Source organism: Engystomops pustulosus, chromosome 7 (genome assembly GCF_040894005.1).
Source record: "Engystomops pustulosus chromosome 7, aEngPut4.maternal, whole genome shotgun sequence".
In the NCBI taxonomy this organism is placed as follows: domain Eukaryota; kingdom Metazoa; phylum Chordata; class Amphibia; order Anura; family Leptodactylidae; genus Engystomops; species Engystomops pustulosus.
In genome coordinates, this window is record NC_092417.1 from 144,247,188 (window position 1) to 144,319,276 (window position 72,089).

The following is a 72,089-nucleotide window of genomic DNA, read 5'->3' on the forward strand; positions in this document are numbered from 1 at the left end:
TCCCACACTCCAAAACATACTAGTAGGTTGATTATATTGTGAGCCCCATGGGGACAGGGAGTGATTTGACATGCTTTGTGCAGCACTGCATGTGCTATATAGATAAATTATTAATGTGTCGCTTCCCTGCTCAGGTCCAACTGAGTTCACCATCTTTTTGTGGTGCACCTTTAATATAGGGCGACACAAGGTGAAAGTTACATACGTCGCACAGTCGCTGTTTTAGCCTAGAAGAAAGTACACGGTCTGACAAAAGTGCACAGCGTGACCCTTAGTAAATGTGCCCCACTGTGTTAGGATGTTATCAATCCTGCCAGGTCTCGGTAACTTACTCTCCAGGCCTATAGATGGCGCAATTGCGTGGTAACCGGTAGAGATTCTTATACAGTCTCCAGGAGTGATAACCCCTGCACGTCCATAGGTGGCGCTGCTGTGTCCTGACAGGAACCTGTCCAGAGTTATTCATTTTTATACAGGGTAATTACACCTCCTCGTCCATAGGTGGCGCTGTGGTGTACGTAATAGAATATGTTCCCACACGCGCACCGTAGCCATAGTTTGCCGTATGTCCAGTGTACATACAGACTGCTTAGACCTCCGCGCCTGCAGGTGGCGCTCCGCATCCGCATCAGGAAGTGTCCCCCAGCGGTGTGTTAACTGCTAGAAAGCAGGACACGGCGGAGAAATGGCCAGCAAAGTGATGTAAGTACCGGGGAGCGGGCACAGCGAGCGGGGCAGTGTGAACAGGGATGTAAATATGTGCAGGCTCCTTCTCTGCTGAACGTCCGACGTGTCCTCTGCCGGAGCGGATCAAACTTAATCTCCTTCCTGCCGGGGTGACCTTAGAACAAAGAGAGAGCGCTGCTCCGGCCGACTGCTCCACATGACAGAGCAGAGGGGACTACAAGTCCCAGCATGCCTCGCGGGACCAGAGAACCCTGCAGAACTACAAGTCCCAGCATGCTCTGCCATTGTGTCATCGGTTCTATGAATGATGACCCGCCTTGTACACAGCGATGGAGACTCTGCTGCAGTGATCGCTTGGATCTTGTTCACATGTTGCAGTTTTGTAGCAGAAATTGCTATTGTTGTCTCCAGAATAGTTATTGTATGGAGATCACAAGTCCTCACTATAACAGGCAGTCACTTTAATGGGGCCTTGCTGATAGGGGCCCCTCATACCACTGACATCCCCCGGGAGGACACAGGACATTATAGAAGTCCTGTCTGGGGGTCACAGGACCCTGTTACAATGTTGTGTGTGCATAAGGGTCACACATTGTAGATTGCAAGTGCTATGTGTGTATGATGTGAGCCCCCCGGGGTGCTGGGCAGGGGATTGGGGGGGTGCTGGCCCTACCTGCCATAGAATTGCGTTATTACCAGTGACCAGCTTGGAAGGTCACAGGCCATAGTGCATGCAAAGGTGTGCGGTGTTCCTGAAACGCACCCACGACTTGGCATGGAGGTGGCACAAATAATTGCAAAGCCTTGCGGATCACTCGTAATTGCAATCATTTCAGGCTTGTATGACAAAACTGATGTACAAGTCCCCCAAAAAGTCCCCATATGAGGTAAAAAATGTGTTAAGATGTAGGCAAGCAGAGGTTGAGTTAACACCTGTACAAGCGTTTTATAGACCCTTTCAGAAAAGCTCCATGCGGATAAATCTGCACAGGACTTTTTTCTCCTCTCCCTATCTCAGGGTCGTGAGCTGCAGCCAATTTTTTTTTTTTTTTGCTCTCAGGCTGATACAAGGTCATGTGACTGGAGCTCTCTTTAGGCTCTTGCCTGTGTAAATGGGCCGTATTTTGGCCGTATTCCACGGGCTGCACATAGTAATACAGTTCTAGTGCGGCTGCTTGGTCGGCAGATGGGATATCCTCGACTCATATTTCTATATGGTGCAGGGACTCCTATCTACTGCGCTATGTGCAGCCTGCGAGATCGGCCACCGTATACACCATGCGCATAATGCGCCAAAGGAAACCTACCACTTTAAGAGGGAACTACCGAGCACCAGCTCAAGGTGAGCTGGCGCCGGAGCTTATTTTTGTTAGTGTTTTAAACCGCAGTATCGCGGTTTAAAACTCTTTTTAAACTTTATGGCCGAAGCTTCGGCGCAGGGAGGTACGCACTCGGCGCTTACCATGCGCGCGACCACATAGGAAGTGAAGGAGAGCCGCGCTCTTGACACAAGAGCTTACAGTCTATGAGGATGAGGGGGTGACACAAGAGCTTGCAGTCTATGAGGATGAGGGGGTGACACAAGAGCTTGCAGTCTATGAGGATGAGGGGGTGACACAAGAGCTTGCAGTCTATGAGGATGAGGGGGTGACACAAGAGCTTGCAGTCTATGAGGATGAGGGGGTGACACAAGAGCTTGCAGTCTATGAGAATGAGGAGGTGACACAAGAGCTTACAATCTATGAGGATGAGGGGATAACACGAGCTTACAGGCTATGAGGATGAGGGGGTGACACAAGAGCTTACAGTCTGTGAGGATGAGGGGGTGACACAAGAGCTTACAGTCTATGAGGATGAGGGGGTGACACAAGAGCTTACAGTCTATGAGGATAAGGGGGTGACACAAGAGCTTACAGTCTATGAGGATAAGGGGGTGACACAAGACCTTACAGTCTATGAGGATGAGGAGGTGACACAAGACCTTACAGTCGATGAGGAGGTGACACAAGAGCTTACAGTCTATGAGGATGAGGGGTTGACACGAGCTTACAGTCTGAGGATGAGGGGATGACACAAGAGCTTACAGTCTATGAGGATGAGGGGGTGACACAAGGAATTGCCATCTATTAACATTTTCCACACCTATGAGTTATTTGCAATAGTGAAAATGTCATACTAAAAAATGATAAGAGGAGCATTATTGCCCTTTCTGGAGAAGAATTAGTGTAACCTCCTAAAGGCGACAATAGATGGTGAAAATTTTCACAGGATAGTCTCAGGATGTTAGGATTTATCACTCCCTTTTATCAGCACCAGCCCTTGTGATCAGCCTTTAGTATTTGAAGATGTGTAGCCTAAGTTTGCACCAAGATTAATAAAGCTGCCTCAACCAGTGTGTGAATACAGCCCTACAATAGACATGAGCTGCCTGTGATTATCCAGCTTTCATCAAACTACAAATCCCAGAGCCATCTGCCGCTGGTAGAACAGAGCGGAGCTGTCAGGTTGTGTATAGCACAGTAATTGTATATTGTATAATATTACATCTCCGGAAATAGATATTTAGCTTTTGAGCCTTTTATATGCAGTAATAAACACCCAGAATCCCCAGTGCTTATAAAACAGGGTGCAATCTCCTTAAAGGTGAGGATGTGCTCTCCAACATAAATAACTAACTAATCCACAAAGGAGAACTGAACTCCACAACCATCCTGGAAACTTCAAGATTTCATGTGATCCAGTTTCCAACAGTAGGGCCCCAAAATCCCCACCCCCAATCAGATTTTTATCTCCTATTTTGGTTTGAGATTTTCTGTGTCCACATGTAATGGAAAAAATTATTATGGATCCTAGGATCAGCTGCACAATTGTCCTGGATTTTGCAGTCGATTTGTGGTAAAAATACAGCCACAAAAATCGTTTTGTTTTTTCTCGCGCTTGGTCTTACGTATTTCAGGATAATGTTCATAATATTTCATTTCTAATCAATTTACCTCAGGCATAATTGTGTAGTTCTTAGTTCAAGCATTTTAGTAAAAATGCAATGTAATGGCAGATCTAAAGTAATATTAAAAAGCATCACCTTTCTTATGGTATGCACAGCCTTACCAGCGCCTTCATGTCTGCATTGGTCCTGCATAAAAAAGAGCTGACCCTCCCCATCATTAATTCATCAACTGACCGAATATTTTTTTTTTTTTTGTCTCTTCAATTTGTTTTGGTGACTTACCGACATGAACCGGACAGATGAAAGTTGAAATAGCTTCTAGCTGACTCCCATGGAAATATTTAGTGTCTTCATTATGATCTTTATACACAGTAAACATTAGCAAAAATTATGTGAACTGTACAATTATGAAATATTTACAATCATTTTATTTTGAAACAATAGTTACTGTACATTTCTACAGACTCATAGACCCAATTCACATGACCGTCGCCGGAACATATATCCGGATGCAAAGTTGCGGTCAATATATATGTGCCCATAGGCGGTTATGGTGATCTGGTGGTGTACCGCCCGGGTGGAGCATGCTCTGTTTTCCTGTGTATGTGGCTGTGCGGTGCTTCTTTCTATGGGGAGGGGTGAGCAGCGCACCGCCATATGCTCGCCCAGATATGGCCGGGCAAACATACGTTGGTGTGAATGCAGCCTAACTCTGCCAACCGGTAACGGCTGTCTCCAATGTCAGGACAAACGTGGAAGTGGAGGTGCGGAGGCTGGTGATGATACCCTGAAATCATGACAGCTCTCATAATTAAGTTATTTTATTAATCATATTTGTTATCCAAATAAATAGTTTGGGCTGCTCAAGACAAAAGTCTTCTTCCTTCTTGCTGGATAACATATGTGCATTTTTGTACAATTTATTTTATATGTATGGCCAGCTGTAATCATGAGCAGATGTCATTGAAGATCAATTTCCCATGTAAAACACTTATGACCCTTCTACAGAGCAAGGAATAAATGTCTGATCACTGGGACTTCCAATGATAATGAGACGGGCTCCGTTTATTTGTACAAGATCGGCGGAGTACAGCACTTAGCGATCTGTATGTCCTATACAAGTGGTCACCTACATGTATCGTTATAGCGTAAATGAATGGTGTAGATGTGGAGTTCTTTTTCCATTGCCTTTATTCCTTATTTAAGTAGTTAATACACCATCGATGGCTAATGACTTCACTCTTTACAGTCTCTGGATGGTCTTATCATCCCAGACAGTGGAATCATCAAAAGAAATAGCCTTTAGCTATGGAAAGTGTTAATCATTAGTCTTATCTGTCTCAAGTGGCTGGACCTCAGAAGTCTTTCAGATGCTGCTCGCTACAGGAGAAAGAAGCAGAGAAAAGGAACAGTGAAGCTGCTTTATTTAATGAAGTACATTACAAAGTTTACTATTATGAGCTGCTCTATTCATTTCTGAAATTTAAAAAATAATAGATTCAAAAGTTTTTAGCCACTTTTTATTCCTTCCACATGCAGGATTTGGGAAGCCTTCTTTCTCATGATCATTATGATAAGTCCCAGAGAGTAGGTGTTATTATTGTGAAAACCCTTTAAAGTTTGACTTTACTATTATTGGTTAGTGAATGGAGTCCAATCATGTGTTATGATTGGATACCATTAAGGTATAAAATTGGCCCTACCTCCTGAATAAATGTGGATCAGCAGATAGGGAGCCTGGGGAGCCAGACCACTGTTGTAGGCCAAAATATTTGCCTGTTGTATAGGAATGTACGATGTAGTAGAAAGCTGATAATCCTATAAGATAAGGAGGGATTCTACTCTGCTTAGCAAAGCTCAAGACTATTGTAATTGTATTGTATTGATGCTCGTCTTATGTGTTGATCCATCCTCTGCAGGTGTGGGTAAATTCTATTATTTGGACATGCAACAATAATTTACAGTAAAATTCCTTCAATCTGGAACCCAGTACTCCGGAAATCCCGATAGTCTTCCATCTGCTCAAAATGGTTGCAAATCGGACTTTAATCCAGTGGCGACAAATAGTTAAGAGTCTTAAGCGAGCGGAGGAAGAAGACTGAAAAACAGTAAAGAAAGTGGAAAGTTTAAAAAAAAAAAGCTCAATAAAGACCCAGAAGAACTGGAAAAATTGCACATCCAAAGTCCAAAATGGAGTCCAACTCCAATCAAGGTCCATCTGTGAAAAGGAAACATGTCACGCTAACGATTCCACAAAAATTAGAAATAATCCGGAGACTTGAAAGTGGTGAAAGCCGCACCTCCATAATGGAGGAATTTAACATCGGGTCGTCAACCATCTATGACATTAAGAAACGAAAAGACCAATTATGTTCTTTTGTAGCATCCAGCGAAACCATGCGAGGCCTTATGAAGCGACAAACATTGAAGCAACCCAAATTAGCTCATTTGGATAAGGTGGTGTACCAGTGGTTTTCTGAAATGCGATCTCAAGGAATAAACGTGACTGGGCCCATGATCATCGAGAAAGCCAAAGCTTTCTATGCCGAAATGGAAATAACAGAAAAATGTATATTCTCTGATGGGTGGTTAAGAAATTTCAAAGAACGCCATGGGTTAAGGAAGATATCTAGCACTGGTGAGTTGTGTTCCGAAGATCCAGAGACTGTAGAAGGGTACAGTGAATTTTTTAGCACACTTCTTAAAGAACAAAAATTGCTCCCCACCCAGTTTTATAATGGTGAAGAGTTTGTAGAAGAGTGGATGGTAGTTGATAAGGACACTCCTGTCGTTCAATATAGTGAAGATGAGTTTCCAAACGCTAAAATCCTTGAAGTGTCAGGCCTGAGTGACGAAGAGGATGTTCTAGAAGAGCCTAAAAAGAAATATACCTGGAACCAAGCCTCAGAATTTATTACAAAGTTTATTGAATTTGCCGAAACAAGTAGCCATTACACTCCAGATGAACTCGTGAACCTTCGGATCATCCTTAACAATTTTTACCAGAAAAAAGCCTCCGTCATGAAACAGTTGCATCACAAGAGCAGATGTAAAAAGCGCCCCAAGAGAGCTTTAAAACGAATATCTCGTCCAACTACCTCCGTCATTGTGAAGACTACTGAGCCCCACTCTCCTGAACGTTCCATCTCACCCGTGTCTATAGAATATCAAGTGGTGGAGCTTGATGAATCGGATGATGGCGTACAAGATATCAAATTAGAAGACACCTCTGATTAGCTGTGCAGCCCAAATATTTTAAAGGGTCATTACTTGTTTACAGTAACTTTTCAAGTTATTTGGCCCAGGAACCCCACTAACCAAATCTCACATACCCCTGTAACCTGGACTGTGGATTATGTGAAGCTTAGTTGTGGGGTTCCTGGGCCACGTTGTCCTCAAAACTGAATGTTCAGTTTTGGGTGGCATTCCTATTTAAGAATGTTAATTTTTATTTAATTTTTTTTACTATAGTTTTAGGCTTACTGACCGTTTTTTTTCTTTGAAAAGTTACTGTAATTCAACTTTTGTATGAGATAATAATAAAGTGATAGTAGAATATTTTGTTTCGTTTACTTTTGGACTGCACACTAATCTCCTTTGTGCTACATGTCTTCCTGAGGATATCGACCCATTAAGGTATTCTTTCAACTTGTTTTCTTAACTCTTAATATTCAGTCCAGAATACAGAATATTTGGTAATCCGGCACCCATCTGGTCCTGAGGGTTCCAGATTGAAGGAATTTTACTATGTTGTAAATGAATGTTTGGTTTAGGTTAAATTTCAACAGCACTTAATAAACTTATTAATATTGTGTATAACCTTATAGGGAATTTGTCATCACAATTTACCTACCAAAAATAACTATGGCCAAGTCTACACATTCCACCCATGCCATTGTTTTTCCAACTTCTCCTTTTGTGCAAAAACTTCATTTTTGAAATATGCAAATAAGGCAGTGTTGCTTCAAGAGGTGTAAACAGTGTCACTACATGGATGCTCCACAGAGAACCTTCTCTAATCCTTACTCCTTCAGCTGTCTCATTCCTGGATCCGGAAATATCTCCCCAAGGCGAAAAATGCAATGCATCTGGCGTGCACTTGGGTGTAGCAAAGGTATCACTGTTCCTTGTGCTCAAATGTTGTATTCCTAACCTTCTGCACATGGTGGTGGTTCCAGGTGTGAAGTAGCTGAGAGTTGATGGGGGGTGATAATATTGCTGTGGAATCCTGAGGTGCTCTTCTGAAGCCTACAAAGCACTTCAGGCTCATTTGCATATTTCTAAGTTTGCACGGAAGGAGCAGATGGCATGTGTGGGCATAGCCTTTATTTTGCATAGGTAAATCATGTTGATGGAGTCTCATTTAAACTAATCAAACACAGTAATTCAACAAATGCTACTTTAAAGGTGATTTACCATCTTCTATAGTTATCCCGTATCCCCAGATAGTTGATAGCAATTTGGTTAGTAGGGACCTGACTACTTGGAAACCGACTGATCGGGAGAATGGGGATCACATCCTCATTAATTGATGGAGTAGCAGGTCAAGCATGCATGACCCCCCCCCCCTTCCTGTGTAATACTATGGGAGCATTGGAAATTGCAGTACCGTATTTTTCGCACCTGATTATAAGGATGAGTGCACAGTTCTGTTGTCTGTAAGTACGGCAGCTGTTGTCTGTAAGTACGGTTCATATATAAGACCCACTGGACTATAAGGTACATAACGAAAAATATGGTACATAACACCTGACTATTTCTGGCACTCAGAGTGACAGTGAATGGATGTGCCAGAGATACTAGAGTGCAGTACTCACCAATTTCCAACAGGTTTGGCAGGACACATCGGATCGACCTTCCACAGCATCAATTAGTGAGGACGTGATCCTCATTCTCGTGATCAGTGGGTTTCCAAAGCCATTTTGCAGTTCCAATACTTATTTTTAAATAAAATGGGAGGAAGGAGCATCAAATGGTTAAAAGGTAAAATTATACTCTCCGTTTATAGATGCCCTGTTGTTTAGTGGGTCTCTGACACTTCTTTCACCCGTCCTGACGCTTTCCAAAATCAGTGGCAATGCCTATTATTAATTGGAGTGGGTCACTGCCAAGGCATTTTATTGGCTGTATGGTCCTTCCCAGCTATTTTATGCTGTATTGGGATGGGTGTAGGAAGTATAGTGCAGCCTCCATGCACTGTCAGGATTGTACTCTCCTAGATGACCCCTGTAAATATATTACAAAGTCCCCATAAAAACGAATGGACTTTCTTTTGAGAGAGTGATAGGGGCTCTTCAAGACACTCTCCACTCTGGTAGTTCTAAGTGAGGGATTCTTTAATTCAATTAGGTTTTTGAAAGCAAACTTTTGACATGTTCTTGCAAAGTATGTTACTTTTTTTTAGCTCTGAATATGGTGCAAGAGTAGAGCAATTTTCTGTAATATTCAATTGTGTCCTTCATTGTGGACTTGCAGCTACGGGTTACTTTACATGGGTCCTGCTTCATAGATCAAACCCATTCCATGGGACAAGACTTCAACCTCCATATTGCATCATATATCAATGTGGTGTTAGGAGTCCTGTTCCATGGAGTGGGATGAATTTGTGAAGCAGGATCCGTGGTCCACAGTCCAAAGTCTGCAAATGTGAATTAAATTTGTGCAGGGTTGTGAGGTCGGTAAGACTACAACACCTTTAGTTTTTTTATGAATGCCTTGCTTATTTAAACACATTAAAACTAAACCTTGGGTTATTGCTGCCACTTATCACATTTCTTCTGTTTCAGATATCCGCTTTACCAACTGGGAAACCCACAGCTACGTGTTTTCCGGACCAACTTCTTTATGACTCTGGTGAGACCTGGCAAACCACAGCCCCCCGACACAGTACAATTCCGTATATCTATGGAGTAAGTATCTACTACTTGTAATATCATTGTCTATGATATGGACTGACATGGATGATCATCCTTCTTTTGAACTGGGCTCTCGGCATCAGTTTGTTTGGTCTCTGAAGGTCCTGGCCATCAGATCCCCCCCCAAATCCCCCAGTTATATACTATACAGTGTAGAGGTGATAACATATTACTTTTTCCAGTATTTTCTATGTGTAACAATTTGGCTGCATGTAATACAACATTTTATGTGTTGTGGTTCCTGCACCAGGAATGAGTAACCAACTTACTGGCAATGTCATTCGGAAGAACCTTTAGCTATTATTTAGTTATACAAATAAGGGGTGTTTCAGACAACCATGGTAGGTCTGTGAATCCTGGACTGTGCATTGTCCTGTTTCATGGACCAACCACAGTGCAGAGGATGGGACTCCAAGCATCATAGTGATCTATAATAAAAGGAATCCCTGGCATAATTTATATCTTAACAATACATTATGTCTTCATCATTGTTGTCTGAAACAGCCCTAAAGGGAATATCTGGAAGGGTAGGAGAACAGTTTATAAGAATTAGAGTATGTCGTTCGGTAATTTAAATAGTAACCATCATTTGAGATCATTCTTAATATTGTGTGTGGGCGGTGTTCTGATCATTTTTTCTAATATAAATTCTGCTTAGTTTATAAATAAACAAAGGTTTGTTTGTTTTTTTAGCAACATTTGTACTTCTTTGTTTTAAGGCCGATTCCTCTACCAGCTGAGGATGGGACAGTCTCTCTCTGGACAGTGTTAAAAAGAACCTGTCATCAGCAATTGGCCTAATAAACCACTACCAGAATACTGATGAAGCAGCGGAACACCTTCTAGTTTTTGTTTCTTCCATGGCCCAGTGTGGTGGCATCATCTAGACAATCAAATTTGAAGTGAGATGTAAAGTGGTTGTATAAAGTGAAAGAGGAGGAGAGATTAACACTAAAGTCAAGGTAGGGAGCTCTGAACGCCTCCTTTTCTGTGATTAATATTTTGCATCGGACTTCAGGAGATCTGGTTAGTGATGTCTCTGGATGCTGGACTATCAATAACAGTGAAGGGGGGTTTTTGAGGAAGAGTGAGCTTGACTTCAGTGTTAAAATCTCCGCCTGCTGGACTTTATACAACCAGTTTACATCTCACTTTAAAGTTCATTTTCGGGATGTTGCCACCACACTGGGTCATGAAAGAGACATGATCTGAAAGGTGTTCAGCTGTATGACAACATACTGGTAGAGGTTTATTAGGTCACTTTCTGCTGACAGGTTCCCTTTATCTATTTCTGCTCTCTCCCTGACTGAGCAGTATTTTCAAACATCAAGCTAAAAAGTGGAAGGGTAAATCCTCACTGCCCAGAGCTGTGTAGACAAATACAGGGAGATCATATATGTCAGGTCCATGAATATACACGGGTTCGAATATGGATCTTTTTTTTTTTTTTAATATACAAAGGCTGGTGTATGGTGCCAAATGGGTTATCGTAGGGAAAAATTCTTTTGAAACACCAATATGGCAGTCAAAATAATTCCCTTAATTCCTATTACGTGATATTTTAACTCTCCACCCCCCCCCCCTTTGAAAATGTACTTAATATTAGCTACCACAACCTCCTTTGTACTGTTATGAGCAGCAATGTACACATCACCTTTTATATATTCGAATGAAGTTTATTGTACGTGTATTTCTCTGTAATGCAGAATGACAAAGCTCGATGTGCAGAACTATCTGCAGCGAATATACAACGTTCCTGTCGCTGCTGTGCGTACTCGCATCCAGTTTGGTAAGTAAAGTTCCTGTCATAGCCTTGTTGCCTTTTACTCGGATTGTGATATATCTGGCAGGCTGCAGTCAGCTGGCACCATTGTTCTGCAGCAAACAGCTGCGCACGGCCGCAGACACAGGGAAAGATAGAGCATGCACATCCCCACAGACGGCCATATAAATTAGAATCCATGGGAGGTTAAGTATTAGTACGGATTCTAAATGTATTTCATACTTTCTGCAACGCATTCCTAGTAGGTTTTGCAGGGCAGGTATGTTCTGCCGTCAGTATTGTTGTAAAAAATCTGCTGTGGACATCCCGTATCCCACTTATTTTCCATGGAGGAAATGGTCAGAAGATGACATACCCATGGATTGTTCATACAAAGCAGCTCCTGGGTGCGGCGCACTACTAGCTTATAGCTTAGCTTGCACGTTCATGTACAAGGCGATGGCGTTTGTACCTGACGTGGAGGGTTCCTAATACAATCCATCGGTGTGAATAAATATGTCCATTCCTGAAATTTCGGGTGAAAAGCTCATTGATGTCAACGAACACTTATCTTGTGGCGAGGTGGAATGTATAAATCGTGCAAATTTACTTGACGCTTGAAGAGTTTACACAGGTCACGAATGAGTAAGTAAATGTGTAGAACTTCTCTATGCTCTTCTCCATCTCCTGTAAACAGGACAGGGATTGGATTGTTTACACAGCCCTAAAGAATTATCATTGTCGACCGCGTGCCTCCTCACGTTAAGGAGATGCCAACTATATAGAATTTATTATCTGTGGGTGTACAGACTCTTTGATCAAGCACACCTCACATTTTGGACTCTTAAAAGGAACCCATCACATCATAACCTCACAATAAACCCCAAACCGTACCTTACAGGTCACTTTTACTGTGGGTTCATGGTGCAAAAAAGACTCTTATTGCTCATTTTCTTCTGAGATCCAGTCAAGCTTCCCCCTCATCACTGCTCTGGATGGTCACAGCCCCCAGCTCCACGTCACTACACCTTGGATTCGTGCACCTGCGCGGTGCTCCCAAAACTGCTTCCATATTGTGTGCGGCACCAGCCGGTGCCGCACACTATACTCAGGAGGCAATGGAGCTTGACTGGATCCAAGAGCTTCTCCTGCCTCCTTAACTGGATCTCTGGAAAAAGTGATGGGTCTTTTTTATGTTGAAAGCACCAATGCAGAGGAGCCACACTGGCACCATTACATCGCAATTACAGTCACTTATAAGATACTCTTTGGGGTTTATTGTGGTGTTTTATGGTGACAGAATCCCTTTAAAGGGAACTTAACACCAGATTTTAACCCATCTAACCACCAGGCGTTTGACGTGGCACTAAATTTGTCTCGTCTAGGCCAAAATATGACTGCAATTTTTTACTTGACCTTGGAGGAGATTTTTTTTTTTTATAGTTAATCTGGTTGAAATTTCACATAAAAGAGGGAATATTATAAAGACCATTTTATCCCCTAACCTGAGGGGGTAGTTTTGATGAGGTAAAATCTAGTGATGTAGTCCCTTCAAGAATAAGACTGCAAAAAGTTATTAGATTTCCGCTTAAAAATATATATCATCATTTCTTTAGGTAGCTTCCATAAAAGAAACCATCTGAACCAAAAAGTGAAGGTCCCTGACTACAAGGTCGCCTACGTACAGTTGGTGAGTGTTCCCTCTCGCTCTATTTTTCTCGCCCTACAATGTGGATGGCCATGCGCATTGTCCCCTTGTTACCGTCATTCCATTAGGCCTGGATCTATACAATGAGGCTGTTGTCTTGTTTTTTTTTCGTTTGTGGTGCCAGGCCTTCTAAAGCTGCTTGTCTGATCCCAGAAGTCAACAACACATGTTTGGTGACTCAAATGTTCTGAGCTTTGAAATTGAGGGATGTATTGTAATGCAGTGTGTGTTTACTGCAGACATCATTCCTGGATTGAGTTACAAGTGTCTCTGATTCAGAGCTTTAATATTTCCTGTGATATCGATAGTGCCTTAACCATCTCAGTCTGTTTTTTCGCTTTGTTGTCTGCACCCCATCCATGCAGAGAGACCTCTAGAGCAGACTCTTCCTCCAGCCTTCCCCCATCATCTCCTTCTACATTTTCCTCCATGAAGTGGTTCTGACAACCGATCTTCCTTCTTTGCACAGGGCCAAGGTCAGACCTTCCAGTTCCCAGATCTCTTTCCGGAGAAGGAGACCTCTGCAGAATCCGGCTCCTTTGATGAAGTGCAAGACGAATTTATGGAGAATGAAAAGCAGCGCCAGCGGAATGACCCGCGTAGGGGAGGGCTTAACGACTGGTTTGGACTTTGATGCTTCTGTTTCCAGATCCCGTTTACCTGACCCAGTCCAAAAATTCTATTCAATTTGCTTCATCGCCAGGTTATCATGTACTTTTCAGTTTCCCCATCATGGACATTATAGACTGTGTGTCTGAGGGCTACAGAGGGCGCTATCACTTGTTTATTATTATTACAATTATTATTCATTTTTGTAAGCAGAGTTTATAAGTATTGCATTGTTATTTAGGACTAAATCTTAATTTAGGACTGAACTGTCTCTAAATAAACCAAATCTATTACTTTTTTTTTTTGCACCGTGGCAAGTGTTTTATCTTTATACTGGGTTATTATTTCTTCTATCTATTTCTCCTATAAAAGGGGAGGGGTAGGGGGTCAGCAAACTGAAAATGCCGAGTTCTCTGGGCTACTTTATTTCTGTATTTCCAGTTGAAATAAGTTAGTTTTACGCTGTATCTCACTGCGCTAGGATATTTCCATAAATCCCATGGACCCATAAATCAGAGACCCATGCTGTTTCCTCTACTCTGTTACAGAACCAGTATAGTCCAGTGTTCTGCGCCATTTCCACAACCAGAGTTTGGACCCCGATCTATTGGACATTATCCTATATCCTGTGTTTTTTTTTTTTTTTTTGTGTGAAATGCTTTTGGGGTTTGGGACGAATCGTCTGCGTTTCAATGATTTCTTCTGGGAAAACTTGCTTTGATATAGAAGCAAATTGAATTACAAGCTTGTTCCCAGAACGAGTTATGCTCGTAATCCAGGGTTCAACTGTTATTGCTAATCAGCTGCTTGAAAGGACGACCGCCATCTTCCGAATAACATTAGAAAAAGGATAATATAAAATCTGCACTCACTATGAGAGTATAAAACATGTTACAGCCAACACGACATAAAGCAATCGGGTCAAAGCGTTTCGGCGCTTAGCGTCTTACTCATGATACTTAGAAAAAGGACTCCCACATCATTCGTTATATTCTTGCTGTAATGGAACAGATTGAAACATGTACAGATTTCCTAGTATGCATGTGCTAGCCCTTTGTATTAAACAGCAGTCACATCTGTGCAAGAAGCTGCAGTGTACAGCATGTGGATGGAGGCTGTAGACGAGAGGGCACGGCTTGCACTACCTGAGATTTAATGTGAAGATTAGACATGGTTCAAGACAGATTGTTGTCAAGTTATCCCCTATCCAAAGTATAGGGCTGCGGTGGCAAATATATGGCATGGGCACCCAAGCTATCACCCCAGCTTAGAGTTCAAAGGATATAACTCGAGGCCTCCTCCTGCAGTCCAAACTGCACAAGGCATGCCATGCTCAGACTACTTTTTAGCGACACACATTTCAGTTCATGGACCCTGGAGGAACCCTACATACTGCATTTCTCTACTTTCCCTGTGTTGGTGTCCTCAGGGCTCCAGTATGATTGAAAACTGTGACACAGCAGGGAGCTATAGGTTACTTCTTAAATTGCCCATTTGGCACTTAGCAATTAATAAGTGGACTTTGGTTCTAGTATCAGCACTCTAAATGGGTCTCTAAAATGTTTGCCATCACTGGTATAGGGGATAACAAGATAATTGTGTGGATACAACTGCTGGGACCTCCACAGATGACAAGAACAGGACCCCCCAACTCTCCATAGACAAAAGACAAAAAAAACACACGTTCTTGTGGGCTCAGTTTTTTCGACTTTGACTGTGCACTCAAAATAACATGCCTACTTTTTTCTTTGGTTCGGTGCGATCGAGGTGATACCAAATTTATATAGGTTTTATTGTGTTTTAATACATTTTCAAAAATTAAACGAATGTGTACAAAAAAGAGAAATTTTTTTTTGCCATCTTCTGAAGCAAATAACTTTTTCATACTTTGGCGCACGGAGATGTGTGAGGTGTCATTTTTTGCGAAATGAGGCGACGTTTTCATTGCTATCATTTTGAGGTCTCTGCGACATTTTGATCATTTTTAATTCCATATTTATGTGATGTAAAAAGGTGTAAAAGTCGCATTTCGGACATTAGGGCGCCATTTCCTCGGAGGTCACCGCCGGCCGTAACCGTTTTTATTTTTTGATCGGGCATTTTGGGACGCGGCGATACCTAATGTGTCTGTGATTTTTACTGTTTATCATGTTTTATATCAGTTCTAGCGAAAGGGGGGTGATTTGAATTTTTAATATTTTATTAATTTTTTTTATTTTTTAAACTTTTTTTAAACTTTTTTTTTTTTCACTAATTCTTAGACCATCTAGGGTACATTAACCCGAGATGGTCAGATCGTTCCTACCATATACTGCAATACTTCTGTATTGCAATATATGGTATTTTTGCAGCTCATTCATTACAATGAGCCACTGGCTCATTGTAACGAATCTGCAGAAGCCATTAAGCCTCGGGTCAAACGAAGACCCGAGGCTACCATGGCAACCGATCGCCGCCCCCCGATGACGTTCGGGGGCGCAGCGATCGTAATAAAGATGGGGGTGCCCACGCGCCGCCGTACTTTAAATGCCGCCGGCAATGAAAGGGTTAATAGCCGCGGTCGGTGCAAGCACTTACTGCGGTTATTAACGGTGGGGGTTTTCTGCAAAATGCAACAACCCCTACCTTTGTATGAAGAGGACTCAGCCCTCGAGCCCTCTTCATACATTCCCTATACCTCTGCGCCGTAGAGCTACGGCGCAGAGCGTTAAGGGGTTAAGTCTATGGGAATGTATCAAATACATATGTGCTGCATGCAGTTCTACACTTTATGCTACCGTATATACGTTTATCATCCAAGGAGACCAGAACCAGTGGGAGGTGCATTCTATCAGCCATCCAATAGTCAGCCAGCCATCATTTGCCAGCCCATCGTATTTTATAAGGATACGGTCCCTTACTTGCTCATACAATTGAAAAATGTCCTGTATTTATGGCCAAAATACAGCTGTATATACAGAACAGGAAAAAGCATATGCTTGTGTGTGGGAGGCCCAATGGCAAGATTTATCAGGCATCCATTCTATATTTCATAGACTTCTGTGTGAAAATGAAAGCGGAGCTCTGATAAGCAACTAGAAAAGTTTTGCACACAGAGACTTCCCGCATATGTTGTGCAGATAAACCTGTACTCTAATAATCAAAGCACATTGTCATCACACAGCACAGAGGGATCATAAAGTGTCTGCTTAAGGAGTCCCCGTCCACACTTTGGGATTTTACACTGACCACCACTGAGTTATAGGAGCTAAACCAGCAATAAAACTGCGTAACATTGTAATGGAATGGGTCAAAAGTTAGCAAAATTTTAAAACTTTCTTTTATATGCAAATCCTTTTAATATGCATTCTCCCCTTTGGAGCACATGTAGAAATGTGTTTCTGCTGCCTCTTTTTAAAGTGTCTGCTGTGATCCATAAGAACATGTGTTTTTTTTTTGTTTTGGTGGTGTGAGAAAATTAAAAAAAAAATGTTTGCAACTTTTTAGATGCATTTTAAAGTAACTCTGAGTTGTACTTCAATTTGCTCAACAATAGGGGGCGAAGAAGGCACAAATCAAAGAAAATTCAGTCTTGCATAGATACTAGGAATACTGCAGCAGACACACACACTGGCAAACTTCTTAAGACCCTGACACATTCGCAAAAAATTTGAAAATACTCCCAATAATGCACAAATTTTTTTTAAAAAAAGTCAAACTAAAGATACATGACCCCAATGAGTGCCTAATACTGTCACAGGACACAATCCTAAAATACACAGCCTTGCACAGTAGGAACTTCGTACCAACAGGTGGCGCTAGTGTGCTGGTGAGGAGAGGACTGCTCCTTTCATATGATTACTGATGCTGGAAAGCTCTCATGCTGGCTTTAACGTTCTGAATCCTGAGCCATTTTTTTTGCACGAAGGCCAGCAGGATATATGTCTGTATTTTATATTCACCATTCCTTCTGGATCTGCATTTTGAAAGAGTTTAAAAAAAAAATTAAAATTATAATAATAATCTGTGTGTGACACCAACCTTTACTGTATGATGACAATGTCTATATTTTTCTGCAATGGAAGTAAATGATGTAAAAAAAAAATGAGAGCCTAAATTTGGCTCTGACTAACCCACAGCAATTTGCCCTACGTGCCCCCAGCCTTTGAAGATCTACACAATGGACAGTGAGTTGCTGCCCCAGTTAAAGGGAAGTTCTCAGCAGAAACTGACCAAATAAACCACTACCAGAATGTTGTGAAGCAGATTAACACCTTCCTGATCATGGTGGAATCTTCCAAAAAATGATGAGATAAAGCAAGATGTAAATTAGTTGTATAAAGTTAACCAATCAAGAGGCAGATAGTTTAGCACTGAAATCTAGCCTTCCTCAGAACTACCCCCTCTGCTGTGATTTACATTATTCACCAGATTTCATGAGACATCATTCAGTATCGTGCCTGGGTGCGGGACCATCAATCAGAGCAGAGGGGATATTCTGAGGTGGGGAGAGCTTGACTTCAGCATTAAAATCTCCGCCTCCTTGACTTTATAAAACCAATTTACATCTTACTTAAAAGTTGATTTTCTGGATGCTGCCACCACACAGGGTAATGAAAGAAACATGATTTGGAAGGTGTTCAGCTGCTTGGCAAAGGTATATTACCATTTTTGCTGACAGGTTCCCTTTAAAACCCAGTCTGATGCAACTAACTTGCATCAAACTCACATTGTGTTTCCAGCCCAGACACTCAGTGGTGGTGGATGTTCGTTCGTTTTAGGCCTTAAATAGAGAAATTCCTCTGTTGGTATCCATGTGCAGTTTATAGAGGAATACTAACCGTATATAGTAGAAATAACAAAGGAAAAAATGCAGTGGTATATGCTCACCCCTGAGTTTGTAGTAAGCTCGTGTATGCCATGCACAGATGGTTTGGTTGCTGGTCCGGTTCCAAGCACATGAAATGAGAATGACTAAGGATCCGCTCTCTAGGGTCTGAAACGCGTTACCTGCTACCATGGTATCCATGTTTTAATCATTGTTTTTTCAATGAAGCATTTTTTTTACCAGCCACTGACTTTTTTCGCCTGTTGCCGATGGACATCACTTTTCATTCATACTAACCATATATACTGGAGTACAAGTATTGTGCTGAAAAACAATAACTCGGCTTATATTCGAGTGTATAAAAAAATTAACACTGTACTCACCTCTCCGACGTCCCCCGTAGGTCCTCTTCTGCATGCGATGCTCCACAGCCGCCTCGGGTCCTCCTGATCCTCTTCGGGTTCTTCCGCTTCTCTTCGACGTGCCTTTGGGAAGTTCCGCTCCTCTTCGGTCCCCATCGCGATGCCGGCGGCTCACAATGACGACGGCCAGCGGCTGGCGTCATTTTGTGTGCCGGCCGAGCACGTAGACCCAAAGAGGAGCGGAAGAACACAAAAAGGATCCGAAGGACCCAAGGCGGCATCGGAAGCAGAAGAGGACCTACAGGGGATGTCGGAAAGGTGAGTATAGTGCTATATATATATATTTTTTTTAATACAGGGGATATATAATTCAGGGGGCTGGCAGGATATATACTACATAGGGCTGGCAGGATATATATACAGGGGGATGGCAGGATATATACTACAGGGGGCTGGCAGGCTGTATACTAGAGGGGGCTGGCAGGCTGTATACTACAGAGGCAGGGAGGCAATATATTACAGAGGGCTGGCAGGCTATATACTACAGGGGATGGCAGACTGTATACTACAGGGGGCTGGCCGGCTATACACTATAGGGGGCTGGCAGGATATACACTACAGGGGGCTGGCAGGATATATACTACAGGGGGCTGGCAGGCTGTATACTACAGGGGGCTGGCAGGATATATACTACATAGGGCTGGCAGGATATATATACAGGGGGATGGCAGGATATATACTACAGGGGGATGGCAGGATATATACTACAGGGGGCTGGCAGGTTGTATACTACAGAGGCAGGGAGGCAATATATTACAGAGGGCTGGCAGGCTATATACTACAGGGGGCTGGCAGGCTATATACTACAGGGGATGGCAGACTGTATACTATAGGGGGCTGGCCGGCTGTATACTACAGGGGGCTGGCAGGATATATACTACATAGGGCTGGCAGGATATATATACAGGGGGATGGCAGGATATATACTAGAGGGGGCTGGCAGGCTGTATACTACAGAGGCAGGGAGGCAATATATTACAGAGTGCTGGCAGGCTATATACTACAGGGGATAGCAGACTCTATACTACAGGGGGCTGGCCGGCTATACACTATAGGGGGCTGGCAGGATATATACCACAGGGGGCTGGCAGGCTGTATACTACAGGGGCTGGCAGGCTGTATACTACAGGGGGCTGGCAGGATATATACTACATAGGGCTGGCAGGATATATATACAGGGGGATGGCAGGATATATACTACAGGGGGCTGGCAGGCTGTATACTAGAGGGGGCTGGCAGGCTGTATACTACAGAGGCAGGGAGGCAATATATTACAGAGGGCTGGCAGGCTATATACTACAGGGGGCTGGCAGGCTATATACTACAGGGGATGGCAGACTGTATACTACAGGGGGCTGGCCGGCTATACACTATAGGGGGCTGGCAGGATATACACTACAGGGGGCTGGCAGGATATATACTACAGGGGGCTGGCAGGCTGTATACTACAGGGGCTGGCAGGCTGTATACTACAGAGGCAGGGAGGCAATATATTACAGAGGGCTGGCAGGCTATATACTACAGGGGGCTGGCAGGCTATATACTGGGAGGCTGTGACCAATGCAATTTCCACCCTCAGCTTATACTCGAGTGAATAGGTTTTTCCCAGTTTTTTGTGTTAAAATTGGGTACCTTGGCTTATATATGGTACTTTGTGAGACTTTGTTACACCAAAAAACCCCAAGAAAACCAATGATAAATAACTTCCTGTGTGTCGATGGGTTCAGACCCCAACTCCCACCAGTAACACCCGTTATTGTTGCCAGCAGTTGTTAACCCTATAAATACTGGTGCCATTTAAATCCCAGCAGTGTATGGGCAGTGCATTGATTTTGGGGAGGATCATTGCTACACGTGATGTCATTGGGGAGTGACGATCTTCCCCAAAATGGAATGCAAGTCCCAGCATGCATGTCCACATCAGTCAGCTCAACACCATCTACGAGATTTACTGGACCGAAAGTATAACTCAGCATTTCAGTTCTGCAGTTCTGGCAATAAATTCAACGAATACACACAGGCGGGTTGTCAGAACAAACTCACTATTGTACAACCAGCCTAAATTAGTAGTTGCAAACCAAGATGTCCATATTGTATTCTTGCACATACTGTTCTTGTAAGGGGCCCTCTGTTGTCAAGCTATTCCCTTGCCTGACATTACATCCCTTTATATAACATAATAATATATATTATAACCCAGATTTATCCCAATATAACCCCCATGTGTCTGACCTACTCTTGACTGAGAACCTGAGCTGAGAATGCATTTAGTTGAATAAAAATCTCTTTAAACCCCCTTCTCCGAGGGGTCCTCTTACATCTGCACACGGGATACAGCCCCATCAACCTCCCTGCATAGATAAAAGATTACTGCGAGGAAATCACTTCTGTATTATTCAAGTCTCCCCCTTGCTCCAAACTGAAATAATAAGCAGGGCTGCCCTTAATTTTCTAGTGACACTGTGTGTGTGCTGGGGGGCTGGCAGCGATTATATGTGCGGTTTGAGAGAGAGGTGGGGGTACATAGCCCAATGCAGATCCTGTTGCCCAGTATTAAACCATATGGATTCAATTTGACATTTTTATTATTATTTTTACAGGATCGGTAACAGAAACCAGCCAGAGGGGCAGACAGGAAAAATAGTTCAGGGAGGAAATCTGCAGAAGCGGGTGGGGAGTGGGTTTCGGTGTCCTTATCTTTTAAAGGTGAAGCTGTTAAGGAATTGATTGATACCATGCACTCTGATTTTTGGTTAAAGGGAGAGTATTATAAATGTGCAGAACATACCGGGTTGTATTTCATATCATACACAAAAGTTTGACAATATTGTCAAAGTTTGGCAATATAAGCTACACACAAAGTAGTAAAGACAGTCTGTGTGGCCCATCATAACCAATGACAGCACAGGTTTCAACAGCAGAATATTAAAATGAAAGCTGAACTTTGATTGGTTGCTATAGTTCGTCACAACGGTTTTCATTTCAATTTCAAAACCGACGTGGGGAAGATTGAACAGAAGTGTCTGAGAGCAGAACTGCTCTAGTTGTCCAAGCCAACCTATTAGAGCTCAACGTCCATTTTCTCACAGCTAGTTCTAACATGAAAGCTGAGCTCTGATTGGTTTCAATGAGTAACTTGAACAGTTTTACCTCTGACAAATCTTCCACAGTGTATTCATTAATTCATTAACAATCACCACCAGTTTTATGTATACATAATTCCTTATAGATTCAGTTGATGGATTGAAGAGCTCCCTGCAAGCTTAGCACTAATGCATCCCGCCATATTATAGACACATTTTCTGGTTCCAGTAATTTGCTATAGTCAAGACGTTTGATATGCCAATCCTAGCGGGGTTGTAAAAAGATTCATTGTTACCCCCCATCGACAGGATAGTTGATAATCTAAACAATTAGGATTTGACCACTAGGACCCCAGCAGCAATTTGAACATGCCTGCTGCTGCCCTAGTATGGGAGCATTGTAAATTGCAGAGCACAGTGCTTGGGTATCGCCGATTCACTGTTATGAGAGTGACGGAGAGAGCTTAGTGTTTCTGGAACTCCCATAGTATTAAACAGAACAAGATATATTCTCGTCCTGTCGCTTCATTCAATTAGCGAGAACGGAAAAAATAGGCTGGAGGAGGCATGCAATACGTAGCATCCACTCCCCATAGGCTTCTATTGCCTCCCCTGAGCATATACGTTGCTCAACAGGAGGGAGCAGGATGGAAAGACAAAGTTTGTACCTTCTTTCCATCCTATTTTTCTTACATTATACGCCATATACTGGTCAGACGGTGGCAATTATTGTGCCTCCTTTAGCCAGTATATGTCTATAGATAGGTTGGAAGCTTTCCTGAGGTATACACTGATTGTATACCAACAACATGATGTGAACCCAGCCTAGAGGCCATTTAAGCTCACTGTTATTCCAACTTTGATAAACTGCCAAGGGCCAATTTTTATTTCATTTTCTCAAATCAAACACAGTTTTAACGACTTTCTCAATCCCTTAAAGGGGTTGGCCTCAAGTTTTTTGTAATGTGTGTGGGGGGCAGGATAGGAGGTAATTTACCAATATAAAACTATTCAAAGTTCTGCTTTTGCTTTCTTGATATGTAAACTGAAGTCTTCTGTCTTTTAACTCATCAGCTAGACTTTGCTGACCATAAATTTGCCTCTGATGAAAGGTTATTTGTTCTCTATCTGTCCATGAACAATCGCCCTTCCAGGATCTTATATTCATGAATATGGTCCAGGCAGGGCGATTGTTCATGGACAGATAGAGACCACATAACAACTCTATCTGCGGCCATTTTATGGACAGGAGTGTCTGGTTGATGAGGAGTAGGCAAATATGTTTTCCAGGCTTGGACAAGGAATACCAAGGCTATATTTTCTACTCTAAAAAGCAGCTTCCTTAACACCAAGCATGACTTTCAGGAAGCCTAATGACATAATGTGGATACAACTATTCCAGAAGGAACAGATTCCCAACTGTAGACTGTAATGTTTCATTGTGGTTGTGTCCCTTCAGTACAGTGTAGGGAACTGGTTTGGCTGAGTGTGAGGCTTTTGATAAGCGACTTGTTCTGAAAAATCCAGAAGCTAGGAGGGGAAATAGAAAACCTAAAAAAATAAAACCAACAAGTGACCCTAGTTTGCAAATTATGTCCCTCAATGAAATAATCAAGGTTTATAGTGAGCAATTTGAAGTAACAGTTGTTACAATAATTCCTATTACCGAAATGAATGCACAACAGAATTTGAATGTTGTTTTCAGAGTGTGATGGGTATAAGGTGGTGGAATATACCAAGGGACCAACTAAAATGTGTTATGGTATATCCTGAAGTACTTTTTTATGCAGAGGACAGGTTTGTCAGGACAGGTCTTGCAGTGGTATATACAGGCAGTCCCCGGGTTACATACAAGATAGGGTCTGTAGGTTTGTTCTTAAGTTAAATTTGTATGTAAGTCGGAACTGTATATTTTATCATTGTAATCCCATTGTAATAAGAACTTTTTTGGTCTCTATGACAATTGAATTTTAAAAATGTTGGATTGTCATAAGAACCAGGATTAACGCTAAAGCTTCATTACAGACACCTGTGAAAACTGTTACAGCTGATCATTGTAGCCTAGGACTAAAGTACAATAAATTACCAATATCCAGAGGTCCGTTTGTAACTAGGGGTCGTATGTAAGTCGGGTGTTCTTAAGTAGAGGACCGCCTGTAGTGTCCTTCCTTTAGTAGCCGTCTGGGGAACTTCATTGGGAAAATGTTACCCTGGCACAACACTGGGAACATCTAATCCAGAGGTACTGGGGCCCTGTCAAATAAGCATGCCTTAATTACCACCTCTTGAAAATGGAGAAATGATACAGCCATACCTTCCAATTTTTTAGCAAGAGAAAGAATGACAAAAGCCCTTTTTCCTAAAACACACCCATTATCCCACCCCTGCCCCACCCAAAAACACAGTAGAATATCAACCTTAATGGCCTCCTGTCCTCCATTCTCCATCATATTTTGGCATCTGCCTCTTTCAAATTGTGGCCTTCCTCCTCCTTCATATTGTGGCCTACCTCCTCCCACATATCGTGGCCTTCTGTCCCCCATCCTTCCTCATATTGTAGCCTCCCTCCTCCATCATATTGTGATCTTCCCTTATATTGTGGCCTCCCTCCTCCATCTTCCCTCATACTGTGGCCTCCCTCCTCTTTCCCCTGTATATTGTGTCCTCCTGTCCGCCCTCATTTTATGACCTCCATCATATTGTGGTCTTCCCTCTTCTGCATATTTTGACCCTGTCCTCTATCCTCCCTTATATTGTGGCCATTTTCCCCCTTCTAGGTAATAAAGAATAAAAACTTTACTTACCTCTCCATCTCCCCGGGTCCCTCAGATGAGGGGACCAGCCTAGAGCAGGGGGGAGCTACCTCCACAAGTCTCTACACAGAGATGTGTGGAGGTAGCTCCTACCTTCAGCTGGCTACACCTCATCTTCAAGTTATCACAGAGCCCCAAGGAGAGTATAAACCAGGATTGGGGGAGTGTGGACAATCGAAAGGTAAGTAAAGTTTCTTGATTTAAACAGAGATAGAGGCAGCAAGAGCTGATCCCGGGTCCTGGTCTCAGCTCTACACTTCTAGTGTGTAGGTGCAGGGACCAGTAGGCGGGACATTGTTGGACACCACGAGACATGGACGAGCTATGGATGCGGCATGACCTGCACATTTGAACAGCGCATAAGAGTTGTACAGTGTCATCTGTACAATGTACACAGCCACCACTTCATTTTTCGTAGGGCTCTGTATGGCTTCATTACCTGATCTGACACATTAACCCAACCCATGTATTTATTGTAAGCTAGGATGCCGCCTGGCTTGGAGGCAGCAGTGTTGCTACCTCATACAGGGGTGAGGGTGCTGGAGTCCCCATGAATGGTGATCAGAATAAGGACATCCCTTTTGTCCTAATACTTGACCACCATCATGTTCTTATTGCAGATTGCCTTGATGTCATCCTTTTTAAGTGGATCCGCTGCACACTACAATACCTCTGGACGTGAGGGATAGTGGAATGCTGGTTATTTACATCCAGCAGTGAGTATCCAAGAGACCCACACACGCGTTTCACTAACTCCTAGTACATGGGGGCATTATGTAATAGTGGGGTCCTTTCCCTCATACACCCTAATGTGTATTAGTATGTATGTATGTAAATGTGTCATGTGATACTCTTGCACAGCCTGTACATTTTAATTTGTGCAAAAAAATAATAAAGTTGCGGTCTAAAAAGTGTTTGCAGCAAAAAAGTGTATTGTTCACTTTTACAGAGAGAAAAATAAATTAGCACAGGTGCCAACCAGTTATGTGTGTCACTGATCACAGAAACTTTGCGGTCGCAGGACATACACCATGCGGTGTGAGGATTATAAAAATGACACCCCCTCCCCTGTATAAAAAAAATATGTACAGAGTCTGAGCAGCAATGCAAATCACTGATCAGTGCCTGGTAGTTACAGGATGCACTCAGGGAGTTAGAGTAGTGTAAAAAAAAAAAAAAAAAAAATCTGCAACAAAAGAATGAGTACACAGGGAAGGGGGAAGGGACCAGGAACAATAATTACAAAATTAGAGATCAGGAAAAAATGTACAGTCAAAGATTACACCGAAGTGAGATTTCACAGCAGCAATGGAGATTCACCTTGGTGGTTCCCACAAAGTTGCCAGCCAGCAATTCTAGTACAATTAGCAGCACAGAGGGTGATATACACTATTAGGCACGTCATCACATACTAGAATCAGACATGCAGAACAGTGTTCAATATTTTAGATATTACCGCCGCACCATAATATTATAGCGGGTGTTGGGAAGGGGTTAAAGGGAATGTCTTTTATAGGGGGAATGTCCCTTCAGAGGCCCATATCTTGGTCTATAGCAGTGGTGGGGAACCTATGGCACGGGTGCCAGAGGTGGCACTCCGAGCCCTTTTTGTGGGCACTCGGGCCATCACCCCACACACCAGACAGGACTCAAAGAATCTTCCTGCAGTTCCAAGCAACTTAAAAGATGCTGCTTTCAGTCACATATTAAAGTAATACTTACTTGGGAATGTAGGAAGAGGGAGAATGTGTAGACGGGGCCGAATTATCTTTGGAGGACCTTCTGCTGGCCCCACGATTCTCTGTGTGCAGAGGGACACTGGAAAGAAGCTAAAATTATGCAAATTTTCCAACTTGTCTTCAGGAGGCCAACATGATCGAACGTTGTTGAGGAACAGGGAGCTATAAGTTACTGCTTTAATTTTTGGTTGACACCTCGCAATAAATGGGGTTTTGGGTTGCAGTTTGGGCACTCGGCCACTAAAAGGTTTGCCATCACTGGTCTGTAGTACCTTAACCCAAGACTTGAGTGAAGTTGTCCCCCCCCCCCCCCACCTTGTTGAAATCAAACAAAATTGGTGTCAAACGTTGTGCTGTGTTTGTGCAGCAGAAATTTTCGTTTGTGTCCCTGTTGTTTTTAAGATATTAATAAAAGTTTCCAGAGGTCATCAGAGGTCAACCACCCCCCTCCCAACCTCACATTACCCAAATCAAACAAAACTGGTGTCAATCAATTGTGCTACGATTGTGCTGATAAAAGAAAGATATATAAATAGGAAATAGATGAATTATAGGAGATAGATAACTAGAGAGATATATAGACAGGAGATAGATGAGAAGCATATTCACCTGGGGCATTCAACCAAGGGTTATAAAAGGATCAGAGGGGTTGGCCACTTTTCAATAAATCTGTTCCATTGGACAGGTCTCTGTATATATATGTACCTGTGTCTTTGCCTCCTGTGAGAGCCTCAGCCTTTCCCTGTTCTCCCCATGCTGCACTTTGCATATCAACACAACCTCCTGTTTCTCAATCCTTCAGTCTGGCCTAATGGCAGCCTCCAGTGTGTCTTTTCTCTCAGTTTGTCTCACTGACAGACACAGGGAGAGAGGAGGGGGGAGGAGGATGAGACATAATATCATGCTGCAGGTCCCCCCTATTTATCAGTGCACAGAAATGTAACAAAGATCCATTGGGAGTTTCTGGCAGCACTATAGGAAATATCAGGGATGATGAATCAATTGTTGAAAATTCAGGAATTATTATTAAGGCAGTAAAGGCATATGGGCAATCAATGTAAAAGCGGGACCAACCCCTTTAAAGATGAGAATCTTATAATAATAATTCTTTATTTATATAGCGCACACAGATTACGCAGCGCTGCACAAAGCATGGCAAATTGGTCCCTGTCCCCAATGAGGCTCACAATCTAAACAACCTAATATATGTTTTGGAGTGTGGGAGGAAATTGGAGGACCCAGAGGAAACCCACGCAAACACGGAGAAAACATACAAACTCTTTGCCGATGTTGACCTGGGTGGGATTAAAACCCAGGACCCCAGTGCTGCAAGGCAGAAGTGCTAACCACTCAGCCATCGTGCCACCCTCCAATCTTATCTTTTAAATCACACTACAGAACTGGAGATTCAGCCTCTAAACATGACTAATTCAGGTTCTCAACAACGACTTTTAGCTCATTTGCCCATGCCTTTGGAGGTGATTATTCTGTTGGTTTTTACATATAAGAGGGAAAGCTAGAAAGGGCATTTCATACGTACTGGAGGGGGCTGGTAGTTTAGAATGGTAAAATATGGTGACAGATTTCCAGGGAGATTTTGAGTTTTGGGAGCCTTGTGGATGTTCAGGACACCAATGAATCATCAGGGGTGCAAAACCCTATTGATCATATAAAGCAACTAGTAGTTACATTCAGGGCCGCCGATAGGGCAGTACAACTGGTACTGCCCTATGGGGCCCGGACTCTAAGACACTAGGGGGGGGGGGGCCCGGGGGCCCGGCCGGTGGGCCGCAGACTGTGCGGTCTGTGCTGCACACAGGTGCGGCCGGTCTGGGGCCGGGCCGGCGCTGATCCGGGCCGCCCGCACTCCCTCCTTACAATTTTTGATTTAATGTATAGTACCTGCATCGTACGATCGTTCGATGCAGGTACTATTAATCAGTACACAGACGCAGCGCAGCACCGCTGCTTCTGCGTCTGTGTATACAGGCAGCTACACAGGTTGCGCAATCGACGTCATTGCGCAACCTGTGTAGCGTGGAGGAGGCTGGCACTTACCATGTCAGCTCCGGCCCTCCCTGCAGCTCCGCGGCATGGTGTGGAGGCGCGGGGCAGTGACGTCACTATCCTGAGCCTCTACACCAAGCCACAGAAGACCGAGGACAGGAAGAAACCTGCGCCAAAGGGGTGAGTATTATGTATTTTTTTTTTAATTATAGAAAGGGGACATTAATTTTATGTCTGGGGCGGGGGGGGCATTATTCTGTATCTTGGGCCCGCAGGGGGCATTAATTATATGACGGGGGGTATTCTATATCTGGGGCTGGCAGGGGCATTATTTATGTGTCTGGGGCAGGGGGGGACACATTCTGTATCTGGGGCCCGCATGGGGCATTAATTATATGACGGGGGGCATTCTATATATGGGGCTTGCAGGGGGCATTATTTATATGTCAGGGGGGGGGGGCTTGCGGATATTATTCTGTATCTGGGGCCCGCAGGGGGCATTAATTATATGACGGGGGGCATTATTCTATATCTGGGGCTGGCAGGGGGCATTATTTATGTGTCTGGGACAGGGGGGGGGGGCATTATTCTGTATCTGGGGCTGGCAGGGGGCATTCTATATCTGGGGCTGGCAGGGGGCATTATTTATATGGTGGGAGGCATTATTCTATATCTGGGGCTGGCAGGGGGCATTATTTATGTGTCTGGGGGGGCATTATTGTATATCTAGGGCTGGCAGTGGGCATTAATTCTATGTCTCGGGCAGGGGGGCATTAATTATATGTCTGGGGCGGGCTGGGGCCATTACTTCTATGTCTGGGGTGGGCAGGGGCCATTCATTCTGTGTCTGGGGTAGGCTGGGGCCATTCATTCTGTGTCTGGGGTAGGCTGGGGCCATTCATTCTGTGTCTGGGGTAGGTTGGGGCCATTCATTCTATGTCTGGGGTAGGCAGGGGCATTTATTATATGTCTGGGGTAGGCAGGGGCCATTCATTCTATGTCTGGGGTAGGCAGGGGGCATTTATTATATGTCTGGGGTAGGCTGGGGCCATTCATTCTATGTCTGGGGTAGGCAGGGGGCATTTATTATATGTCTGGGGTAGGCAGGGGGCATTTATTATATGTCTGGGGTAGGCAGGGGCATTTATTATATGTCTGGGGTAGGCTGGGGCCATTCATTCTATGTCTGGGGTAGGAGAGAAAGAAGAAATAAATTACCCTTACCATTACAGTGTGTTACATTATGGGGCACTATTTGTGTGGTACTAATATTTCAGGGGGCTCTATTACAGTATTTGGGGCACAGTATTGGTGGTAGCAGAAGAAGGGACAATGGGAAAGTGCAGAACATAAGACGTCTGTGTGGTAAACTCTGCAGGAATTCTGTGTACGTGGAGGAAGAGACAAGGTGATGGTGGAACTAATGGAGAAGAGGAACGAGAACAATCCGAGGACACGTCACCTGATGTCACTGGATGCAATAGGTGAGGATCTCATGTGTTTTCTGTAGCTGTATATGATAAATACTGATTTTTTGCATGTTCACTTCTGTGTATATATGTAGTATTATAGTAGTTATATTCTTGTACATAGGAGGCAGTATTATAGTAGTTATATTCTTGTACATAGGAGGCAGTTTTATAGTAGTTATATTCTTGTACATAGGGGGCAGTATTGTAGTAGTTATATTCTTGTACATAGGGGGCAGTATTATAGTAGTTATATTCTTGTACATAGGAGGCAGTATTATAGTAGTTATATTCTTGTACATAGGGGGCAGTATTATAGTAGTTATATTCTTGTACATAGGAGGCAGTATTATAGTAGTTATATTCTTGTACATGGGGGGCAGTATTATAGTAGTTATATTCTTGTACATGGGGGGCAGTATTATAGTAGTTATATTCTTGTACATAGGGGGTAGTATTATAGTAGTTATATTCTTGTACATAGGGGGCAGTATTATAGTAGTTATATTCTTGTACATGGGGGGCAGTATTATAGTAGTTATATTCCTGTACATAGGGGCAGTATTATAGTAGTTATATTCTTGTACATAGGGGGCAGTATTATAGTAGTTATATTCCTGTACATAGGGGACAGTATTATAGTAGTTATATTCCTGTACATAGGGGGCAGTATTATAGTAGTTATATTCCTGTACATAGGGGGCAGTATTATAGTAGTTATATCCTTGTACATAGGGGTGAGTATTATAGTAGTTATATTCCTGTACATAGGGGGCAGTATTATAGTAGTTATATTCCTGTACATAGGGGTCAGTATTATAGTAGTTATATTCTTGTACATAAGGGGCAGTATTATAGTAGTTATATTCCTGTACATAGGGGTCAGTATTATAGTAGTTATATTCTTGTACATAAGGGGCAGTATTATAGTAGTTATATTCCTGTACATAGGGGGCAGTATTATAGTAGTTATATCCTTGTACATAGGGGTCAGTATTATAGTAGTTATATTCCTGTACATAGAGGGCAGTATTATAGTAGTTATATCCTTGTACATAGGGGGCAGTATTACAGTAGTTATATTCCTGTACATAGGGGGCAGTATTATAGTAGTTATATCCCTGTACATAGGGGTCAGTATTATAGTAGTTATATCCCTGTACATAGGGGTCAGTATTATAGTAGTTATATTCTTGTACATAGGGGTCAGTATTATAGTAGTTATATTCTTGTACATAGGGGGCAGTATTATAGTAGTTATATTCTTGTACATAGGGAGCAGTATTATAGTAGTTATATTCTTGTACATAGGGGGCAGTACTATGGTAGTTACATTCTTGTTTATCAGAGAAGGTATTGTAGTATGTTTTTAGTGTACATATATGGCAGTATTAAGTTGTGTGCTCTTAAAATAGAAGCATTATTCCTCTATAATAGAGGCAGTACGAGTTGCATTTACTTTATCCATTGAATGCTGATGCTTATTTATTGGCATTCTTGTGACTACACACTTATAGATGCATGCATCTAATAAAGTTATTTTTATAGTGTGGTACATGAGTATTTTGTCTTTATATATATCCCTTGTTTAAAGGGAATCGAGCACCAGGTGCACAGCATAGTACCTGAAGGTATCATGCTATGCACCTGATGACCCTGACTTCAGCACTGTAAGTTCCATCAAAATGGCCTCTATGGTTATCCTTTAATGCTTTTATAAAGAATTATGTTAATTACCAGCTTAGGAGCAGTGGGAGTGCTCCAGTGCACCTAAGGGCTCCTTATGTCACCCAGCGGCCAGTCCTGCGGTGATCCGAAATCCCGATACCTGTGCCTGCTCAGCAGCCTCTGTGAATCAGTGTGCAGGTGCTGGGACTTTAGGTTTCCTTGGGGCATGCAATGAACGCACCTTCTTTTCCTTCCCATTGGTTCTGAGGAAATATGAAGTCCTGACCCTTATGCAGTGATTCACAGAGGTTGCTGAGCAGGCACAGGTACCAGGACTTCAGATTACCTCAGGACTGGTGGCAGGGTGACGTAAAGAGCCCTTAGGTGCACTGGAGCACCCCCACTGGTAATTAACACAATTCTTTATTAAAACATTAAAAGATAGTGGCGGCCCTAGCAATTGCACTTTATAATGTTATATTTGTTATATGTTGTCTGTTAAACACTTTTATATGTTTACTGTTCACCATGCTTTAGTTTTTGATGCCATATTTGCACTATAATAAATATACTTGACCAAAAGTATGACTCCTATTGGCAATCTACCAGAAGAGTGTGCCTTGTCGTAGCAACAGGCCTCAAACCCTGTTTGTGAAAGGTCACTGCGGGGGGCAGGAGGCTTGTTCGGTTTTGGGGTGTGTTGGGGCCCAGACACTTTTGCTGTATGGGGCCCCGAATTTCCTGATGGCTGCCCTGGTTACATTCATTAAAATTCTGAAGGCCTCTGCTCTTTATCTTTACATCAGCCGACCTTTGCTATTTACCTTGTCGGGTTGTCTGCTATACATGAAGCATGACATAGGCGGCATCTATAGTATTTATCACTAGGATACACAGCTACGTACTCCACAGGTAGGTAATACATCATATTGCAACATTATGGTTTTAAAGGTGTGACACTGTATACAGAAGATTATAACCCCCTCCTATTTTTATAAATATACATAATCTTATGACAAAATAATTCTGTCTTATCGGCTATGAAATATTGTTTTTTCTGGGAAATGTGGAAAGGGAGAATATAAGAATATTGTAAAAATAGACCTTTCGGGAAAAGTAGCCATCCACTACTGCGTATTGACTTAGTATCTGATCTCCTTTAGTCTACACTTCACAAACCAGGGCTGGACATTTTTCTACATGGGGTGTAGCGTTTGACAAACATGTCAAATCCATGCTAACAATGCCCATGTTAGCTATTTCAGAAGACCACAGTAGGGGTGATGCCACATTTGATCCTCAACACCCTAAAACTTTTTGAACCCCGGATAACAATATCTTTATAAGGTGCTGCAGAACACCGCATCAGAGGTGGTGCTGTATTTGATTCCCAACACCCCCAAAAGTTTTTGAATCCCTGCTAATAATACCTGTATAATGTGCTTGAAGATACCCCATCAGGGGTGATGCCACATTTGATCCCCAACATCTCCAAAACTCTTCGAACCCCTACCAACAATACCCTTGTTAAGTGCTTGAGAAGACCACATCAGAGGTGATGCCATATTTCATCGCCAACACCACCAAAACTCTTTAAACCCCTGCTAATGATATCCTTGTTAGGTGCAGGAGATACCCCATTAAAGGTGATACCATATTTAATACCCAACACTCTCAAAACTCTTGGAACCCCTGCTAACAAAACCTGTATTAGGTGTTTGAGAAGACCCCATCAGGCGTGATGCTGCATTTGATCCCCAACATCCCCCAAACTCTTTAAACGCTTGAAACAATACCCATATTGAGGTGCTTGAGAAGACTCCATGAGGGGTGAAGCACATTTAATCCATAACACCCCTTTAAAACTCACCTAACCCCTAACAATACCATTGTTAGGTGCTTGAGAAGACCATATCAGGGGAGGTTCGGCATTTGATCTCCTCTACCTCCCAAACATGTCGAGCCCCTGCTAACAATATCCTTGTTAGGTGCTTCAGAAGACCCCATCAGGTGTGGCACCGCATTTGATTCCCAACACCCCCAGAACTCTTTGACCTATGCTAACAATACCCTTGGTAAGTGCTTGAGAAGTCCCCATGAGGGGAGGTAAGGCATTTGGTCTCCTCTATGCCCCAAACCCTTCAAGCCCTTGCTAACAATACCCTTGTTAGATGCTTAAGAAAACCCCAGCATGGGTGACGCCAATCCCTGATAATATTTTTACAATTTACAAATATCTGTAAGTGTCCAAATTAATTTTGCTCGAGATCTTTAAAATGGACAAGCCCTTAATGTAATGATGTGGTAAATGTGCGAAACTGTACGTAATCTGTGTTGTTTTCCCTGCCCAGACCAGTAGGTGTCTCTCTAAGTGTGTTTGCTGGTGGTGTATCAGCTAATCGGGAGAGGACAAGGTTATTCTGCTGGTAACGTATGTTTTTATTTATATAGAACCAATCTTTGCAATATTTTACAGACGCAATGTCCAGATATAGTACACAGAAATAGGGTACAAGTCAGGAGAATGTCATTGGTTTTAAAACAACAACTGAGAAAAACAAACATTGGGCAAATAAAAAAAACCTAACAAGTGAAATCTAATCCCCTTACAAAACAACCCAGATCCTCCATGTCTGGTTCCTATGCACATACTTTTACAATGATTTCCTATACAGTAACGTCCAGAGATGATGAGAGGTTACTCTGTGTTACTGTCATCCAGACTTAACGTCTGCTGTCAATAAATCACAGCTCCAGACTGTACAGAGTATGGCTTTCATCTCAGAGAGAAAAAACTGGATAAATAATGGATAAAGCAAAAAGAAAAATAACTATGACTATGCCGTAGATTCCTTCGTGGTTGTACTGATAGGATTTGGGCAGTTTCAGGTTCATAGTGATCCATTCTGAGCTCATATACCAAGTCATCAGACATTGTGCTACAAGCCAATGTCCAGCTACCGGTGTCCGATTGACTACACACCCCAGCTCTTCAAGGCTATCGTGAAGTAGAGCAATCTGGATAGAGGTTCGAATTTTATTTAACTTTTTATAACAATTTGCATCTCATTTATATATCGGTCAATTACAGTTTCAATCGTTTCAGCCTTCTAGGCTTTCGCTGAGGCAAGCACCTGTCTGTGTCTGTGTGGAACTACTTCTTGAAGACATCTTTAACCTGAGACAGATTGTATGACTTAAGACACCACAGGGACCCTCTCTGCATGGAGCTGGGTGGTCTGAGAACAGGACCTGGAGGCTAGCTGCGAATACCCAAAGACAAAAGGTGGCCAAAAGGGCACTTGACGAATCGGGAGAATAGTGAATAGAAGAGTGTAGATGGATGTTATCTCTGTTCTATGGATCTTAGGGGCGGTATGGTAGGAGCCCAATCTGCATATTATGTTTCAATGTAGGCTGTCTGTGTGATATTGGGGTGCTATCAGTGCGCCCAATATCCTGCAAATGTTTGGTGGAAGTCGCACTGATGAGACCTCAACAGAAGACGAGAACAGGGTCCATTGTACCCCCGTCTTAACCTGTACTCAGCAATCTCCATCAGCGCCATAGAGATGAATAGGGAAGCCGGGTGTTTTCTTGATTTCTTGGTATGAGGCCCTTTCTCATGATCTGTGGGGGTTCCATCACTGAGACCCCCACTGATGAGCAAGTGGATAGGGGCTAACTTGTATTTCACTGCAGAAACCTTTTAATCCCGGGTTTATACGGAAAATATGTTGGTCCACTGTTTACAAACAGCAGAAAAAGAATTCAAACAATCCAGTAAATCTTTATCAAATCCTCTAAAAATGAGAGTTATATGGTATGGTATGGTGGTTTTATTCTAGAAATGGTACCTGATACCAGCTTTGCGTTTTTCAAATAAATTTAGTGCCTGCTAATTTTGAGTATAGATTGACCCTGACCTTTTCCATGTTCTTAAGCTCTTCTCAGGAGTACCATAGTAAGCCCTTGTTGATATCCAAGCCAAGCCCATGAATGCTACTCCAGAGTGCATTTGACCTCCAGAATTTTTATTTCATTCCTGCATATTGTCCTTCTCTCTAAGTCCTATTTAGGAGCTGAGATCAGCAACCATGTAAACACCCTAACCTTAAAGACGACCTGTCACTAGTTTTAGGACCCTAACCTAAATAAAGGTCCATATGAACCTGTGGTTTAGGGTACCATAACAAGCTTTATGAGCTCTCAACGTGGGGGCAATGTAAAAAAATAAACACATATACTTACCTAGAAGCAAGACCGATGAGGCACATCATACTTACATCTCAAGTTTCTGATGCCTCCTCTTGCAATGTGGAATGAACCTGGGGTGTACAACTCTGGCTTCATTGCCGCACCACACAGGCACCAAGAGCTCCGGAGCAGGTAAGTATTAATGTTTATTCTTTTTTTATTGCCCCCAACTTGGAACTCATACAGGGCGATTTGGGACACTAAACCACATAAGGACCTGTCTGTGGTGTCGCACTGACAGGTTCCCTTTAAAGGAAATCTACCATAAAACTCAAGAAAGATAAACCAGGGACACTTACTCAAAGATCCAGGCACCATGACTGCGGTAATCTTTTTATATATGTTATCCATGAACTCCTTCCTTTTAAGGAAGGACACTTACCCCTCCCACTGTGTGAGATTACAGAGGGAGAGGGAAGTACAGAGAGAGCAAGGGGGGGGGGGGAGGCAGACATTCTCTTGCAAAGTGCAACAGCCTGTGAAGCTACAGCACAGAGGGACTCTGGTAATGCCCCCCAGAGCCCTTCTGACTTATTAGCATAATCTAAAAAGCTGATTTTAGTAAGCAAGAGGCCATGGATAACAGATATAAGAAGATTAGCACAGTCACAGTGCCTGGAGCTATGAGTAAGTGTCCCTGGTTTATCATGATTTTGTTGTTAGATCTCCTTTAACCCTAGGTGTCACTACTACCACTGTCATCCACTGTCTGTCAGCACTTTTTGAAGTACGTGGCACATGGGATAATATATTTTTTTTACCAGCACAGCATAATCATCTATGGAAGATAAACTTTGCCTAGAAAATAAAATGACAACATTTTTGAACTATGATATCACTGGAACAGCTTCTGACTAGGTTGGTTAATGAAAGTCTTATCATAATGTATGACTTTACCCGTGGTGAGGCTTGCACATTAGCTCTAATTGGCACGTTTCTAAGTGAGTAGGTCAAGGGGTAACAGATGCTCTTTTCATGTCGCTTCCTTCCCTACTTTCAATCAGGGGTCTTCCATGTGTTTCCTCACCTTGTCTGGTCTCACTTCCCTGTGCAGAAAAAGATATGATAGTACTTTGGAGTGTCTGAATATTTTTCATGCAAAAGATTCAATGCTAGAGAATTTGAATAGATATATGTGTCTCAGTGAGTAATCAGGGTAAGTACTGAGGAATCAAAAATAATCTTAAGTGGCCGGATTATCATTGGTGCTCTAAAAGCACCAATGCTGGGCCTGTGCACTCGCCCGTGCGCCTATAAGATTCTGTGACCAGTGGAGAATACACTAACCTGCTGTGTGGCATCTTAAAGTTGCAAGAGCGCAGTGACACCAGTGACCACTTGCAGTCGAGCAGGGATGCGGAGGGACGCCAGCGCTGGAGGTGAGTATTAAGTTTATTATTTGTTATGCTGCCTAATTCCTGGGACTATTTAATGGATTACTGAGCGGGGAAAGCAATGGATTAATGGAAGTAATGGATTACTGTGGGGGGATGCCCTGTCTAATGGAGTACTAATGGGTGGAGGGCGTCCTGTCCAATGGATTACTAAGGGGGGGGGCACCTTTTTTGATGACATTATGGGGGGGCTGTCTGGGGGACATTACTGGGGTGCTTTGTGGGGGACATTAATGAGGGGCTGTGTGGGGGACATTACTGGGGGTTTGTGTGAGGATTTTTCCTGGGGGGGGGGGTGAGGACATTATGGGGCAGCTGTGTGGGGTACCTTACTCGGGCCTGTGGGGACATTACTGATTAACTGTGTGAGGACATTAATGGGGGGCTGTGTGGGGGACATTACTGGGTGGATGTGTGGAGGGCTGTGTCGGGGACATTACTGGGTGTATGTGTGGAGGGCTGTGAGACATTACTGGGGGGCTCTGTGGGGGACATTACTGGGGGCTGTGTAGGCACATTACTGTGGGACTGTGTGAGGATATTACTGGGGGACTGTGTGAGGACATTACTGGGGGACTGTGTGAGGACATTACTGGGGGGCTGTGTGGGGGCCATTACTGGGTGGACGTATGGGGGGCTGCATGGGGCACATTACTAGGGGGGATTTGTGAGGGACATCTCCGGGGGCTGTAAAAAAATTTTTTTTACATTTTTAAAATAGTAGTTACAGGTCAGTACAATAAACTTTGTAAAAATGAAACCCCAAAAAACTATTGCAGGTTTTTATTCTTCCATTCCACTAATAATTATTTTTACAGTTTGTAAATGCATTACAGGGAAAATTACATTGTACTATAAAACACTTACAAATACTTGAATTATTTATTAGTCATACCCGAGAATGATTCTACAAACACGAATGACTAATAAGGCTGACGTGACTGCTGAATTTTTTGCAAGATAATTGTAAGCACGATGAGCGTAGAAATGTCATTTCACACATTGGATCCTTTTAACATCTTTAAATAAACAACGGGGGTAAGCGGCACAGATGATGACAAAGAATGGCAACACGATGCCTTCTTACAACCCACAAGATAGCGATAGTGAGGGAGAGAGACTGTTACCAGTCCAGACAATGTGAGTGTTTTCAAATGGCGAATTCTGACAGATGTTACTGCATTTAGTAGGGCCTGATGAACTTTTTATAATTATTTACTAGTGTGATGGGGGTCAGGGCCGGTTTTAAACAAAGTGGTTCCCTAGGCAAAACTAAAAGTGGGGCCCCAAAATAAAACTATTTTATGAACAGTCACAGTCAGTAAGAGGCTCCTTAGCCCTCTATAATAATAACACTTTGTAGTTACACACAGTAGTAGCTAAGTATCTGTAATTTGGGGCTGTAGGGGAATAGATAGACAGATGAAAAGGTAGATTCAGGATAGAAGATAAATATGATAGATGATATAGATTTATAGATAGATGATAAATAGATTTATAGATGCATAAATATAAAGTAGATTATATATAGATATCTAGATAGATGATAGAAGATAGATGTGAGAGATACAGTAGAAGAGAGATAGATAGATCTACCAAAATATGAGGCAGCACTCCAAATTCAAAAGTGAAGACAGGAAGGGTTTAAACCCTTCTCTGATCAATCTTCTCCTTGTTTGATATGAAAGTTTAGAGGGACAACTGGGTCTTGGTAGATTTGCAGTGATCTGATACTCCTTCCATCAATATGATCGCTTGCACAAGGCTCCTTGGGATGTTTAAAGTTTGTGAAATCTTTTTGTCTCCAAATCCAGAATCACAGACCTGCCTGGTGCTTTCCTTGGTCTTCATGATGCAGAACCCTGAGCCTATCACAGAGCAGGTGTATTTATATGGGGACTTCATTACACACAGGTGACCTTCAGGAGTGAGTTTCCTGCACTGAAAGTAAAGGGGATGAATAATATTGCATGCCCCGCTTTACAGTTTATTATTTTTTACAAAAGTTTAAAATATCCAATGCATTTTGTTCCACTTCAAAATTGTGTCCCACTTGTTGTTGATTCTTCACCAAAAAAAATACAATTTATTTTTATGTTTGAAGCCTGAAATCTGGCAAAAGGTAGAGTAAGGGGGCCGAATACTTTCACAAGGGGCACTGTATATAGATAAATAGAGTAAAAGGTAGATAGATGGTTAGATACATATATAGATATGAAATAGATAAAGTATAGAAGATGGATAACCAGACAGATAGATGATAGATATTTAGACAGGAGATAGATGATAAGCATCTTCACCCCATCATTCCACCAAGGGGTATTAAAGGAGCAATACATGTAATATATGTAGTTTCGATTAAAAATAACTATATACATAGCATAATTCTGTTCCAGATAAGTTCTGAATTGTATTGATCCTTAATATGTCACATATAGAAATCTATCTCTTGCTGTCTTTTCTAAAATATACATTTTTCCCATAATAAAGAAATTTAGAAAACTTTTTTAGAACTTTTAAAACCATTTCTTTTACAAGGTGTATATAAATAAATTGTCAACTGGAAATTGTCAATCAGTGAATCTAGAAAGACAAGTCCATTCCAGCTTTTTCAGCGGGTGTGATCAACCTGAAACTTCCTCTCCCTTTCTGTTGCAGCCTCCCATTTACAGCAGACTTTTAACTGCATCCGTGTTTTTCTTAATTGCAGTATCTATATTCACTGGATTTGTTTATACCTAAAGTTAAATGCCAATGACAGTAGTAATTACATCTATATCCTGATATCATTAGAAAAGAGCTTGGGAGAGGATGCTGTTGGAGATAGGGTCTTTTAGGGATAGCTAATAATTGCCCTTTTCAGGGCAGCCCTTTCTCTCACATGCGCAACATACGCAATGAGAGAAACAAGACCCTTCCTCTCATTGTTGTAAATGATGCAATGGGTATCCAGATGTATTTTTGGTCTCCTCATCACTAAACAGGACAATTGCCCTGTAAAAAATGGGTTGGGTAAAGTACTTAAAATAAAAAAAAAGAAAACTAATAAAACAAAATAATAATTTTATTCAAGTGTCTGAGGCGCCGGGTGTGGCAGAGGAGCTGGAGGTTGATCTGACGATCTAAGTGGAAGTAGAGGAAGGAGGAGGAGTAGGTAGTTAACCACTGATTGCAGGTACTGGCACAGCCAAGTCCTGCGGAATTCATGCCTGATTCATCTTAATGAATGTAAGAATGTTGGCTTTGTATAGGCGGATCCTCTTGTTGGTGGTTAAATCTCCAGTGGTGAACACACACTTCAATAGGACACTTGCAGCAGGGTACGTGCTGGCCACATGTTCATTTTGCCCACTCTAATACTGCGTGGGGAGGACCCCTCGTTCATTACCATCAATAGATACTAATCCATCATGTGAGTGGATGTTGCTGAAAAATTTACATGTGTCCATGCTAATTTGCTGTTCTGTTTCTCCTCCTCCTCCTTGGCCTCATGCTGCCACTGATCCTTTAATGTTGGACGGGAACTGTGCCAGTAGTGCCTCCACCAGGGTGAGTTAATACTCTTTCATTGTCTCTCATGCTCTAGTAGTGGAATCATAGATGCCATGTTATCCTTATAGCAATGATACAGAAGAGTGGCCACCTGGTAATCTGCACTGTTGACTATGCAGACAACTCAGCATTGGTTGTGCAGGGGCTAGAGCATGTAGTGGCTCATTTGTATAAGGCCGCCCACAGGCAAGGACAAAAACACTCCGTGGAAGGTGTCCTCCTTTGCATCCCCACTTGACATGCTCAAGTGACACCCTTGAGCTTGTTTTTTTTGGATGTGTCATCCTCTGGATCTCTTGTTTTGTAAGCCAGGGGCCTGGTCATACATGATGCTCAGATTGTTGTCCGCTTAGGGACTGGTGGCACAGCAGGCAAATTACGTGTTTTATCTTCTGAAAATTGCTTGAAACAATTCCAAGCCATGAAGATCCACTGGGCTGGCCTTTGCATGCTCAGCTCTTGATACAGTGGGTGCAGGGTCGCCATCAGGGGAGTTTAGTGTGACTTTGTTCAGGGTGCACTGAGGAGGGAGAAGGGTCCCAGGTGCAGGAACTCACTGTGCACACATTGCCGGATTATCATTCTGTAAGGCCCCTTCCACACTTGTGAGAGTGATGCGCGGAACTTGTATCACACTTGCAGCGAGTGCTGCCTGCATTGCAAGGCCCGAACGCTGGAAACCGGAAGTGAACTGATCTCGGGTCGTGAGATACAGCACTCGCTGCGAGTGTGATACGAGTTCAGTGATCACACTCACAAGTGTGGAAGGGGCTTAAGAAGTGGGGGTCCCACAAAATTTGTTGTTGTTGTTATGTTATTTTTTTATGTTGTTGTTATGTTATTATTTTAAATATTTTCCCTAGTCCATTTCGGTCAGGGCAACTACCCTATTATTACCCCCATTATTCAGCCCTCTTCCCCTTTCCACCCCTATTTTATAGCCTTTTTTTCTGTTTTGGATCCCCATTGATTTAAATGAGGCTCATGTTCAGATTCAAGCTTGGGTGCCAAACCGAAGTTTCCCATGATATTGGGACGAACTTAATGGAACCAAATTTTGTCAGTGACCCTCCTGGGCAAGCTATTACATACAAAGGCTGAGGCTGTATCATACAGGAGTTAAAGGATGAATGCAGTCGAGGACCTTTGGAATTAGCCCAAAGCTAAGCTGGTTAGGCATTAAATTGGGTTCACATCCCGCTATTTATTCTTTACTGATTGGGTGACATTGTCAATCAGTGCCTCTAGAAAGACAAGGCCACATACCAGTTTTAGCAGATTTTTTTCAATCTCTCATTTTCCAGATTCTGAAGTCCTGGTACCTAGTGGTATGAGATCCCATGTCTATTTATCACACACAAAATTTACGCAGTTACAGTTGGCTGAGGCACTACAGTTATTACTAACTAATAAGTTGGGTATAAACAAGTCTATACTCGGAAATGAAAATTGTGAACTATAGTCTATTACTGATTTGTGAATAACGGTTTAGGTCTCATGAAGAATAGTGCAACCGCTGCACAAAAGAGTCTCGTGCGACACAAATGTGGGGCAGGCACTTCTTAAATACATCTGGAAGCAATTTGCACATAAAAGAACATGCAAAGTCTGCCAGAAAACTGGGGCCCTGTTCAGAAGTCTGCTATGGGGCCCTGCCTCTCTTAGTTACGCCCCTGATCACTACAACTTTAATACGAAATGAACGAGTTGTTGTGGAAGAGGCTTAAAAATCAAGAAGCCCTCTGCACATCAAGTCATGTCTCTTTATCATCAACCCATTATCTCATACATATCTGTGTTTGATCTGTCTCCAGCTTATTTCAGCTGTTCAGCACCACATTAACAGCTGATGTCAAAAATCAGCCTCAAATTCTTGGCTCACCTAAAGGGTTTTCATATGCACACACATATCCTAGTTGGATGAAGTCTCTTTTACAAGCTCCGTTTTTTGAACTTTGTACAGGTCAAGGTTATACACATATTCTTACTCAGTCCTACTCTTCTCTTTAACCAATTAAAGAACTACACATATAGACTGAATATGTAGTAGATTCAATTGAAACATATGATAAATTAACAGGTAATATGATTAATACTGCTCAAAACAATAAAGAGAACAATAAAATACCACATCCGAGACTCAATGGGGCACATTTACTAAGGGTCTGCACACCGCATTTCCGTTGGGTTTCCCGACTATTTCCGATTTGCACCGCATTTAACAGGGGTTTTTGGTGCACGCGATCGGATTTTGGGGCAATCTCACCGACTTTCATGTGACACAAACCAGGGGGCGTGGCTGATTCGAACTAAGCGCGGGATTTTAAATTCAAATTGTGTCGCAAGACATGCACTCACATACACCGGGAAGAAGAAGGTGAACTCCGGCGGACATCAGCAAGGAAGCGACACATGCAGGATATCGGGCGCACGATCTTAGTGAATCGCAACGGACTTCATCCTCGTCGGACAGTCCGGATCAAAGATTGCAACAGGACTGGGTAAGTAAATGTGCCGCAATGACTGAAATATTCCAGTGGAATGCGTGAAAACATGAAAATGATCAATGAAATTCAAAATAAATGTCCAATGGAGGTCTGGATTTGGAATGATACTCAAAATCAAAGTGGAAAATCAAATTTCAGGTTGATCTAACTTCAGTGGAAATGCCTCAAGACGGGGTGATCCACATGTCTATACGGCCTTCCTATAACGCTTGGGCATGCTCCTGAGGAGGTGGCAGATATTCTCCTGAGCGATCTCCTTACAGACCTATATTAAATTGCTGTTTCGATATTATTACATCTCTAACGCGTTTGGCTAACTTAGAGGATCTGGACATAGATCAGGAAGTAATTCATTCTTTTACTGCTTTGGCTATTATCCTACATCATGGGAGACTTATTGGAAGTCAGACATTGGTGTATAGGGAACTGCCTCATTTAAAGGGAATCTGTCATCAGTTTTGACCAAACAATGCTGCCGACAGAATTAGGTATTGGCTCTAAAGATTCATGTAATCATGCCTTGTTTGTGTTGTTAGATCTCTGAAAAACTAATATGCATTTTAGGATTGTAGCTGGACTTGGAATACTCTAATGCAGTGGTGTATGAAATATTTTCACTGAACAAGCAGAGCTGATGTGCTACAATACAGTGAAGAGATCAGTGCACGAGAAAGTCCAGCTACATTCCTGAAATATCAATGCATTTTTCACAATCCTGCCATAACTAACAACATACACATTGTAGGATTTCACAGATGCTTCCTAACACCCTTTGCAGCTTTTTATGGTAGCGCTGAAAATTAAGTAGTATTAAGATAGCACTGAGTCTTAGTTTTCCTTTTCTCACCCAAAATGTAGTTGCATTTTCCATACATGTACATTTTACACTAAAAACCAAACATCATAAAGGTAAAAGGGGTTAATATAATTAACAATCAGATATTGTCACCACTCTTACAGTAAAGAATCCCATTGTAGGCTGATAGTAAATCTGTTTTGCCTCTAGATACCCAACTCTCCAGATACCAGCAGATTTTGAAGCATTGTAGAGTTTCAAGGTGACTTTGTTCCTTTTGTTCTTCAAGGTCTGTTGACATTATTGGGATTACAAAGCAAGGTGGCTTAAAGGGACAACTGGCCTTTGATCCTAAATCTGATGGTATTTATGTGTTGTGTAGATGGAATTATAAGATCACCATACAATCAATTTAGCCAATTATCAGTATAGCCTGTGCTTCTGTATAGCTGCCATACACATAATCTACTTAGAGATGAAACCCTATACCTACAAAGCCAGATATATGTTCCTCTGCAATAAAACATTTACATATAGCACAATATATACCAGTGTAGGAATTACTCTTTCAGTGGGTAATTTGACAATAAAAAGTTGTGTCAAGTAGTAAGAAGTAAAGTATTGTAAAATAAGTAAAGGAGAAGAAGAGTTAATTCGATAAGCCGTGATCGCTTGACTAAAGTGCAGCTTGTGTAATTTCTTACATAGCAGAGATTGCTCCATTCAGTTCAGAGAATTTGCCCTTGTGAAGGGGTTAAAGTTTGATTTGCAGTCGACCACGAGAACACAAGTTGGTGATAAGGGGTGCCAGCATGAAGCCTAATCTTTCTTTAGGAACATGATGTGTTCAGGGTTTATACTACATGAGTGGTGTGTGAGAAAAGTGGAAGGGGACGCAAAGCAATGATACTGTGACAGAACAGGTCATTAAGACTCCTAGAATATCCAGCTCATCTAAAATCTTGGAATTCTCTCTCTAATAGCAAAACAAGCCCTACCCTGTCTCTTAGAAGTTTTCATAATCCCATTACAGCCTGACAAAGTGACATGAAGGACCAGTGGGCCATGAAGTCTGTACAGCTAACTTGTACAGCAGGGGGACTTTGTTTTTTACCTTCTAGGAATATCGTGGTCATCCTGGTCATGTTGAGCATGATAATTTATATGTGAAGGAAAGAATCACTGCAGAACCCAGTGTAAGTAACCAATAGCCAAAATAACAGAAAATATAACATGCCATAATGTGCCTTACACCCCATTCACTGCATATACAGTATAATATTATATAGAGGATTTTAACAATCTTCGAGGTATCCCTGGCACAAATGGTATATATACTGTATAAATGGCATATGTTTTTCAATAAAAACTCACTGACGATGCGCCCGGTATCCTGCATGTGTCGCTTCCCCACTCAGGTCCGACACAGTTCACTTTCTTTTTAGTGGTGCATGTAAGTGCTTAGTCTTGCAACACAATTTGAAAGTTAAATCCTGCGCTCATTCCGAATCAGTGGCATCATCTGACCGCACACCCCCTAAATTGTTTTGCATGGAAGAGGATTGCGTGCGCCAAAATCCCAGCGCAGACACCTGTTAAATATCTGTGCAAGCTGTGTAATCCCCAATAAAGGTGAACAGCCCAATGAAATTGAGACCTCACTGTGTCTGGGCATTTCTGCAGTATCCCAGCTACAGAAATAGTTTATTTGATTAATTGGCTATGGAGAGGCCTATACAGTCTGGATGGTGAAGCCCTCAAGAGGTGGTCCTTTAGGGCCAGGGCACCTGGTGCTGCTCACAGTGGCTGGTGCTACTAACACTGCTGCAGGCTGTAGTTCGGACACTGTAATGCAGTGTTGGCGAACCTATGGCACAGGTGCCAGAGGTGGCACTCAGAGGCCTTTCTGTGAGCACCTGGGCCTTTGGACGACCAGCAAAGGTCCTGATATGGCTCATGTACATATTTTGAAAGCAGGAACATATGTACATGGATTTAATGAGTGAAGGTCTTTCTAGGTACAGGCGGTCCCCTACTTAAGACTACCCAACTTACAGACAACCCATAGTTACAGACATATCCTTCTGGCATCTGGTGAAGCTTTCTGAATGCAGCTCTCCCAGGCTGTAATGATCAGCTGTAAGGTGTCTATAATTAAGTTTTATTGATAATCCTTGGTCCCATTACAGCAAAAAAATTTTAAACTCCAATTGTCACAGGGGCCAAATTTTTTTTTCTGGATCTACAATTATAAAATATACAGTTTCAACTTACATACAAATTCAACTTAAGAACAAACCTGTCTGTATTAAATTAGGAGGGTGGTTTGGGTGGTCATGGGTCACTAGAAGGCTTGTGCCCCGGGCTACCACCCAAACCACCTATATTATAACCCACCTTGTGAGCAGTCCCATACCAATATTATATAGATGACCTTACGGATAACCTGCTTTACTCTGTGGTATGATTACTGGTGTAAATCAGCAACTGTTAAATATTAAACATTTCTGGACACCAGAATAGTATTAGTAACTATTTCCAGCTGTCTCATTGAACTGTTTAAGCCCAGTTTTGGTCATATTATGTAACAATCAGTAAGTAACTCAAAATGCATTTTCTGATTAAAATTTCTTTGGTGAATATGTAAAACGTCCTATGAGAAAAACTTATTTCTGAATTTCTGAAGTGTTCTGTGTATGGGTGCAGATATAGGCATGTGTGGTTAGAAATACTGAGATGCGTGAACCAGTAGGAGCTCTCTGTAAGATGGTGCCATTTGGAATGTGTCAGTCACACATTGAGAGTGCACGTAGGGCCAGCAGGACTTTCTGCGAACTACAATCTCTGCCAAATTACACAATATGTAAACAGTGCATGAAAACCTCCAAAGCAAACGACTATAGAGAAATCATAAGAATTCATCTGTCAAAAACTCCACCGAGGTTTCGTTGCCATCATCATCACTTCATGAATATTTAGTGCGGCTTTGTTTGCCTCTTTTAAATGATTTATAAGATAAGATAGGTCACAAAAATGACAGTAACACTGGAGAGCCGAGCACTAAAATCAGAAATCATGTAATAAAAAAGATTCTGCATTAATGTCATGTCACTAACATTAATAAATAGCGCCTCCCTCAGCTGGAGCTTGGCTTTTTTTCCACATTGCAATGCAGGTCTTTTATTTAGATACCACGATCAAGCTAAAGTGATATGTAGTTACAACCCCACCCCCACCTCAAACCTAATTTGTTAATTATTCCTCTGGCTTCCTCAGGGGAAGTCCCAATTCCTTGACCTCCTCAGGGGTGGTCCCTTCTGGACTTTAATGCATAAACAATGTGTAAGCAAAATATTATTTTATGCAAAAGAGATAGATATTATGTTATGGTAACATTCTTTAGGAACTGGGGTAGTTGAGGGGTTTGTAGTTACATCCTTGATGAGCAGTGAAGGTCTGACCCTTACCTCTTCTGAAACTACAACATAACAGGATAGGGATTATTTCTATAAGATCATACTCTAATAAGGCACACCACATACCAACATGATGTCATGGCTGGGGAGAAATGCAAAAAATATTAATGCTGAAGTGAAGCAATAATGGCACATAGCCCCAAAGTAAATTTAATAGAACTGAGACCTGATGCACTTGACAGTAAATGTCACCCAAGAGCTAACCGCAAAACCTGCAGATAGCTCACGGCCGCCATTGAGGTCTATTGTGCATGGTCATGTTGTAAGTTGTAATCGAACCAGATGGCCGCGCTGCAAAAAATAGAGCAGGTCCTATTCTGCCTGTTTTTGCTGTGCTCAACCCCCATTTCCTCCACCCATTTTTGCACATGGTGTGTGTGAGGCTTAAGTTAAAGTTTGCAGTTTTGAAGCTTTTCCCACTGTTATTGCTGGCTTTCTTGGGCTGCCTTGTTTAATGGGTGCCATGGCAGCTGCTATGTCTTTAACTCTGGTTGTGCACTTTAATTCAGAGTACACTATTAAACTATTTGAGTTTTCTAACCATATCCCTTTTAACGTTATCGTTCTCTCTGTGCCTCTCATTGAACCAGGAATTCATTGGATGTTTATCAAGATTTATTACGTGCCAAGTAGCCACCCCTAGATTCATACAGGGAACAACCAACATTAGAACTACCTCTAGGGTAGTGATTGCAAATCTATGGCACACGGAGCCCAGGATGTCGCCCCAGGACAGAGTTCACCAGACAGGACTTGAATCTTGCAGTCCCAGACCACTTGAGATGCAGCTCTCAGTGCTCTTTTAAGGTGAAGCATCCTGGACTGATTGGAACTGCAGGAGGAGTGAGAAGGTGTGAACAGGGCTGGATCATATTTGGAGGTCCTACTGCTGGCCCCATGGCCCTACTGCTGGCCCCCCCTCAGGGGGCCGATACGATTGAATGTTATGGAACAGGGAGCAATAAGTTACTGTTTAAATTGTCATGTTGGCAGGGCCGGATTATAGGCGGGGCCCCCACCATCTTGCCCCCCCAGGGGGGCCTCCACCAGCTGACTATATGTCTGCCGACACAGACAGTAAGTAACGGGTACCGTAGACTTAGTTGCATCGGCGCTGCACACGGGCGCCGATGCTTCCTGTCAGCTCAGGAAGTTAACTGTCACATGAGTGACAGCTGTGCTGCGATCGCAGCGCTTCCAGTCATGTGCAAAACAGTGGCAGTGATGTGCCGCCGGCCCGCACCTGTGGCTGCCCGCTCCAGTACTAGAACAGTCTGCTGGGAGCGACTGGCTGCAGAGCACAGAGTACTGGCTGCAGAGCATTGCTCCCTCCAAGCAGGGGAGGAGTAGCTATTCCTTCCACCGCGCCTGGCCTGTATTTCAGCTACACAGATCGCGCTAGTGACGTCACTGCGCGACCTGTGTAGCGTGGAGGAGTGTCGGCACTTACTATGTGCTGCGCTCCGATGCGCGGGCCCGGCTGCAGGCTGAATGGCAGAACCCAGGACTCCATATGAAGATTTACAGCGTGGAGAAGGCGAGAGGTGGGAGCAGCTTTCAAAGAAGCAGGGTAATGTACTAAATAACCTCTGCTGCCCTATTGTTTATGTTATCTTTCTCTGTGAGACTTGAAGTGAATTTGGGGGAGGGGGCACTGCTGGGGCAGGTGAGGGGCTCACTATTTACAATTAAAACTACATTAGATTATTATTAGGAGGGCTGGACACTAATTATTCAAATACTAATTATAGTGAGCACTTTATTGTTATTGTGGGATAGGATTAGGTAGATCTATTGTTATTAACTCCTTAACGCTGAGGCCCTGCATTATTATTTTTTTTTTCCATTTTTCACTCCCCAACTTAAAAATCTATAACTTTTTTAGTTTTCCATGTATGGAGCTGTGTGATGGCTTGATTTCTGCGTAACAAATTGCACTTCATAGTGACAGTATTTAATATTCCATGCCGTGTACTGGGGAGCGGTAAGAAATTCCTAATGCAGTGAAATTGGTGAAAAAAACACATTTGTCTCACTACGATCACGGGGATACCAAATTTATTGTGGTTTGATACATTTTACAACCTTCTGTATAAAAAGAAAATTCTCTGTTTCACCATATTTTGGCGCAAATATATTTTTCATACTTTGGTATGTGGAGATGTGTGAAATATTGTGGGATGAGCTGAAGTTTTCTTTGGTACCATTTCTGATCACTTGTTATTACATTTTTTATGTTGCAAAATGGCAAAAAAGTGGCTTTCGAACAGTTGGGCGCTATTTTGCGTTACTGGGTTCAATGCCGAGAATAACCATTATCATATTTTGATAGATCAAACATTTTGAGATTCGGGGATGCCTAATATGTTTATGATTTTTACTGTTTTTTAATTTTTATATCAGTTCTAGAGGATTTGTGATTTCAATTTTTAGTTGTATTTTTTTTTATAACATTTGTTTTACTATTTTTCACACCCCTGGGTAGTCTGATTGATCCTACAATACACTGCAATACTACAGTAAGGCAGCACATGAGCTGAATGTATTATAGTAAATTAAAAGGGGCAATGTAAGTATCATTATTGATTTATTACACACATCCTAGGGCACAGTGTGGTCAGTTGTGGTGTGAGGGGTATATACTATATAATTTAGGAGCACGGTGTTATTCAGGTGACACTATAGTGTAAGTGACTGTAGTGTCTTTAGGATCACAGAGGTGATACAAGGAGCCGACCACAGCCGAGCATGAATTCTTCATCGACAAGTGTTGGCCTGGAGAATCTTTATGAATTTCTATACCTGATGCAGCAGATCATCACCTGTGAGTTGCTAAATGTCACTTTCTTCTTCACACAAGGTAGCAGCATAAGTCCTGTGGAAGGAAAGATGTTAGGCCTGTGGCTGCATTCCTGCATGTAATATGGTGACTTGGGGTGCAGCAGCCATGTGGACAAATTACACAGGTCTAATGCACCCCATAGGTCCATATTTTACATTGGTCTGCTGCAGCCTGAACTCCTATGTTTTCTTGGAAAGGACTGCTGCCATTCCCTCTATGTGAAGAGCTCAGGTGTAACATTGTTGTATTCTAATACACATGGCAGAACTTTGTAATGTACGGGGGTACAGGTTGCAGCAGTCCTTTGTGTAATGCCATATCTTACACACCACTCCTGCAGTGGGGGTGCAGATGCATTAGTTATGCATATTGTATTCCTATAGTAGTTATATTCTTGTACATAGGGGCAGTATTATAGTAGTTATATTCCTGTACATAGGGGGCAGTATTATAGTAGTTATATTCCTGTACATAGGTGCAGTATTATAGTAGCTATATTCCTGTACATAGGGGGCAGTATTATAGTAGTTATATTCCTGTATATAGGGGGCAGTATTATAGTAGTTATATTCTTGTACATAGGTGCAGTATTATAGTAGCTATATTCCTGTACATAGGGGGCAGTGTTATAGTAGATATATTGTTGTACATAGGGGGCAGTATTATAGTAGTTATATTCTTGTACATAGGGGGCAGTATTATAGTAGTTATATTCTTGTACATAGTGGCAGTATTATAGTAGTTATATTCTTGTACATAGGGGGCAATATTATAGTAGTTATATTCTTGTACATAGGGGGCAGTATTATAGTAGTTATATTCCTGTACATAGGGGGCAGTATTATAGTAGTTATATTCCTGTACATAGGTGGCAGTATTATAGTAGTTATATTCTTGTACATAGGGGGCAGTATTATAGTAGTTATATTCCTGTACATAGGGGGCAGTATTATAGTAGTTATATTCCTGTACATAGGGGGCAGTATTATAGTAGTTATATTCTTGTACATAGGGGGTGGTATTATAGTAGTTATATTCTTGTACATAGGGGGCAGTATTATAGTAGTTATATTCTTGTACATAGGGGGCAGTATTATAGTAGTTATATTCCTGTACATAGGGGGCAGTATTATAGTAGTTATATTCTTGTACATAGGGGGCAGTATTATAGTAGTTATATTCTTGTACATAGGGGGCAGTATTATAGTAGTTATATTCCTGTACATAGGGGGCAGTATTATAGTAGTTATATTCTTGTACATAGGGGGCAGTATTATAGTAGTTATATTCCTGTACATAGGGGGCAGGGTATTATAGTAGTTATATTTCTGTACATAGGGGCAGTATTATAGTAGTTATATTCCTGTACATAGGGGGCAGTATTATAATAGTTATATTCTTGTACATAGGGGGGCAGTATTATAGTAGTTATATTCCTGTACATAAGGGCAGTATTATAGTAGTTATATTCCTGTACATAGGGGGCAGTATTATAGTAGTTATATTCCTGTACATAGGGGGCAGTATTATAGTAGTTATATTCTTGTACATAGAGGGCAGTATTATAGTAGTTATTTTCCTGTACATAGGGGCAGTATTATAGTAGTTATATTCCTGTACATAGGGGCAGTATTATAGTAGTTATATTCCTGTACATAGGGGGCAGTATTATAGTAGTTATATTCCTGTACATAGGGGGCAGTATTATAGTAGTTATATTCCTGTACATAGGGGGTAGTATTACAGTAGTTATATTCCTGTTGCACCCCTTTCACATGAACGTTATGGGGATGTGTATCCGGCCGTACAGACCAAATATCCGTCCTCATAGACGCCTTTGGCGTCCGGCAATGGTATGATGAACACAACGTATTTCACTGTACCGTACTGTCCACAGGAAAAAGTGCTTGCTCTCTTATTTTCCTGCAAGTACGGGGCGTAAACACATTCTAAGAAGCCTTAAACTGTGTCTGCGAGTTGCATTTTTGGATGCGTTTGTAAACGAATCCCAGAAATGCACATCTATGTCTAATAAAAATTAAAATGATTGTCTAAGTCGGGGGCCTCCACCAGATTTTGCGCCCAGGGGCCCCCACCAACCTTAATCCGGCCCTGCATGTTGGCACCTGATAGTAAATAAGTAGGTCTTGGTTGTAGTTTGGGCAGTTTTAGAGTTTGGTCTCTAAAAGGTTCACCAACTGCTCTGGGGTGACAGGGATTGGATTCATTATTGCAGATCACGTTTACCTTGTTGGCTTTGCTCTGTTAGCTGTGTGCTGGGCTATGCGGGGAATTGTATGATAATGTTACTCTTCCTCCAGGGTCAGTGATCTATTGATCTTCATCCCTGGAAAGTTCAGCAGTGCCAAGCGCAGTTACAATCCCCTTTGACCTAACAATAGATTTCTACAAGAGTGCGTGATTGTAAAGAGGTTATAGTTGAGAGAAAGCTGATGATTCTGATTGTCACTGCCAGGTTTATGTAGAGAACTGGAGGATTATCTGCTGAGATTCTGGGTTCCATTTTTATCATATATGTATATTTTCACACTTACTCCCTTTCTATGAAAATGTTACTCTTTTGTGTGATTGTGTGTAATTTTTTGATTTTTTTAAATTGGGTTCTTCTCTTGTTCCACATCATGTACAGAATTCAAGGGGAAGTCTTAAGGAATCTTAGACATTCTTTGATTGTATATTAGCTAATTTCCAAGTATTTTCCCCGTCAGAACCTTGTCGCATTATCTTATCTCTGAATGTTAGATCACATCCTCTCACACTATTCTTTTGTGGAAATTAGGAATGGCGTTTCAAATGGTTAGCTTAGTCCAAATATACAACACATTTTTACGGTAACTTGAATGTGCAGAAGGAAAGTAAAACTATATCCGTAGTTCATGAGAGACACTAACCCCTGACTAGTCTGCTGACCAAGGCCGCTTATACCCAGACTATTGAAATCCCCTCTTAAAGCCTGTACAGACAGTGCAGGCACAAAGTGGTCCAGAGGTGATAGATTGGGCCCCCCCAGCTACAGTGTAGTGCAATATCTTATATATTAGGTGCAGGGTCAGACTCGCCTCCAGGTACATCAGGTAGGTGGGGCCACAGGCCCTGCATGAGTGGTGCTTGACAGTGTACCCTTAATGTGCTTCATACAGACTTTTAGCGCATAGTATCTGAACCCTCCTATATATTCAGATAATATAGGTGGACTCTAGGTGGACACAATTCACTGTAGACGCATTGGGTGACTAATATGACATGTCCAGTTTGCCTCATTAATGTACAGAGTGAACCAGATTATTGAATACTGGCACATGGTCTTCAATAATCTGCTGCTCGGGAAGTGTGCACCATTTTTTTTTTGGTGTACCTTTAACATAGAGCGTGCAACACAATCCTGTCAAGTCACAGTAATAATTGTGGTGCGCGGTCTGAATTAGCACCGGAATGCCTCTTTAGGTGAAGAATTTTGTAGCGAGGTGGACCCAAACTCATGTAAACACTTCTAAAATTCTTGGACAAAGTCAGACAGAAAACTAAAGTAAGATTTTTTTTAACTAGCCATGTACATTTTATATGGCAGCACATTACCTGATGCACCCCACTAATTATGGGGGGAGGTAAATCAATTATTATGGGGCCTTGTACATAATTTAATGGGGGGGGGGCACCTTTACATAATTTATTACTGATGATGGGGTGGGAATATAATTATTTAGGGGGACCCATCCGTCCCTAGCTCTCAGCACTCTCTCAGGCACTAGGATATATCCGGAAGCTCCCCAAGCACAGCTTCCATACCCTGTAAACAAACAGGGGTACGGATTAGACGGACCGTGGCACAAGACATCAGGAGCGACGGAGGAGGTTAGTACATGTTTATTTTTTTTAAAAGCCCGCCCCAGCCTGGCTACTAATTTTTTCAATCTCTCGGACAACCCTTTTAATTGTATAATATACAACTCCCCCTTTACAATTTAAAGGGGTTGTCCATGCTTAATACATTTTGTATATGTGGCTCTGGAGGCCGGGTATCTACTAAAATAATAAAGATTGCATACTCACCATCGAAAGCACTTCAGTCCAGCTGTACTGCCCATTACCTCCGATTCTGTTGTCATGCATAGGCTGGCGGTGATGTCATATGGACAGTGTACATGCCTGCCTACTGAATCTTTCAACTGCTACTGTTTGAGGCAGAGCCACCGGAGAGGAGTATGCTACGTATATTATTTTCTTACAAACCCCAAGCTATATATAGCTATATATAGAATATATATGGAATACATATAGAATCCCCTCAAAGGACACCTGTCATCAGGTCTGTGTCACTTGTCCTGTCACTACTAACTGTTGGAGCAGCTCACAAGGATCCCATCCCAGCCTTTATCTAGTTATTTCATACATTATTCATTGTAAAATCATCTATTTTTTATCATGTAAATGAGGCTGGTCACATGGTCAGAGGCGGTGATGTCACCCCTGTTACCCCTCCCCTCTCCTCCCCCTGCTCATGTCTGTGTGTAATGTATAGTAAAGCATTGCTAGTGTGTGTGTTGCATCTGCTGACATGCTGCATCCTCCTAATATACAGGTGAGAGACACAGACATCAGCTACTCATGAATCTGACATGTTCTGCTGTAACATGGCTGCCAGCACCAGGAAGCACATTATTATACAGCCTCACATCATTATACAGGCTGTCAGTCATGCACTGGGGGTGTGGCTGTGCCTCCCACTCATGAATAAGGTGGACAGCTTGAATATGCTAATGCTTCATTGGACATTTCACAGGTCATTTGCATACAGCTTTAGGACCTCATTGCTTAGGTTTACAGGCATGTAGAGGGACAATGAAGGGATAGAGGCAATGCTCTCTAATGGCAGTTTATGAAAATATATTTAGTTTAGGGGGGTTATTTTGCATGACGGGCTCTCTTTAACCCCTTCCCGCCGCAGCCCTTTTTCAATTTTGCGTTTTCATTTTTCACTCCCCACATTCAAAAATCTGTAACTTTTTTATTTTTCCATGTACAGAGCTGTGTGATGGCTTATTTTCTGAGTAACAAATTACACTTCAAAATGGTGGTATTTAATATTCCATGCCATGTACTGGGAAGCAGGAAAAAAATTCCAAATGCAGTGAAATTGGTAAAAAAACACATTTGTGCCGTATTCTTGTGGGCTTGGATTTTACGGATTTCACTGTGCACCCCAAATGACATGTCTACTTTATTCTTTGGGTCAGTACGATTACGGGGATGCCAAATTTGTATAGGTTTTATAATGTTTTCATACATTTAAAAAAATTTAAACCTCCTGTACAAAATTTTTTGGGGGGATTTTGCTATCTTCTGGCGCTAATAACGTTTTCATACTTTAGTGTATGGAGCTGTGGGTGGTGTATTTTTTTGAGGATTTTGATGACGTTTACAAAGTTATCATTTTTAGGACTGTACAACCTTGTGATCACTTTTTATAGAATTTTGAATTTTTTTTTAAATGGCAAAAAAGTGCCATTTTCGACTTTGGGTGCGATTTTCCGTTACGGGGTTAATCGCAGTGAAAAAACGTTATCATATTTTGATAGATCGGGCATTTTAGGACGCGGTGATACCTAATATGTTTATGATTTTTACGGTTTATTTATATTTATATCAGTTCTATATCAGTTTCAGACTCCCTAGGGTACTTTAACCCTAGGGTGTCTGTACGATCCTATCATATACTGCCATACTACATGTGGATGTGGATTTTACTACTCATACATTACAATGTGCACATTGTAATGAATGGGTTAACCTGAAGTAGCTTCAGGTCTTCGTGAGACCCGAAGCTACCATGGCGACGGATCGCCGCTCCCCGATGACGTCACAGGGAGCGACGATCCACGGAAAGATGGCGGCGACCGCGCGCCGCCGTCTTTTTTAAGCCGCCGGCACCTTTGCCGGCGGCGATCAGCGGTAAAACACCCGCGATCGGTGCCGGAACCGATCGCGGGTGTTACCGGTAAGCCTTTGCTGCGATATGCAGCAAAGACTTACCGGCTATGGAGAGGGCTCGGCCCGCGAGCCCTCTCCATGTACCGGGACCCGACATGTGACGTACTATTACGTCATATGTCGGGAAGGGGTTAATAAATTGAATTATATAAAGCACCCTGTAGAATTAATTCAACTATACACAGCACCATCCCTGACTACCCTGATTTAATTATAAAGTATACTAGTATTACTTAAATAATAAATTTTTGGGGGGGAGACTAAATATAATTAACTTAGTATGTTAAATATAGGAGGGGGACCCAGTGTGTTCCTTGGTATATGTGGGGAACATATTCATTTGGAGGATTATATATGATACATGGTGTGGACAAATGTATTGTTATCCAGGTGACTCTAGTATCTTTAGTGTGGGAATGTGCTGCGCTGAAGACCTTGGCATTAATTTCTGCATAGATTATTCACAGTTAGGATGTGTTCTTATGCAGTTATTGAACCAAAGGAGAAGACATGATATGACCTAAAGTAACCTTCTAGTGTGTGAGAAAAGTGTATAAGCGTATACGTTTATGGAAATGTATGAGTATATATAGATGTGTGGTGATGTGTGTGTGCTATGCCCCTCCTATACACTGTTACTCAGTAAGTAGCAGATGGCAGAAAAAGAAGGGTAGAGGAGGCAGCTGGCATGGATGTAGTCCTCTGGGGGGGGGGGGGGTGTAAGCCAGAGCCCACATGGGTAACTCTTCAGCCTCTTTTGCATAAACCTAAAAGTTATTTATATACAAAACAAGCAGGTTGATATCCCTAATAAAGGGTTTCCTACTATAAAGATTTGGATCTCTACAAAGCACTGATGGTGCCCTAGAAGGGGCTCTGGTAATGCCCCCCAGAGCCCTTCCATTTTAAATGGTAAATTTAGAAGGAAGGAGGCCATGGATAATAAATATAAGAAGATTACCACAGTCACAGAGCCTGGATATATGAGTAGATGTCCCTGGTTTATCTCTTTTTAAATATTTTAGTTTTTTAACTGTTTAGTTTAGTTTTTCCAGTAATTAGTGAAATCAGAGATCTATGACATAATGTGAACAGGAAGTGTTCCAATTCCTGCCCCCAATGTACTTTATGTGTACATCAGCTATTAGAATTCTAGGAACATAAACATTCGGAGTGAGATTTCCTAGGAAAGAACAGATTGGAATTGACATATGAAAACTAATGTACTATGGGAAAACCTATATCTGTAACATTGTATTACAGCAGATGTATATATTACGCTGCCAAGAAGCTACACAAATGAAAGACTCATTTTAAGATTTTTTCAGCAACTGTTTTAGGTATTTCTGTTTAATTAATAATTGTATTCCACTTGAAATAAAAATTCAGAAGCCTCTTTTCTTATAACCCCACAATCTGTTTGTCTTCCTGAAGTAATCTAACTATCAAGGAGCTATGCACAGTTTCTTTTTGCATAGATGCATAAAGCAGCGGATTCTAAATAATGTGCCTAAGACAAAAGCAAAAACAAAGTAAGCCATATCAAAAACTACCTACTTCACTATGGATTAAAATAACCTCTTATAGTAGTATAATAACATAGTACGGGGAATGGACAGCCGTCTTCAGATATAGTCTGTACTAGAGAACTACAGCTAACAGCAGAGCCACACAGCAGAGACCTACAACTAAGGCTACATTTACACTACCGTATGGGTGGCGTATGTATGTCCCCCATAGACAATGGCAATGCTCCATACACGGGGAAAAGATAGGACATGTCCTATATTTCCCCATAGTACAGCCCATACACCATGCATTTTTATGGAGATGGGAGGGGTCACCCCTCCTCCTCTCTATGGCAATGGACGTATGCTCGCCCAGCCGTAACCGTGTGGGCCTACGTTTGTGTAAATACAGGCGGTCCCCTACTTAAGGACACCTGACTTACAGACGGACCCCTCTGCCCCCTGTGACCTCTGTTGTAGCTCTCTGGATGTTACTATGGTCCCAGACTGCAATGACCAGCTGTAAGGTGTCTGTAATGAAGCTTTTTTGATAATACTTGGTCTAATTACAGCTAAAAATTGTGAAACTCCAATTGTCACTGGGGCAAAAAAATTTTTTGTCTGGATCTACAATTACAAAATGTAAAGTTTCGACATACAAATTCAACTAAAGTACAAACCTATGGAACCTATCTTGTATGTAACCCGGGGACTGTCTATACAGCCTAACAGAAAATTAATCAGTTATTACGATATCACAAGTGCCAAGCCATGATAGCCGGAACCTTACACATGTGCAAGACATTCGAGACGTGTTCAAAGCCAATGCCTCTTCTGTCAGAGTCATTTTCTGAGTCTTTACTTTCAGCTTTTCGATAGCCGTAACTTTTTATTTTCGTGTTTTATGTGAGAGCTTATTTTTTGCAAGACGAGTTGTATTTTTTAATTCTACCATTTAATAACCCTTAACTGTGTGGAAAAAAAAACATTTTCCTTTATTCTATGGTCATGATACATTTAGATTACAATTTTTTTTGGTTTGAATACCTTATATCAAAAATCAATGTTTTCCTTTTTTTTAGTTTTTGTGTGATGTATTGTTGTTTTACAGGTTCCAATATACCATGCAAATAACAAATATAACAAATAACATTTTAAAAACAATTCTCAGCACAGGGAAAAAAACCACGAATTCGCCCATCTAACTTTACAATGCAAAGAGTTGCATTTTTTATTGATCAAAAAGATCGGCTATGTTTAAATGTGGGAAAACCTAAGGTCCTTTTTCTTTCTGTTTAGTTTATACATGGGGGTGGGTCTTTTAAAGGAAATCAACTCAAAAAAAGGGTAGAAATTCTCACCTCTACACCTCTTCATCTTCATTCCTGTGCTATCCGTCTCGACAGCTAGAAAACGGAATCACCTAGAAAATAAACTTATAATTAGCTAATTACGCACACCCTTGCAGCTCCCTCCCCCATGCCGGACGAGGGAGGTTACGTCACGGGAGAGGCTCTCGTGTGACGTCACCTTGCTCTCCCATGCTCCCGGTCTGTTTGCTAGGTCATCCCAGCGGGTCAAGACTAGCGACGGACAGCACTAGAGGAGCCTTTTTTTAAGTGGTTAATTTGCTTTGATTATATTACATTTGAATTTTTTAGAAAACATTTTCAACTTTATTTAAAATTTTAGCTCTCTTACAATATACAAATACTGCTGTATCATACTATATGGTATGATGCTTTTGTTACATGCTGCCTCTGTAATAGAATATAACAATCTTTGTGGGTTCAGCATTTGGAGCCTTTATGGCAGCACCCATGCACCATATGGTCTTAGATGCCACTGACAGAATGTTTTGCCCTGCAACATTGAGGTTTGGAGGAGAAGGAGAAAGTTTGGGCCAAAGAGAGTAGTATGTTTCAGTGTGGGTTCCTTCTACATCACATACCTACCACAACATACGTGGGGGAGATCTCTTGTTAGTAGGTAGCTAGGTAGCTAGTGGGCAGCTGCTGGTGCCTTCTGAAGGCTACGGTTGGTGCACAGTGATATGGGGTGTAGGTACTCAACTCCTGAAGCACAGATGTAGAGGTTTCTTAGCTGTGAGGTATGGTATTATGGTTTGATTTATGTTAAAATAAATAACAAGGAGACATTGTATAGTTATACAGGAAACCCCTGGGTGGATGGATAAAAAGGAGGTACTTATTTTGTACCGATTCCGTGTTCCTGAGATGTGACCCTCCTGTTATGCGCCAGGAATGTCAGTAGTCCCTAGCACTTCAGCCTGTAGATTATGCAAAAGGCCTAAAGGCATATTGGTCATAAAACTGCCAAATATATGTAATCCAAAAAACTATATAAAACATTATTAAATTGAACTAATATACTATACTTTCAAACACACAGTCAGGCTTTCAATTCCAGGGACTTCAGATGCCCCAAACAAACCCGGTGTCTATGGCCATACATTGCACTGCCTATACAACTACCCATCTACTAACATCTAAGTAGCTCCTGCGTCTTTACAGTCATTCCTTATTACTATGAGACCCAGGAACAAAATTAGCCTATGGCCTATAAACATTTCCCTTCTCTTTTCTGTGATAGTTATATTACTCCATGTTTACTCCCAGGAGTCATAATGTGGCATTTTGCTCCTAGCCCATTGTACAGTGGGGATCCTCCCTTATGGTTCCTCACTCAGTAGCTTAGCAGGCCACAGATGGTTCAGAGCTTGCTACTGAAGGACCAAAGCTTGAATCTTCCCCATACCAAATTATTAGTTTATATTTTTTTATGAGCTTGTTTATTTGTTTTATTTGTAACTGTTGTTGTCTACTGCTGGAACTGTGTTGTAGGTGCACGTTTATGTACTTGTACTTGAATTTTATATTTTTTGGGTTATATAAACAGTTCCAAACCAAAATATCAGTCTTTTTTTGGAAGTTTTCTCGGAGGGGGTTGTTTGTGTTGGATGGAGTTATATTATGCATAGTAAGTAGTGTTATAATGAAAGAAAAAGAAGACACTGCAGGAATGGAATTCTTTTGAATTTCCAAACTAATACACAATAAACTGTATATCAAGATCCAGAAATCGTAGGCAGACAATTGAAATGTTCCGCCTCTGTAAAGTTGTCATAAAGTAGCCTGCACAGGAGTGGGGTTACTAAGTTGTCGGCTAGTTTGGGGAACTAGAAATAAAAGTGTAATGCTGACCTGGTTCCTTGTTGCAGTAGAACACCAAATCTGTTGGCTGCCTGCTAATGCTAACTTAGATACTATGGGGGCTTAGAGGGGCTGTCGGACTTTGATAAAAATTCTTGAGTTTTGCTAGTAAAAAAATGAAGGTTAACTTACCTCCTCTGGTGCTACTGTAGTGTCCCGAGCCACTGCCCCAGGCTTGTCCCTGGTTTGTTTACACGGGGAACAGCATCTCCGCTCCATCTGTTTCCGGCTGCATTGCACACCCACCTGTCCCATGTCCCAGTGCTGTATTAGGGACTAATGGTAGATGTCCTTTATGCAAAAAAAAGAAGAATTTCATCAGAAAGATACTGGAGATTCCAGGAGTGGCCAAATCAAGAGAGTTTGGGAACTCATAAAGGCCAAAATGTCCACCAAATACAACAGTGATGGATAATTGTAGAATTATTTCCATGGCGAAGGAAAACCTCTTAACCCCAAATGAAGGACCCACTCCAGAAAGCAGGTGTATCAGTATCTATATCTACCATAGAGAAAAGTTGAGAGTACTCAGTTGTTGATACCTTTTTTTGGTTAACTAAAAAGGTTGATGACAATTGCAAGCTTTCAGGCTCTACTCAGGTCTCTTCACTCAGCTTTGTTCTCATGATTTACTTGTATTTATGTACCCAGCTTAGTTCTGGTTTTTATTTTTGGAGCTTGGTACTGATTAAGTCTAGATTAAACTTTTGTGTTTCTTGGGTGACAAATAATTTTTAGCTAAATATATTCATGAACTTATTTATTATTAAGTGAATTTTAAATATTGGAATTTGTAAATTTTTTAAAAATTAGTTATTTATACTAAGGGCCCGAATCACGTTTTTACGGTGGGTTACCTGAATTTTTCCGTTTTGCACCGATTTTCCCAGAATTGCCTGTGTTTTTGGTGCACGCGATCGGATTGTGGCGCATCAGCGTCGGTGTGCATGCGACGGAAATCAGGGGGGGGCATGGCCAAACGAAAACCCGACGGATTCGGAGAAACCGCCGCATTAAAAAAAAAAAGTGTCGCTGGACACGCGCTTACCTGCACCCGGCCCGGCTTAGTGAACTTCAGTGCTTTCCGATGAACTTCAGCGCAGCAGCGACACCTGGTGGTCGTCAGAGGAACAGCCTTAGTGAATCGCCGGAAGACCCGAATCCTCCACACAGAACGCGCCGCTGGAACGCAAATGGACCGGGTAAGGAAATCTGCCCCAATGTATTCTAAAATGGGCAAGGCAAAACAGATCCAAATGCAAAACAGACTGGCCAAGTGGTTAGTAGAGGGACTAAAAACAGTGTGACAGTGTGGCTTATGGAGACAACAGTGTGGCTTATGGGGGCGACAGTATGGCTTATGGGGGCACAGTGTAGCTTATGGGGGCTACAGTGTGGTTTATTGGGACACAGTATGGCTTATGGGGGCACAGTGTGGCTTATGGAGGCACAGTGTGGCTACAGGGGAGGGACAGTATGGCTCATGTGGGGGGGAGGGGCAGTGTGGTGAGTTTTCTGAAAATGGGCCCACCAAAGCTCTGTTGCCCAGAGGCCCACTTAAACTTGGAGCTGACCCTGGGGACATAGATGGAGCATTTGTTATGAGGAAATGATGGGGGGGGAGTGCTTGCTCACCTGGGTGGAGATCTTGCAGTGCTGTAGGAGGTATAAGGCCTGTCAAGATGGTGGAGTGAACAGTGTCCCACAAAGTTGTTGGGACGCACCAGCTGGTCAAGTCTGGTTCAGGAATAGAAGTTTTGAGGGCCAGGGAAATAATTAATTCCCTCTACTCAGGTGAGAGAGTCAGCTGAAGGTCTAGTTCCCACTGCAAGAGAAATTTATGAGGGGGCTGTGCCTCTGCTTTCCGTAGGGTATTATAGACGATATAAAGGCCATGCTAAGGGGAGCTAAGGTGTGCAGTAATGACTAAAGCATGATGGAATGCCAGGGACTAAAGACCAGAACCCCAGCGGGGGTGTCTGAGGTCCTCCAATTGTGGAAAACAGTGTCATCAAGAAGTGGGGGATGTCCCAAGATGGAGAGTAGAGAGTGAGAAGAAAGGAGAGTTCCTTTCAGAGCATCAAATTGGCAACCTTAAAAGTAGGACAAATTTGGGGGGTTTTCAACTCTTTTAGAAGCAATTTGTCCAAGAGGTCATGGATAAATTCCCATGAGGGAGACTCAGGGCTTGACTTTAGTGTGGCAACACCAGTCCACCACTCACATGGCCTGATCTGTAGTATCTGATATTGGAAAGTTCCAAGCCACCTCTGTCTTTGGGTCTGAACATGACCTCCCTTTTCAATCCCACCTGTTTACCTGGCCAGATTAATGAGTGTTGGATCGCTAAGATAGCGCAGAAGAAAGATCCTGGGAGAGAGATGGGAAAAGCCTGGAAAAGACGATTGCACAGCAACCCAGCTATGTAAAAGTACCTTTACCCCAGGATTTTTGGTTGTATATTAAGAATAAAAGGTTATCCCATATGCCGCACCCTTCAATTCCTTTCCCCACAGAGAAACACCAGGTATGTCATGGTCCGCACTGGTAAGACAGGGGAGAGGCTCGAGGGTGAGGACAAAGATAAAAGGTGACAGGGGACAGCACTGACGAGTCCTGTTTCGGATCGGAAAGTCATTAGAAAAGATTACGTTTATGCACAAGACGAGGAGAGTAGAGGAGAGTAGAGAGGCAGAATTCAGTGCATCATGTTGGACTTCAAGCCTATGCCAAGCAATATCTCAACTAGGAAGACCCAGTTAACCCTAGCAAATGCTTTTTCTGCATTCATAAACAACAGAGCTAGAGATTGAATATTGACATTTTTTAAATAGAGTAGTTATAATTTTCGATGATAAACATTTGACTTCTCACATACATGTATTTAAAAAGTTTAAAAAATTTTTTAGCAGTTCATACAGATGATGAATGTCTATGTTCAGTTACGTGGTAGGTTGTTTCATATGTGTTTGAAAATACTTCCCCTTAGCAAGATGGGCTAGATACAGAGTATTTTTCCATCTCTTGGAGGTCATCCTAACCGGAGGTCTTCTGAGATAGGTAACTATAGGTCATAGGAGAAACAGGAAGTTATTGTCTGATGAACATTGATGTGCTGTACTACCCAGACAGACCATTTCTTGTTCATTATTTGTTTATAATATGTGACTGTATAATTGTTTTCTTTTGATAAAAGATTTCATTTTTTTCATTATTAGGTTATCTTTTTATATACTATGGTGCCACCCCAAATCACAGATGAGAAAATAAAATATATTTTCCTCCATTTGAAATCTTAGATTATTATTTGTAGAAATTGACCAGGAAATGACATGCGGATGGTTTTTTTTACAAAAAATAGGAGAAAAACTATTTGTAGCCCATGGAAACCGTTCACAGTTTTTATATTTTAAACGCCGAAATGAAATAAAAACTGCACTGTGATTGGTTGCTATGCCATTCCTGGCAATGGTGCAGTCCAAGTCTAGTCGCTATTGACTAGGACTGTACACAGACATGAGTCATTGCCTTGAAAATAAAGTTTTACTATCAAACTCATAGAGCCAAGAATATAAGCTTCAGGATATAGCTCCACCCAACTATCCTCATCATAGCCCAACACGGTATGTAATATACCTAACACAGAATACTGAGCTCATATCCCACATAACGCCAGTTAGGGATTTAGTATAACCCCATTAGATTCTTTGGATTCTTACTTGTGCCTTATAGTTGCGTTTGCTTTTGTTCTACCTCCCAGAGCGTGCCCACCAGAACTGCGCCTGCTGGGTAATGTGTGAAATGTGATGGCTCTGTTGTGAAAAGTAAACCCTATTAATCTGGACCTCACCTGTCCCTCCTCTTGCTGGGACTTTTATCACCTCTCAATTGGCCCTTCCTTTCTCCCCCAACTAATCCTCTGATTAGTAGCTCGGTACACAGATGTCCCATTGATCAGTTTTGTTTCATAGAGTTGGGACCCACATGCTTCACATTCCTTGTGTCATCTAGAGAATAATCACCCTGACTTAAACAAGTAGCAGAGAAAGCCTGGCAAAGGGTGACAGATGTCACTCATTGTAAAGTGCAACAAACAGATCAAACACTAGCCGTCTACACAATCCCTTTTTTTAAAAATAAAGAAAAATTCTATATGTTTGATAAAAGCCAAAGTGCTTTGAAGAGACTTGTATATGTAAACCCATGAAAGCCACAGAATAGTAATTTAAGGCTAAGTTACACCTCGTAGTAGCCGTGTTAGAAGATAATGAAAAACCAACTTTTTTTATAAAATCTGTCCCTTACTTACTTTTTATACTACTGTGTGGGTAGAAGTGAAGAGACCCTCTTAAAGATGTTCTGACCTAACCAGCTGATAAAGATAGGATTGTCTATCTAATGTGTTTGGAGTTTGCCAACTATCTTCTGGTGGCAGATACTTGGGGAAAGAGGGTTATGTCAAGTTGACAGCAAAACTGCTGACCAACAACTAACATGCAAAAGCAAGCCTTGCTTACTGGGTGCTTCAGTAGTTAGAAACAACTTTTGGGGGTCCTGTATATAAAGGAGTTTATATTTACCCCCCTTTAGAAACAAGTTTATATACCCCCCGATTCTTGCGCGGAAGTCCTTGTCATTGAATCCCCAGCCATCAGTTATCACCTCCCTGCACTAGTGTAAGATGTAAAAAGTTAAGAATAAAGGAGTAAGCTACACAAATGCGCCGCTGTTCAATGCATCTCTAAGGTTTCCCTAACAGTCCCACAGAAACAAGCATTTAGCAAGAAACGAGATCTGCTAATTTCTGAACACAGCCCCCCATTCTTGTCATACGTGGAGATCCCTGTGTTCACTTGCCCAACAACCAGTTATCCCTTGTCCAGTAAAATTGATACAAAATTTATTGTAAGATTTTATTCGGTCATCTATTTGGTCTGAACTGTTGAATCTATAATTTTCCTGAAAATTGGTATGTAACCACCTCTATGGTTTCTTTTAGAAAAAGGTCCGACATTGTTTTGTTTATTAAGTAAAACTTTTTTTTCTCAACAGTTACATAAAGAATGTGAAACTGGTATAATGTGTTTATCCAGATCTACTCTCTCAAAGCCGTTATGTCTACGGCGACGTTTACAGAGTAAAATTCATGAATGTCATTTATTTAAATTTCCTATGGGCTTTCGCACCAAAAAGCCTATTGTAGGGCCTTATCTCTCAAAGCTTTCCTTTTCAATGGGTATGTCTTTCAAGAAAAGGGTGGTTGGAAAGAGCGTTGGAATGTGTTTTATCTCTATTTCACTCTCCAATGACAAATACACCCATTCCTACTGCTCGTACACAATACAAGAGCTACTCGAAATGAGCCTTCCTCAAAATCCAATTAGCAAATCAAAAAGATAAACATATTCTAGAAACCAATGGTGGGATTTTCATTTCCTGCAGTTGTTTAATTTAGTGTGCCATAAAATGTTTGCAATTCTGCGTACTATTTGAAACTACAGCTCACATTATGGCCTAAACAATGGTAAAGATATGTTGAGGGTTGTTGTTGACCAACTTAGTTAGCTGCTAGACATCATCCCACTTCAAAGCAGAAGCATGATATTAAGTGACAGGTCACATCTTCTTTGATTCCGGAGTATTCTGTTTCCTTATTTTCTACATTTGGCCCTGACTATCATGAAGATTGTTTTTAGGCTTGACTCATCACTTAGTTTTCTGTTTAGATGTCTTTGGATCCACAGCCTCTGCTTTCTGCTTAACACTATACCAATAAAAATTATATTGCTACGCCCTATTTACTCAGCAAACAATACCTTAATTCACAGTGTCCTTCAAAAATATTTCCTCAAGCTAAAATTGAAAATGCTGCCCCTCTTTGCTGAATGTCTGCCTGTCAATTACAACAGTGACTTGAAGGCGCTTGTTATACATTTTTCAGACTTGCCAGCATTTAGCAACTTCATACTACCAGCGATATGCTGCCCCCAAAAAGGGTTCGCAATTTGCTGCTTGAGGCAGATGCGTCAGTTTTGGTTGGTGTTACTATATAATTGCACTGATTGAAGCGCTAAATGGCAGGGTAGGGAGCCAAGTGTTTTTTACCATCCACCAGCTGCTGACTATTCCAGTGTTTGTGCATCCTAAGGACATAGAAAGGAACCTTTATAACATCTGTGCCATCATCATCTTCTGTCCATACAATGTTACTTAGAAGGCATTGATTTTCCTCTATGTTTTATACAGTATGTGTGAACTGTGACTAATGTTTCTGCTGTATTGGGACTGATTGAGCCACACCAGTTTCTCCGAAGCTCAGGTCTGTCCAGAAGAACAGATGGCAGCCAGTTCAGCCAGCTGCTGGGGCAGCATCCAGGAACTCCTTTATATATCTGCCCACTTCCATTACACCTTTCTGTTTCTATTGATCTCCTGATACCTTTTCCCAATTTTCCCAATTTTTCCCAAGTTTATCCGGCCATTCTCTTGCTATATGATTCTGTGTCCCGCCACTGTCTTGTATCTGACCCAGTTTGTCTGATTTTGCTTGTCTGTCTGTTATCTGTGTTTGTCCCCCTGGGTCTTTTCTCTCCCAGTGTTACCCCGCTTTCCCTATCTCAGACTGTTTTTGGTTATTGGCTTGACATATTTCTTTGTCCATGTGTGAACAATAGTCTGTTTCTGACTTTCTGTTACCGGTCCACTCCATTATCCAGCATCTACTATATGAAGTAAGTTTCCCTCTCACCTTGCAGAGTCACTCAGGGTACCAGGTGCCTAATAATGGGTTTGCCCCAATTAGGGCATTTTATCTGCTGTAGACAGGGCCATAGCCCGCAGGGATGTTGCAGGGTTAGTTTCCATTACTTACCTGGTCTGACAGCTTGCGCAAGTTTGGTTGTGGTTGTGCTATTTGCTGGACAGGTACCTGACAATCCCTTTAAAAAACAAAACTGTTCGGAAAATCCAAAGGTAGATCTAGCCAGATGCTACCCTCAATACAGGGTAAGGCACCCTACACACAATCATAGTTTTGGGACATCTGGTTTCCTTTTTGTTAAATCAATAACACACAGTTTGATTTATTTTAATGGGTTTACACATGGTTTCCATGGCTCTGTTTGTGAATCAACTGTTTGTGAGCCAAAAAAAAAAATACCTCACAGCAGGTCCTATTTTGGTTCATGTTTAGGACTCTTTTCTATGGTCAACAGCGCTAGAGCGGACTCCCAGCAATGTACCATGGGTTATCGAGAAAATGAATTTTGGAAATACATGGTTTGCCATTTCTAAAGATGTTTTTGCATGGGCAAGTTTTGTATTTGTTGTGCTATTTGACAAACTTTAATATTGGTCTTTCACATTGACATCCAGGCTGAACATTTCCAGCAGAAAATAAAGACATGTTTTATAGACCAATCTAGGTAGAATTTATGAGATTCGGATCTTCTCAAATCACATTTATGGAATTAAAAAGTTATTTTCAAAAGATTCAAAAAGGTGAATGACAGACATTCATAACAGGTTTAAAGGACATCTACCACCAGGATCAAGGATTGTAAACCTTACATACTGGTATGTCTGTTCTTTTTTAAGCTTATTATGCCATTTTTATTAAGAAAAATAATGCTTTAAAAATGATGCATATGAACCTCAGGTGTTAATGGAGCCTGGAGCCCCCTGGGTTCATTTGCATAATTTTAAAAGCCTTTATTTCTAAAAACCAGGACATAAAAATCTAAAAGAAGAGCAGATACTGATAGAGGGGGCACACACCAGTATGTCAGTGTGCTTGTTTTACAATCCTTTATCCTGGTTGTAGATGTCCTTTAAAAAACAAAAACAGACAATGGGGCACATTTACTTATCCAGTCCAGAGGAATTCCCGAAAGTGCATTGTCCGATGACAATGTACTGTGCCGCGATTCAATAAGTTCACCTTCTTCTTCCCGGTGTATGTAAGTGCATGTCTTGTGACACAATTTTTAAGTTAAATCCCGTGCTCAGTCTGAATTCGGTGGATCGTCCGACGGCTCACCCCCCGATTTCTGCCGCAGGAAAGTCGCCGCCTATGCGCCAAAATCCAATTGCGACACAATTCCCTTCTTAATGCCTGTCCCAGCGTCGTGATCCCCATAAACATTGGCAAACCCGACGGAAATGCGGCCGCGGGACCCTAAGTAAATAAGCTCCATTGTGCATATAGACCAAATACAAAACCTTTATTGATCACAAACATAATATATTGGATAAAAAATTAAATATAAAAAGAGTGGAATGGAATGGAAAGATAGATATAAAGATATATTATAGATTAATTAATTCCCACTGATAGACTCCTAACTTTTTAAGGAGATATAAGCAGAAAGAGTTACAGTACCGGATGTTCACCAAGAGTCCTGCAGTCTGGTGGTAAAGTAACCTTCTGCTCTGAATAAGTAATATAATATGCTTATAATATTAGTATAATATGGGTGTCCCTGTTAGGGTCTAATCCTTACCCTATAAAGAAGCTTTTCTGTGGCTTTATTCTGCTCTTTCTCCTGTAGTGAGCAGTGTAACTGAGAGCATACTGAGGTCCATCCCCTGTAGTCAAATAAGAAGGATAATGCTTAACTCTTTCTATATCTAATGAATATTTCTGTTTATGATTCAGACTATCCAGTGACTGTCCATAGTGAGTCCACTATATTGGACAGCTTTATCTACTTAAATAAGTAAGAAAGGCAAGGAAAAAGGACCCAAGAACAACTTTGTATGTTAGACAGTGTTACAGGTTTCCTATTGCCTTCTTACCCCTTGCCATGTATTTTTTCAGTGTGGGAACATAATGCCATGTGACCATTTTTTACCATTTAAAGAGACAAGATATCAGCTGATTGAATTCAGTTATTCAAAAGTTATCATAAAAACAGCAGAACTATAATTTGCAACTAACTCATCAGAAAAATATGCTGAACAGAAACAAAAACCAGCAATAAAACTATTTACAAAAGCTGCTTAGTAATACATTTTAAGACAAACATCAGTTACAAAGGAAGTATCAATGATGGAGATCATTCCTGAATTGAAAAATAATATCTACCAAAAAATATATGAGGTTAGAGTTTTCAGCAATATCTAAAATGTACTGGTCTAGGTTGTGCTATTTCCCAATTAAAGGCTATGTACCCCAACAGAGGCATTTCTTTTATTATTGAGTTGCATCTAATAGGAGGAAAAATCAATACCCTAATAGGTTTCCATAAAATTTGCTTGGGTTTTCATCAATAGATGCCCCTTCTTATTCTCATTGCCGGTTGGTCTGTTTTCTTTGTAATCAAAACTGTTAGTGGAACAGTCTTGACACTTTTCAGTTTTTTAAAATCTTTGTTCTATCACGTGGTTAAAACACTATGTTAAATGATTATCTTATGAGAGTGACCAGACATCATCTTGTGAGGAGAGGGAAGGAAAAAAAATAGGCTAATACTGCACTGCTCAAGATTCACAATGTTTTATCTACAATGTTATTTATAACACATAGCGTTCATCCCGGCTCACAGCAACAACCTATAACTTACCCCCCGAAATCACAGTAACAAGGATCAAGGTCATAAACCAAGACGATCCCCCTTTTGCAATACTAGACCCGAGTCTACTGTGAATCTAGGAAAGTTTTAATAGAAAACTTGTTTCTCAGACCTGATGACGGGAGTGGTACGCCGCCGAAACGTGTCGTCCATCAATGTACCCTGTTGACAAATAAAACGCTATAAAAGCCTATTTTTTTCCTTCCATCTCCCCATAAGACAATCATTCGCGTTCTGGATATTAGGTCACCTGCTGCAGCTCATCATTATCCTTGATCTAACTACTCTTATGTTAAGACATGCATGTACCTTGTAATATGCTACACTTGTCTGTGAAAAACGAGTAAGAATACTTATCACGTTATCATATTTCTGTGCTGTGTTTTTTCATTTTTATGCCAGACATCAGCTTAAAGGGGTTTTAACAAATTTGGAGTTTACCCCTATCCATAGGATAGGGATTAACAAGCTGATCGGTTGAGGGTGTGACTCCTGGGATGCCTACCAATCATGAGAATGTGACCCCCCCCCCCCTTCTCACTAATGACCATGCACATAGACAGTGTATGGGAATAGCTTTTTGAAATGAACCAGCAATGAATTCTCATTAAAACTTTTTCTTTATTTCTTCCTCATAAAACCAGTAACAGACAAGTTGGCAACATCAGAGAGTAGTAGATGCACACATCTTACGCGTTTCGAGTCCTTACAACTCTTAATCATAGACACTTATAAGCATGTAAGGGTATATAAACGTCCAAAAGTGGGAGGAGGGGAAAAAAACCCTTACGTGCTTTTGTATTGGGCGTTTATATACCCTTACATACTTTTGTATCAGTATCTATGATTAAGAGTCGCAAGGGCTCGAAACGCGTAAGATGTTTGGATCTACTACTCTCTGATGTTGCCAGCTTCTCTGTTACTGGTTTTATGAGGAAGAAATAAAGAAAAAGTTTTAATGAGAATTCATCTCTGTGGACTTGCTGGTTCATTTCAACAAGCTTCTCCTATTGTTTGTGTGCTGCCAGCACTTCAGCCTTTTGGAACTGTGCAACACCAGGTGAGCTGCATTGATGGGAGTGTATGGGAGTGTCGGAAATAGCATTGTCCTACTGTCAGAGATAGCAGAGTGCTGTCCCGTTCTCACAAATGGCCATGCACATAGACAGTGGATGGGAGTGTCGGAAATAGCATTGTGTTGTCCTACTGCTCCATCAAATGGAGCAGTAGGACACATGTTCGATCCCCGATCTCAAGACTGTTGGGGGCTCTGTTCTTGTGATTGGAGTCCGACCCTCAACATTCAG

At 41.8% G+C, this 72,089-nt stretch overlaps 1 protein-coding gene across 3 annotated transcripts; it reads left to right on the plus strand.

The window, feature by feature from the left end:
- The first annotated feature begins 507 nt into the window (after window positions 1–507).
- On the plus strand, window positions 508–13,927 carry MRPL23 (mitochondrial ribosomal protein L23). Of its 3 annotated transcripts, XM_072118111.1 has the most exons (6): window positions 549–702; window positions 5,554–7,270; window positions 9,421–9,543; window positions 11,256–11,338; window positions 12,928–13,001; window positions 13,489–13,927. In XM_072118111.1, exons 3-6 carry the CDS (start codon window positions 9,479–9,481, stop codon window positions 13,651–13,653), a joined length of 387 nt encoding a protein of 128 aa, XP_071974212.1. In that variant the 5' UTR covers window positions 549–702; window positions 5,554–7,270; window positions 9,421–9,478; the 3' UTR covers window positions 13,654–13,927. The 3 variants fall into 3 exon arrangements, 2 of the variants coding, with proteins under 2 accessions (XP_071974211.1, XP_071974212.1); XM_072118110.1 differs by lacking the exon at window positions 5,554–7,270 and having other exon boundaries at window positions 542–702; XR_011849017.1 differs by lacking the exons at window positions 11,256–11,338; window positions 12,928–13,001; window positions 13,489–13,927 and having other exon boundaries at window positions 508–702.
- Window positions 13,928–72,089: the final 58,162 nt, after the last annotated feature.

Coding starts and splice junctions, on each gene's coding strand:
- MRPL23 (XM_072118110.1), top strand. Junction 9,544..11,255: donor CAATTCCGTATATCTATGGA/GTAAGTATCTAC, acceptor TCTGTAATGCAG/AATGACAAAGCTCGATGTGC. Junction 11,339..12,927: donor GCGTACTCGCATCCAGTTTG/GTAAGTAAAGTT, acceptor TCATTTCTTTAG/GTAGCTTCCATAAAAGAAAC.